This window comes from Pinus tabuliformis, chromosome 7 (assembly GCF_031772625.1).
Source record: "Pinus tabuliformis cultivar Carrire ecotype Pingquan chromosome 7, CPIR1, whole genome shotgun sequence".
Lineage (NCBI taxonomy): Eukaryota > Viridiplantae > Streptophyta > Pinopsida > Pinales > Pinaceae > Pinus > Pinus tabuliformis.
Genome location: NC_142293.1, coordinates 1,045,061,379 through 1,045,133,467, shown reverse-complemented (window position 1 = coordinate 1,045,133,467; position 72,089 = coordinate 1,045,061,379). Strand labels below are relative to the sequence as shown.

Here is a 72,089-nt window from a genome sequence, read left to right as displayed (position 1 = left end):
GTAAACCAATGTCTTCCTGATTAAAACAAATTAGCAAGATTCCTAGTGTTCCATTAGGCATGGAGTCTGGCTAAAATAGATAAAACCAAATATTTACAACCTTTAAGGCTAAAAGACCTTAAACCACATAGATTTTTAGAAAACTCCCATTGACTGGGCCATCAAAAACTACCTCTCCTCCCATACTTTTCAATATGAAGGTGTTTTTCCCTTGAATTTGAGAAATGATGAAAGGCCTATCCAGAAAGCATCAAATTTCCCATGATTTCCCTTCTTCTCCTGCAATGCATCCCACTTCAAAACCAAGTCACCAACCTGAAAATTATTTGTTTTTGCCTCCTTGTCAAAAGCATCCTTGATCTTTTTCTTATCTGATGCAACCTTTTCAACCAACTATTCTCTAATCTGATGTACCTCTTCTAAATCAGCGATCCTCTTTGCCATGTCTTCTTCTTCATCTTTCTCTTCTTGAAGGAATTTTGCCACAGGGAGAATTAGCTGAATTGGGAATACAACCTCAGTGCCATATACCAGCTTGAAAGGAGAATTCCCTATGGATTTCTTAACGGTTACTCTGTCATCCCACAGTGCATACTTGATCTTGGAATCCCAATTCCTTTTATTGTCTTCTAGCAGCTTCTTAATTATCCTTATCAGGCTTTTATTTGAAGATTCTACTAGACCATTTCCTTAAGGATAATATGAGGTGGAATGAAAAAGTTTAATACCCATAGCATCAAACATCTCAACCAATTCTTTTTCCCTGAAGGCTACTGCATTGTCTGTGACTAGTTTGTGTGGACAACCAAATCTGGTAAAGATATTTTCTGTTAAAAACTTCAAGACCACATTATGATCAGCCTTTCTGGTAGGGACTGCTTCAATCGACTTAGTGAAATAATCAGTGGCTACTAAATTCCATCTATGCTAGCCACTGGAATGTGGATTGATTTCTCCAATAAAATCCAATCCCCACTGCTGAAAAGGTGCTTTTGCATGTATTGGTTTTAGGGGCAGGGACTTCAACTCTTGTTTTCATTCAAATCTTTGGCACCTGTCACAAGATTTAACAAAATCAAATACATTAGAAAATAAAGTGGGCCAATAGTACCTAGCTCTGAGAATTTTATGTGTTGTAGTCTTCCAATAATGGTGCCCTTCACACATGCTGGAATGCAACTGCTGCATGACTTCTATCGACTGTTATTTGTCCAAACACCTTAAAAGCACTCTGGATGGATCCCTCCAGTAGATCAGATTTTTATTAATGCAATATTTTGCTACCCTAAGTTTTAAAGTTCTGGCTTGACTTGTGCTTGAACTTGAAGGGATCTCTAGCTTCAGATAGAAACTAATTATTGCAGCATACCAATTACAAGAAGCTAGATTCTCGACCACTGACTGCTTTCTATCTGGTCCAACCGCTTTCTCTTCTTCATCTATCTGACCAATTTCTGTAATTGTGCACAGGAAATCAACATCCAATGTTCTGAAATTTTCTTCGACCAATAATTTGGCAAGATCCTGACCTCTGGCCAGCTTGGTGTGCTTCAGTTCTATGTTAAATTCAGTCATTTTTGCAATCCATTTAGCCCTTCTTCCATCAACATCAGGTTGTGTCAAGACATCTTTTATTGCAGTAGAGGGTACATATGCAATTATCTTAGAATGCAAGATATAAACTCTGAAAGCTTTCAAGGATTTGATAAGAGCATATGCATGTTTCTCAATAATGTCATACCTCAGTTCAACTTCTCTTAATTTTTCGCTGAAAAAGGCCGCCGGATGCTCTGAACCTCCTTCATCTGCCTACAATAAAACTATAGCAATGGTGTCTTCAGAGGCAAATGAGAATATATGGAACTCCTTGCTGTAATTTGGACATATTAAAGTGGGAGCCTCCATAATAGCTTTTTTAATAGACTCAAATGATTTTCTTGTTGCATCAGTCCACCTGACCTCTACTCCTTTCTTCAACATGGAGGTAATATGCTTCACCAATTCTGCAAAATTTGGAATAAACCTCCTTACGAAATTAATTTTCCCCAAAAAGGATTGGATATCTTTCTTCGATCTTGGGACAGACAAAGTCTGTATTGCTTTTACTTTTTCTGGATCAATCTAAACACCTGCAGCAAAAACAATATGTCCCAACGGCTTGCCTTCCTCTAAATAAAATTGTAATTTTTTAGGATTGACTGAAATCCCAAACCTTCTGCACTTTAGAAACAATTTTTTTAAATGCTGCAAATGATTTTGGTGGTTGTTGGAGTATAATGTTTTGTCATCAAGATAGATAAGGACAAAATTATCCTTCTCTCCTACAAATGTTATATCCATAGCTCTCTGAAAGGTGGCTCCAGCATTCATCAATCTAAAAGGCATCTTGGCATACATAAAAGTGCCCCAGGAGTGGTAAATGCAGTCTTCTCTTGGTCGTCTCGGTGCACAATGATCTTATTAAAACCTGAAAATCCATCCAGGAAAGACATTACTTTGGCTCTTGAGACCTTCTGCAACAAATGCTCCATCTTGGGTAAGGGATAATTGTCTTTCTTTGAGCACTTGTTCCAGTTTCTGAAATCAACAAACAGTCTGATTTCTCAGCTTTTCCTCCTCACCACTACTAGATTGGCTACCCATTTGGAATATCTAAGAGGGACTATAATCTTGGCAGCCAGTAATTTTTTAATTTCTTTTTCACTTAAAGGAAGAAGCATAGGATTTATTGGTATCAGCTTCTGTTTGAAAGGAATAGTGTCTTTCTATAGAGGGATTTTATTCTAGAATATCTTCTTATCATAAGTTTTCAGGCCGCTATACTCCCAGGCAAACACATCAACAAATTTCCTCATTAAATTGTAGTTTTTAGCACTTTGATCAACAGACAGATGAGTGGACAGATTTATGTATCTAGGCTGACCTGGACTTCCATATCATGCTTATAGACTGCATATTGATTTTCTTTTTGGGCAGCCTTGTAAGGCACATAATTCTAGTCAAACAGTCTTTCTAGAGGAATTAGACCCTTTGGAATATGATTACTAGGAAGCTGGACAATGCTATTTTTGCCAATTTTATTTCTAAGCTGGGATTGGGGGTTTTCTTGCAAGGCTTCATTTTCTTGGTCAATTTGCATTTCAAAAAACTCATCAATGACTTGAAGAAACCTATTTATCTCATCATCATCATCAAAAGCTTTCCAATGCCAGACATTATTAGGCAAGGATGGTCTGTACTTCATTTGAACTTCATAAACTAGTCTGGGAGGCACTACAGGGATAAATAGACTAGTAGACACGGCAAGGGAATCAACAAGCTGAGTTTTGGCTCTAGGAATATATGAAATACATAAGTAGTCAAAAGAATCTTTGATCCTCCATACCTCATCTCTATATTCTTTTAGCCTTAGGTGCTTTGCTTGAAATGTTCTATTTACTTGCTGAATGATCAACTCAGCATCTCCAAATACCTTCAAATTCTTGATTCCTCTGTCTTTTGTTGCATTAAGGCCCAATAGCAAAGCTTCATATTCTGCTATGTTATTTGTAACTTGAAAAACCAGCTTAAAAGACAGTTGTATGCTTTCTTTCTCTAGAGATACTAGCACAACCCCTGCTCCTGCAGTCTCCCTGAAACATGCTCCATCAAGGAACATCTCCCAAACCTGACTTCCTTGCTCTTCTTCGGCTTGAATTGTTGGTTTCCTGATCTGCATTGAGGCCTTCTGAGATTCTTCTATTTGGAGGATACATGCTTCAAAATCAGTGTCCACTACATATATGGGATGATTAGTAGGGTTCTTCTCATCACTGATAATGTATGCCAACTGTGCTTCTCTATACAATCTCCTACTTTCTCCTCCAAAAACTGGGAAAGTGGCATAAGATAGATCATTATGTAGTGTCCCACCTAGTCTCTTAATCCACCCTCTGGACAGCAGCATGCCAAACTTAGCAGGGACATCTTCTACCACAATATCCATCATCACACCCTTGATGGGCAGCTGAGTTAAGGTAATGGCTAGATCCTTAATCAATCCTTGGCATTTCACTTTCCTTGAATCAAAGGAGAATAAATCATGATATGGTGTAGTGATGTCAAGGCCTAACTCTTCCATGACAGCTTTAGGCATCAAATTTTGGGTGGCCCCCACATCTAGTAGGCAGTTGTGGAGGACTTTGTCATGAATGGTCGAGGAGACATAAAAAGATGGAGAATTGTTATCAGGAGGTTCAATCATGGGGCTAAGCACAATGGCAGGCTTGTCATCTTGCAAATTGACAGAGTTAGTGGAGGTTTATGTTGTTTCTAGCTCAAGGGCTTCAAGGATAGGTTTTCTAAATACTTCAATCTTTACCAACTCTACCAGAGGCACAGATATTTTCAATTTCTGAACTTCTGACTCAAAACTGAAAGAAGAAGATAACTTATCAAAACCTTTTACCTCTTGAACTAGAGTTTTGAGGATGACTGGATCAGCTGGTAGTCTTCTCTGTCTGATATTCTGTGACTCTTTTTGGACAGCAGCTCTTTGGGCTGGATTCTCCTTGACATTTCTTGCATTAGACCTCAAATTATATCGTCGCTGCTCCTCAGTTTGTGGGACAACTTCTCTATCCCATTCTTGAGTCTCTTGTTCCTTCAGAAATGATTCTTCATAAGTAGCCAAAGTTGAGAATGCAGCACTGCGTTTATCTTCCATGCAGTGAATTTCATCCTCATCTTCAAATTGTTCCTCCTCCATGACTACATTTTGAAAAGGATCTTTAACTTTCTGATCTTCCTTTGATTCTTCACCCCTCTGAATAATTGGTACCTGTTCATTTATTCTTCTGAATGGAATGGGATTTCTTGGAGAAAATGTGTTCAGCTGCCTTGTCTTTGCTGAATTTTCCTCAACCTTTATCTTAGAAATTTCAGCAGCCAATGACTCTATCATCTTGGTCATTTTATCTAATTTAGGCTCTGAAGATGATGTAGAGGAAGTAGAATCCTGACCTCTCTGCCTCCTTCTGTCAGCTTGACTTTTTAGCTTTTATGCAACCATAATATTGGATTCCACCTCTAGTGCTGCATCCTGCATAACAGCTAGAGTGGCACATCTTCTTTCTCTCAATAATAAGTAGAAATCAGAGTCAAAAGCATTGGGATAAGTGAGTTTGGCAGAGGTGGGGGTAGGCTTTACCTCAGCTAGAATCTTACTATACATACGATTGAATCTTTTATTAAAATCAGGCAATGATTCCCCATTTTCCCTCTTCATGTTATCAAACTCAGTATGATAATACAACATGTCCTTTTTAGCTCCCCAGTGCTTCAAAAATACATCATCTAATGCTTCAATATCTGTTATATATCTCTGGGGTAATTCTTTAAACCACTTCCTAGCCTCTCCATCAAGGCTTTGGACAAAAACTCTCATCCACACATCATTTTCACTTATATCTAAATTATCAGCATAACTGTAAAAGGCTTGAAGGTGTTCTTCTGCTGTTACTCCTTTTGTGTCGGTAAAATTAGGCATATATTTTTGATATTCTCCCACAGGCATAGGATTCAAAGGAACAGGCAAGACCAAGGGTCCATATCTAGCAGCAACAATTCTTTCTATCTTCGTGGGTGCTTGCTGGCCTGCCATGATTGGGATTTGTGGAAGGATACTGAGAGATTGAATGGTAGGAAGTAATGTGATGGATGGCAGAGACAAAGGGATGTTTTGGATGGTATGGGAAGCTTTGTTTGGATTGAGATTCAAAGAGGAACTAACTACACAAGGGGTTGTATTAATCTCTGAAAGAATTTCCTTATTAACAGTGCCAGGCTCTAAATTTACAAATTGTATATCTTCAGCTATGACTTTATATTTCAGAGGTGAATGAGATTTCTTATGCTTACCTGATCCTGATGCCCCTTTCTATGATGTTTTATTCAACTTAACAATCTTCTTAGAGTCAGGCATTGGTTCAGCTGGTGATTTCTGAGGATTTCTTCATGTATGTCTCACAAACTGAGCCAGAACTTCAATGTGGAGTCGCCAAAGGTTGGTCTTCCTCCAATGGAGTCACAAGATAGATGGTTATAACCAGAATATGTGCCCAGAACTTGCCTATCATCAAAATCTGGAACTGTGTCGTTCTCCCAAGGAACCTGAGCTTCAATCTCCTTTCCCCGGCAACGGCGCAAATTAATGTGATCACCTCAAGAAACTCTCCTAGGTTATATATCAGAGTTACTCAGGAACATTACAGAATCAACAAAAATGTTTGAAAATGGTGGATGAATGGAAGGAAATGATGCATATTCAAACCAGATAACCACTTCTACTATGCTTAACCCCAGACATGGGTGAACATCCCTAGACTACAAGGCTTTAGACCACCAATTACTCACAGTTTGAGGAACAGGTGAAGATGGAGAATACTGACCACATCAGTAGATGCACAGGACCCTATGATGGCTGGCTGCAACCAGTTTAAAGGTTTGTAAATCTATTTCCTAATGCCCAGATAGGATGACAGCTCTCTGGCACCAAGAAAATAGAAACCTGCATACATATTCAATGAAACATACTAGATTCTAACACAGAGGTGGGATGACAGCCCCTCTAATGCTAAACATCAAGAGCACATGAAAAATGGCTAACGGGCATGGCTTGGAACAAAGAAGAAGTGGAAAGTAAGCAATTAACAACAAAAGAAGCTTGTATTAGCTGAAAATGAAGACCAGACTCTGCAGGTATCAGAGTAGTTACAGTCTCCAAAAGTTGAACTTTTGCATCAAAATAACGTTCATCAACCCTCATTACATCTTGTTTCTGAGTATATATAGAGTTTGTTTACAAAATTTCTCTGTTGTTCTATGCATGGAGGGGTCATAATCGACCACCAACCACATTTACAATCTAATATGGGTCTCTGCTGCAAACTGTGTGCTTTAATGAAAAAAATCAACCTTTTTAGATATTTTGATGTCCTTCTTGAGCAAGCGGAGTACTGTATGGAACAAAAACTCCATAACTAGTAAATGAATTCAACTGCTCAAGGTAGTACTTTCCTTCCCTAGCCATGCTATCTTTGAATGTGGTATCTGAGGATTTAATGCACAGAGTATTGAATCATGGGTTCCTTCCTCCTTCGGGTGTACAATGATACAGGTCACAGGCACGAAAACATGGAGGATGCATGGGCGAGACAGGAATAAACCACAGTTGTCAGATCCTGCAGATGAATGGCAGAGAATGGATCGGAGGGAGCTATCAGGGTAGGAAGATGTGGGCCTTCGGATCGCGGCGGGGATGATCGGATGGCTATCGGGAGTGGGAGCTGTGCAAGCGTTAACGAGCGGGGGTCGTACAGGACAATGGTAAGAAGTTTCCCCGCACCTCTTATTGGAGGTGGGCGGTATTTGTATGCGGGCGAACGATCCAATACATTTGTGATGCGTGACTGGTAGGTTCAGCGGGAAACCACTTTCCCCATGGGCTATCGTGTGCTCAGATTGTGGGATAACGGTTAGCGAATGCCGTTAGATCATATGGCAGGCACAATCGGACGACAGGATCTAACATGTATAATTCATTGATTGACATGACAGGTGAGGGCCCTGGCGGGTTATGTGATTTTGCAAAAGCGCACGGTTACGCGAATTATAATCGTATGGGCTTTGAGATTCAATACTGAAGGGTTTGACCAAATAAAGGAACTTACGTGCGGTTTTGAGAGAAAAATAGGGATAAAGGGGTTTAAAGGAGAATAAGGAGAATGAAGGGGAGAAGGAAATGGAGGAAGCGGGAGTTATAAGGGTATAATGCAAATGAAGGGGGGAGGATCAAATGAACTACTGCAAGCTCCCTTTTTGCAAAAAAACACACGGTCACAGTGTCTTTGACCTGGAAAAAACCAAATTATGTAGCAGAGCTAACACTACTAAGACTGAAGAAGACAAAACTATGGAATTTCACTTTAGGTTAGTTCCCTAGCTAGTCCAGAAACAACTGGCCACCTGGGAACAATCTTGAGTGAATCCCGTCAAGTAAACAAACTTTGGTATTTTAAATTGTTGTTCAAGACAAAAGAAAAATTCTTAAATATAGAATTGTGAATACCTTTCTAGAGTCACACATAAAATTAACTAAAATATCTACAATCTATGACTAACCAGATACACAGAGCAAATGTTTCCATACACCCATGAAAAGAAAACATGAATGCAACACATAGAAAGAATGAAATTTGAATTAATTCCAACTGCTCTCAAATACATTAAGTGGAAGAACATATCAAACCCTTCTCCGAAAATTAAGAAAAAATTACATATAATGATAACTAGGGATGTCCCAAATGTGTTGGGAAAGAACCAAGAACAAAAATACAGTCGCATGGTCGAGTCACCAAAACAACTCTGCTGAAGGAAGCCAACATCTTTAAAAGAGAAAATTACATAAATATACATATGAAATTTCTTCCACAACCTAATTGAGATACATACAGAACAATAAATAGGTTCCTACTCCATCAAAGAGAAGCTCAGATGCATAAGTACCTGTAGCAGAAGGAAAACTTAATTCAACACATCACGACATCAAAAACCTTGGAAACAGAAAATGTCTGAAGAAAACCGATTTAGTTTTTCAGAAGTATTACCCGAGTGTTAACTTGTAAATAAAGGGGCTACAATAATTAATTCATCTGGATACAAAAATCATAATAAAATAAATAAATCAAGTATGCCTTGGGAATTCTGCGTCACCAGGGAGTTGTTTGATGTTGAACCCTCGCCAGACCTCTACAACCTTAAATTTGCAACCCTTAGTGTAAGAAACCCTCGTAACAGGAAAATATAAATGAGAGATAAAAATCCAACTTCGAAATGTAAATTTTAACTTATCTTACACGAAAACTCTTACAAATATGAGTGGAATTGAATAGAATGGCTTCACACGATTCTAAACCCCATAGGTTCCAGACCAAAACTCCACCAACTTTCCCTCACTTAATATTGAAGTGACCAAACTCACGGAATAAACCAGAATGAGTCACGTAATCAAACAGAGAATGATTTACCTAAAGAGTACACAATGAAAACAAAGTAAGTGTTATTAAATTCTGATGTTGATATTTCATTGAACTCGAGGGAAAAAATGAATTCATTGAAAGATTCTAAAATTATACGGTTCATAATAAGGGTTGTTTTATTTTATGGCAATGTTTTTTTATTTTTTTTAGTTAGAATTGATAAGAGTTACATACTTCATTCTATTTAAAAAAAAATAAAAAAATTTAAACATCATTTAAATTTGTGATTTTGAAAATAGAATAAAAAATATTATACATGATTAAATTAATACCAATAAAAATACAATGTTTCATATCAAAATTATTATTTTAAATAAAAAATAACGAATATAAAACTTCCACTTAATATATATATATATATATATATATATATATATATATATATATATATATATATATATATATATAATAATAATAATAATAATTTTGTGCAAGTTAAGTTGAGTAAATAAACATTTTGAATTTTATATAAAAAATTTGGTATGAATCTCGTAAATGAAATTTATTTGTTATGTATCTATTTCACTATGCTTATCTAATTAAATAATACAATAAACACCAACACATCTAAACTGAAAAACATTTTAAATTTTTCTTCTTGAATAATTACACTAATTTAAACATTCAAAAAACAATTTCAATAAAAACCTCAATGGCATGACTTTTATTTTATCAAAACATATAAGCAAATAAGTTTCCTTATTTTTCTTTCCTACCAAAATTTGCAATAATACTTGAGATCCCACCCTTCATTATTTCACATGAACATACTTGCACATATTTAATTTTATATTAATATTTGCTGAAAAACTAATCAAAAGAATATATATCATATAATGAAACCATATTGGCATGTATGCGTGTTGGTATTCTCTTTCAACAACTTCCCTCTTCATTTTCATGTTCCTCTTAGGGATTTCACACAATCTTCTATGTCACCCTTTTCTCAAGTTTCAAAATGACATAGTTGTTTGGGTGGGTCACAACTCCCTGCTATCAAAATGTTGTCTCAAGAGATAGTGCCACCAACGATAATGCATCAACTACACCTCATCAATCACCATCATACTCAAAAGCACATGTTGAATAATTGGTTATGGAGGTGGAGATAAAACTCCCATGGGAGCCTACTGGTGTAACCACAAACAGGGTAGATGCCTACCCAAAGAATCCTCGAAAAACCCCAAACTCGAAGTTAGATATTGAATATTAGAGGATTGAACACAATATATTAAGGATTCCTCCTTGATTTTCAAGTTCATAGGACTATGAATAATGGAGAGAGCTCTGGTAAGCTATATTCAAAACAAATGGAAGCCCAAGGGCCAAATAGATCTAAAACTCAAGGCCAAAGAGTTTTCCATGGTTATATTCAAAAATATGGAATAACATAATTGGGTTTTTGAAAGTGGACCCTATTTCATAAATAAGGCATGCCTCCTCATATGATTATGGAAGGAGTGCTACAATTTGGAGAACGATGAATTTCTAGATGCTCCAGTAAGGATTTGAAACTTCTCTCTCCGCAGGGAATTTTGGAACAAAGAGGCCTTAGAGGGTATAGGGAACACAATTGTAATTCTTGTAAAAATATCATAAGAAACCAAGAGGTGTCGATGCATCTCATATGCTTGCATTTTTATATATATGAACATCCTGGAGCGCTTGTCGACCTCCACAAATCTCTATTATCATGAAAAGTTGCATCATCAAACCCTAGACTATGAACACGGTCCCGTTTCATTGTTGGAGATCTCACAAGTACAACCACCTATTTGAAAATTCCCCTTGATCTAGCATGAATCTCCTCCAACTTAGGTAAATAAAGACGATGGAAAAGGATTTGAGGAAGTCACCACTTGCATAAGGAACACACGGCACTAGGAAGCTCATCAGCCCAAAGACGCTCCTAAATCCTCTAACAAGTTTGTTTCTTTGTGATGATTTAGGAATGGAAGATGTCTCTATTTCAGAAACCTTCTTGGTGGACCCAACTATAGATCACAACCAAAAAAAAGAAAGACCCCAAAACCAAGCTACGAGAAGCCACATAATAACACTATAAGAGAGGAATAATCTTCTCAAAAGGGAGCTAAAAAAGATACAGAAGATATGGGTGTGGTTGAGGTCACTCTTGCAAATCTAGTAAAGGAAATACAATGTAAGGTCCTGAAAATGGTCCCATAATAGAAGTTTCAAATGTTTTGCCAAACTTATCTAAAAATATGGGATCAAAATTGAATAAACTCTCAAAATATGAGGCTCTTCAAGTCAAGCTATCTAAACCCACAACTCTAGAGAATACACAAAGCCACAAATGAAAACCAAGAAGATTCAAAGGCAAAAAAGGTAAAAAAGGATCTCAAATAAGTTGGACATGTATGCTAGCTAAATGAGGTCAACTATTCCTCTCGATGGAGGTTTTTTCCTCCATACCTTACCCTATTAAATGAATTTCCATAGCCATTAATTAATCACTAGTGATACCCATCATTATGTTTCTCCCAACATTTAGCTTGGAATAAGTGTCCTATGACCTTGGTCTTATTTTTATTTACATAGGAAATCAACTAGGGGTTGTTACGAACACCTTCCCCTTGGGGGAACATTATCCTTGGTGTTCAATGACACTTATAAACCAATAAAACACATGTTTCCCATGGAGCTTTATAACACAACTCAATGCAACATTTAAATCATATCAAACCGTCGAGACCATGACCATCATACCATGAACACCATATATATATATATATATATATATATATATATATATATATATATATATATATATATATATATATATATATATATACATGACCAAAACACAACATCAAACACATATATCAGAATACATCCACACAACCAGTAAATAGAGAAGGATACATAGCCCGCATCTGATCAACCATCTCCCATGTAGCTTTATTAGGTCCAAAGTGCTTCCACTGCACTTTAACCTGCTCGATTGCTCGATTATGGAGCATGAGTGTTTTCAGGAAATCTAGTGTCCACTCAAAGATGTTAATCCCACTAAGACTGGTAGCTATCTTAGAAACAAACAAACTAAAACCACTTCCATTTTCCTTTATGAAAAGTAGATAAGAGTAGAATGAAGGACACCAACCTCAGTCTTGCTCTTGGTTCCTTACTTGATTCCTCTCCTTTCCGACAGATCCTTTCCACTTCTCCTTCGTCTACCCAGCTTCAAAGATCACTTGTGGAATCAAAGAAGCATAATAATATCGAAGAACAGAGATCTACAATCATAAAAGATATAGGACCAGATATATATTGACCACACAAATGCATATAGCATTAAACATACAAGAATGTGGAGGAAAACTTGAATAACTTTATTAATAATCAAGAATAGCAAAGAGGATTACAACCAATTGTTCTGACCCAGCATCATCCTCTGGCATGAAAGCCCTTCTTTCACCTCATGAAAAGCTTAGATCACCCAACACTATGATATTCCAACAAGAAACCAATAGCACTTCCTTACAAGATACAAAATTCCAGCCTCTAACCTCTGTATCTCTGGGATGAGAGATATATATATAGATATTTGCAGAGGTGTGAGTCAGCTCTGGGTTTTTGATTAGTGTCATTCCACTAATAGTTCTTGGCTCCACTTGGAGATTTCATTGATCTCTTACTCATCCTTGGGCGAATTCTGAGAGGCAAGTGTCATATGAGAAGTTTCTAGAAGATTCCTTGATCATCTACTTAGCAAAATGTCTCTGCCACATGTCTATTCTCGTCCATCACACCCCCTAGATGGGCTTTTCAGTATGCATCGCACCTCCCGTGTGCATTAGGTGGAATGCATCACACTTTGACCATGGAGCAGGTGGGATGGTCCAGTTTTGACCAGTTCTGAGCAGTTTTTCATGGAGAACTTCTGGGAGATGATGTAATCAGCTGACCTTGTTATTTTAGGGTGTGGAACAACACTTTTAGGGACTTGGGAGCCTTTGGTTTATGGACATGTCTAATTGGGGTTGCAGTGCCCAAAAATGTCTATAACAGTTTCCCCCTAAAGCATGACGTCATTAAACTTTTGATGTCAAGTGAAATGCTTTATCATGAAGATCTGAAGTTTTTTCGAGCTAGAAGGTGACCTGTAATAAGATACAATAAAATACATTATCTTCAATTATTTTTCATCATCTAGGTGATACGGGAATTCCCATGCTCAGCTTTATAATTTCATTTTCATGTACATAAGGCAAACAACTGTCTGTGTGGGAGACTGATGATTCTAATAGATTCATCATCCTTTGATTTGGATGATCGTCTATGCAGCAGCAATGGACATTTGATGTCTTTATTTTCCTGAATATATCGTAGCCCGAATGGATGAAACTAGATCTGGGTTCTTCAAACTCGTTCAATCTTCACTCATAGTACAAGTCAATCCATGTGAAAGATGTTCTGGAGTCGAACATGGAAATACATTGCCTGATTACTAGTGAGTGATGTAAGTTGTTAACAGGCATGAGAGGAATCACCGATAATGATGATGACCCTCAAGGTACTATAGTACAATTCGCGTGGAGTGAATAAGGGACTTGGCATCAAACACCACGCAAAATCTTTCGGTCGAAGTCCACTGATGTAAACCTATTGCCAGAAGTGAGAAACTTGCCATTGAGGCATGCAAGCTTCAAAGTACTAAAGGGGTTGTTCCTAAGTCGACTTCTTGGATAATGAGTTGATGTCGAAAAGAAGTGACTCGCTGTAGGAGGGCCTTAATGAATCCCACATCTATGACATGAAACGGAGTAAATGATTTTGGAGGTGAAAATGGTCTGATGATAGAGTGTTCAGGGTGGCGGTCATGAAAGAATGGAGCATGAATGTATTGCAGTGGATGAGACACAGGTGAATTCTCTGAGCGACTTCTCTTGAACATACCGGCAACACTGACATGATGGATTAGTAGCGTTAATGCCAAATGTGGATGGTGTGATGGACCAATGGTGATATGACCAGTGAACGGAACAACCCAACCCGTCTCGGATGTGGAGAGAAAGTGTCATGTTCAAGCGACTTGATACCAATAAAGTTTTCTTCAAGTTTTCTTCCCAATTTTTCCCCAGTCATTACTGACCAATACCTCTTTATTTTTTTCAAGCTTGAGGAGGATAACATATGCTTATTCTATAATTTTCCATTCAGGCAAACCCGTTGCTATATTTTCACGAGCCTAGCGACAGTGAAACTCATTCTTGTCTGTATGGACAAGTTTTTCGCTATTCGGTTTTAATGAGTTTAATGGCAAAGATAACTCGATCCTTTTCAATTTTAGAGAGTCTGAAAGGGGTGTAAAGGAAACTCCAATAATGCTTTTTTGTCATATAATCCTTTAAGTCTGAAAAAAGTATAAAATAATACGAAAGGGATAAATTTTCGATAATTTTAACGAGCCGAAAAAACAAGCGCTCGATCTTTTTGAGTAATAATCCCTCAAGTCCAAAAAGATTAAAATTTAGAAGAGGGATAGTACTTCCGGTCACTTTAACGAGCTGGAGAGGCCAATTTCTCGGCAATCTTTTCATATTTTACGAGTCAGTTGAAAAGAGCTTAAAGGAGACTCCTTTTTTGAGGAACGAGTGATAATATTGGGTAGCAGCTGATTCCAGGTAAGGTTTGGAATTTTCCAGTCACGGCAGTGTCACAAGGATGGCTAACAGGATCACTCTTCGAAGCTGTTCCTCAAAAGGTGTAAACAATCAAATGGAGGTGAATGATCAGCTAAAACAGAGTGGAGGTGATGATGAGAACATGACCAAGGCTCAAAAGCTGATGATAATGCATTCACAATGGTTATTTATGAAAAATTGGTTCATTTTTTAGTGATCTTAAACTCTGGGGGAATGTTTGCTCATTTCTTATGTTTAATTTTTAACGAGCTTGAACTCCACATAAAAAATGCTCGTACTAGTCGTATAATAAGGATATCTCATCTAAGATGCCATTTTTTATGGAGCTTGCACCTTACGAAGCTTTGCCTCGGATCCTTTCTTTATGCAAGTTAGGAATGACCAATCCTATGAGTTTAAAGGGTTAAGAAACTAGAAACTAAGAAAATAAATGGTCACTCTTTGCTTGCATGCAAAAAGGTTTGCATTCCCCCAGGTATAGCAAAAAATTTCCAGGTTACCATATGAAAGCTCTCCATCCGCATTGCAGACAAAATGCTTCCTTGGCGATGTCTATCGTAATAGAAAAAGGTGAGTGGCACGGTCGCCTCCACTCACATAATTTTGATGAGGGAATCTTATTCTAGTCTAATCCCATTTTCCTAAATGGACGGGTGTGTCAGACTAGTCATATATCCTCTGCGGAAACCTACCCTATACCCAAGGTTTTCCTGCCAAAATAGACCAGGGTGCATGCCCCTTGGGTTTCAGCCATGTCCTCCTGAATCACTCGCGCTGATTAGGTTGACAGACTAGAGATTGATGAGACATTCCTTGTGTGAAAAGACCATTTAGGGATGGTATTTGACTATTTGCTATGTGTGAGCTGGGAAACGACAGGTGGTCTACGAGCTTGACCACTCTGCCTTTGTGCAGAAAACACATTACTCTAAAGAGTGAGGAGACAATGGCTCCCATGCAATAAATATAGTCACGCCCAAGGAGTAGATTATAATCCAAAGGTCCTTGGACTACCATTAGGTTCATGTGAACGGTTTTCCTTCTCAATGTTATCGGCACATTGGGAAGGATCCCTAACAGTCGACTGGTTCCTTTGTCAAAGCCTGTCAGATTTCTCATCTCAGGCAGAAGTGATGGCGAACCAAGTGCTTTCCAAGCAGTTGAGGAAAGGATACTCACATAAGCCCCTTCACCTATGATGGTACCGGCCATGACCATTCTGTATATTTGTGCAATGATTCAGAATGGTACACTAGTCGGTAAGAGTGGTCTACCTAGTAGGTTCCAATCGAAGGAAACAACTAGGTTGCTTGGAGGTGGGACTGAATAGACAACCGTATATGACTCTGACTAACTTCCTTCCTGCGGTAAAGGAACGAGTAGACTACCCCCATGTTCGTTGGGGTCGGTGTTTATGAAAAGAATTTGAACGTTGTTGTTCTCATTCTCTTCGGTGACTATATCATCTAAAGATGGACCTTCCGAAGGCAAGACCAGGTCAACTGCCGCTTCAACCCTTTGACTTTCATCTGGTATGGATTCAATGGGTTTATCTTCAATGGAAGATGCTTCGACCGACCAAAATGGTGTGTTAGTCGGATTTTCAACCAGTGATGGACTTGGCAAGAGTTTCTTATATCTAGGAGGAAGCCATACGGTCATCGAAAACTCTTTTAGCTTCGTCTAGGAAGGGACAATGGTGGAGGGCATGATCTCCTTCACACAGTTTACAAGGGAATTTACATTTTCCTTTTTTTCCAGGGACTTCATTTTCACTGGTTGAATATGTACTCTCAACATGATCGTCAGAGGTCGATGACACTAGATTGTGCAAACAAGGAGACCAGTCCCTTAAGATCCGAGGGATGCAAGGACAATATCGATGATAGTGGTCTCCTTTGCAAATGACACATGGTGATTTAGGCCTGGATGGTGCAGTGTGTGGATTTTCTCTAGACAATACATGGTTGTCCCTTTTCACCTTTGGCTCCTTCTTCTTCTTCTTAGTTACTTGGTTTTGGGCCTTACTGGCTTTGTCAAGCGAAGAGGAAGGAGGAGAGGGAGAATCAAATGAAGTAGAAGGTTGGGGGATAACTTTAGTATCATCTAGTTGCTGACTTGATTGTTCAGGAATCACGGTGTTCTCAACGATGGAGGTCAAGAAGAGCCATATTGGCAAGCCAATCGTTAATCTTGGAAGTGACAATGTGGCCATATGAGGTGCACCAACATCTCCCCAAGAGGAGAAAGGGCTATGATTTCCTCCTAGGGGAACTCCGTGGTTGGTGGACTCCATTTTTCTCAACCTAAGACCAACGTGGGAAAGGTGATATTATTCCTATTAAAATAAATTTTAGACGCTTTGACACAGCTTGTTTTTTCAATTTTTAAGAGTCGAGAAAAAACAAAAGATGACTCTAGTTGCCTTCGATTTTTAATGAGCCTGAAGTGGCAAGTGCTTAGATGGACCTTTTCCTTTAAGGAGTCTAAAAAGGAATGAAAAAGACTACTCTGGAAATCTATACAGAGGAATTACCAAACCAATCGCAAAATTGCAGAATACTTTTTACGGTACAGCAGTCAATCTTCCCGAATGTTGTGTTCAGTGCATTGTGATCGATAGGGTGGCAGACATGGCTTCCTATGGATAAAGGATATAGCCTATTATGGTCTCCCAATATATACGCGACGGTACGTGGGAGCACAAGTCCGTCCTGGAACTTGTCGTCTCAAAGAGGAGGAATCACCCAACCAACAGTGAAAGCGATAGTTACCAGGCTTTACGATGCCGTAATATGTCTCTAGCCTAGACTTCTAGATGTTGTGCGTTAGGTTCGAAAATGTTTTTAGGTTCATTAAATTTATTTTACAGTTGATCTTTCTTAAGAAATTTTCCTTTTTAGTTCACCGCATGATGTAGATGTACAATTCCTAAAATGCAATCTAAGATGATAAACAATCGTTTAATCTTCTTTTTGCAATGAAAATCCTAGCTACTAAAGAAAGAGAGATGATATTCTTTCAACATAGAGAAGAGAGCACATGCTAGATGCACTATCCTAAATCAAACCAAAAAGTAGTCTAAATGCAAATGCACATGCATGTATTTGTTTTCAGCTTTCTTAATGTGTGAATGACAAGAAGAATGCTAAGTACAAATCTGAATTATGTTTTCAAAGCGACAGTACTAACAAACTTCTCTTCAAAAACGAAAGGAAAATAATGACAACCCTTTACTATTTTGAATTGAAGACTACTTTAGACACTTGAAAAACTACTAATTCAAATAAAATACAAGAGTAACTGTATAATCGACCATCAAGAACAATGGAATTCTTTTCTTTGATCTAAAACGACACTTGCGACACTTTCAAATCAAAAGATGATAGTTCGACTATGCTACTACTTTGTAAAAGAGAACTGAAAATGGCAGAAAATACATAAAAAAATTCACAGTTCTTTGCACAATGGAGGTGGAATGATGGAAAGGAAGAGGTTTTCCACAGTGGTATACTGATCACAGACAGCAAAACTCCAAAATAGAGCTGAAAAGAGTGAAGAAAAACTAAAACCTGAAGGAAAAATTAGCCTTTTCTGATCATCGCACCTATAACACAGGGAAACAGAGATGCATCCCACCTACTGCACACTGGAGGTGTGATGCATACCGGTTTCCTTGAAGAGAGGGTGCGATGGTACCAGGACGAGACTTTACTTGGCTCTTGGTCACAGTTTGCAACTCAATTCAGGGATTTAGGCCGAGAAAATGATGTATAGTAAATAGAAATCACAGGGGCTGATCTAATGAGGTTACTAGAGCCACCACTAGGGCAATTATAAGGTTTCAAAATTGATTGTTTAGTTTATAAAGAAAACCCAGAGATAGACTGAAGTAACATTGATCTACTTTGCACTTGCATAGCAAATGCAGCTCGAAGGCTAGCTGTCTTGACTTCAAGCTCCGTCTGTAAGTTTATAAAACAAACAAACATAGACAAAAAAACAATCTATTCGCTCCCCAATGGAGTCGCCATTTTGTTATCGGGAAATCTAGTGTCCACTTGAAGCTGCTAGTCCCACTAAGACTGGTAGCTATCTTAGAAATAAACAAACTAAAACCACTTTCGTTTTCCTTTATGAAAATTAGATAAGAGTTGAATGAAGGATACCAACCTCAGTCTTGCACTTCATTCCTTACTTGATTCCTCTCCTTTCTGACAGATCCTTCCCACTTCTACTTCGTCTACCCAGCTTCAAAGAGAACCCGTGGAATCAAAGCAGCATAATACTATCGAAGAACAGAGATCTACAATCATAAACAATATAAGAGCAGATATATATTGACCACACAAATGCATATAGCATTAAACATACAAGAATGTGGAGGAAAACTTGAATAGATTTATTAATAATCAAGAATAGCAAAGAGGATTACAACCGATTGTTTTGACCCAGCATCATCCTCCAGCATGAAAGTCCTTCTTTCACCTCATGAAAAGCTTAGATCACTCAACACTATGATATTCCAACAAGAAACCAACAACACTTCCTTACAAGATACAAAATTCTAGCCTCTAACCTCTGGATCTCTGGGATGAGAGATCTATATATAGATATTTGCAGAGGTGTGAGTCAGCTCTGGGATTTTGATTAGTGTCATTCCACTAATATTTCTTGGCTCCACTTGGAGATTTCATTGATCTCTTACTCATCCTTGGGCGAATTTTGAGAGACAAGTGTCATATGAGAAGTTTCTAGAAGATTCCTTGATCATCCACTTAGCAAACTATCTCCGCCACTTGTCTATTCTCATCCATCGCACCTCCTAGAAGGGCTTTTCAGTATGCATCACACCTCCTGTGTGCATTAGGTGGGATGCATTGCACTTTAACCATGGAGCAGGTGAGATGGTCCAGTTTTGACCAGTTCTGAGCAGTTTTTCATGGAGAACTTCTGGGAGATGATGTAATCAGCTGACCATGTTCTTTTAGGGTGTGGAACAACACTTTTAGGGACTTAGGAGCCCTTGGTTTATGGACATGTCTGATTGGGGTTGCAGTGCTCAAAAATGTCTATAACAATGAGCATCTTTCACTACAAAATGCACTGATTTTCTAGCTGGAATTCTCCTTCTAGTTCTCTTTGCAATACAAACTAGTTAATCAAATGATCACCATCATTCATGTATCATTTAAGCAAAGAAACATGGAAAACATCATGGAATTTCACCATTGGTGGCAGTGCAAGTCAGTCGATCACTGATCCAATCCTCTCAAGGATATCAAAAGGCCCATAATATTTAGGCGCAAACCTGTCACATGGTCCAATCCTCAAGGATCTCCTCTTGGGTTTGATGCGCGAGTACACATGCTCCACAATCTAAAACTCCTTATATACCCTGTGTTGATGATTTGAATTTTGGGCAAACTTGTTAATGCTATAAAAGCTCCCTCATTAGTATTAAAAAAATGTGTTTAGTACTGTCTCAAATTAAACAAAATGTGAGGAATTATGTGTCAAATGTTGAGTGTATTTTATGAGAAATTTATGAGGTTAATTAGTTTTATAAAACACATATACAGCAAGTAAATTCTAGAGAAGAAAGCACAACAACTCATAACACTAAGGTGATAAAGGGGTTCACCCCTCCTGGGCTACATCTCCTTGGATGTGCTTCAATGGCTAGGCCCTCTTTGGATTAATGGTCAATTCTTTGTTATATGCACATGCAATGCTCCAATGGGTGTGCAACCTACTCCATTGAATTCAGAAGGCCCAGAAACCCAAAAAATGACTATCTAGGCTTTGCAATTGGACTTCAGCTCATCTAGGCTTGACCTCCTCTCTTGGTGGCCCTAGGCTTCCTTAAACTTAAACATAGAAAAAACACATATGAAGTGTCTTTTTACCTATGAAACATGTTCCATTGTGTTTAGAGCATCCAAATCATCTAGGGATGAATTTTTATGAGCCAAAATTGGTCGAATTTTTAACAAGTTATGGTCTCTTCAGTTTTCCCTAGGAAAACTCCACCGAATCTGGAGAAATTCCAGCTAATTCCACCAAAAATGCAGCAATGCCAGATTTTTCAGACCTGCCAAAACTTTTGGCAACTAAATCATGCTTAATTAATTGATAATCATGGTATAATTAATGTTAAACTCCACTTAGCACATTAAGTGCGTGATTAGCAATAAGCACCAGCCTCCGGTTATGGTGTTGGTCACATGCAGAGGGGGCTAGCCCTCCCTTTCCCCAACCACCACATTTTAACTCTTTAAATGAATAATTTTCCTATAATTGGTTAAGAAACATGGTGGTAGTATAGCGGTAAATAATGGCACTTGTGTGGGCGAGGCCGTGCGTTTGACTCCGCCAGCCTTCCAAATAGTTTTACATGACCTTTGAGAAGGAACATGGTGGCCTCTGGGCTTTCCACGTGTCAGCCTCTCATTACTCCTCCCAAATGCATTTGAACAATTACATGCCAACATTTTTGACAACCTAATTGAACCACTTGTGGGAATATTCTAAGAAATATTCCTTGGGATATTCTTTTTGTTGACTGGGTTGTATAGATGCCTAGTCAACATCCCAGTCATCCCTGTGTCGAAAATTTTCCTTGTTTGTGAAAGTGGATATAAGTCTCTATCCTTCTCATACGACCTTGTTTTGAGCGAAACAAGTTTTTTTGGTATCGTATCACAAGACAGACGTGGTCATTCAAGATTTGAGTGATTCTAAGCACTTTTTTTTTTGAGAAAAAAATTTGCCCCTAATCCAGATTCCGATCACTCCTTTCCACTGATAGGATTTTGGACCCACAAAAGTTGGTTATCTGATGAGAGTAATACTCTTCTCCTTCCCAAGTTTATCAATTGATTCTACTTGGAAAAATCTCCATGACAACCACTTTGGTTCACTGACATGCCTTGCCTTGCAAATGGCTTGGAACTTCAACCAATGTTCTCCTTTTACTGCTAACCCAATCCAACACTTATTGGTTGCTTCCTGATTAAACACTCCACTGTACCAAAGTGATCTCTTTGTGCTTGGAAAGCTGACTGATGGCCTTCCCACTAAGAATCATGTTCCTCCTTTGCAACACATGCATTTGATGCAAGCTTCTCTTTGGAAACCACTTTTCCAAGTTAAGCCCATCTAAGTGAAATACAACAATGAGTTACAATATCAGTAATAACAAGAAAATAAATGACCATTATTTTACCTCCAAAGTTCCAAATTCCACATCTGGAGGAACTCATCCACCATCTCTTTCACTTCTTGCCGTCAACACATGAAATGGTCTACAATGGGTGCAATTTTTGTTGCAATTTTTGTCCACTTTTGCTTCTTGACTCCATCATCCTCTAGTATTCACATGCTTCTCATGTCATTATTTGAGAATGAAGGCTAATCATGGGCCTCTTGCTTAAGCGTGGACCCTCCAAAATCCTATGACATCTTGTCACAAGAAACACCATTAACCTTGAAAAACACTCATGCAAGAATATAAATTGATGAACTCTTCCTTTTGTTTTCTCAAAGAAACAAATGTTACATCATGCGAACATCCCCATGTACTCTTACATATTGGTGTATAAACCATCAACTAAACACAAGTCAACAAAACATGCTTCTTCAAACAACTGACTTTCAATTCAAGCAAAAACATGTACACCAACTTAATGATTTACAAGAAGAATTCTACCTTCTCATGAAACAATTTTTAACATCTCCCTTTCATCTTTGGAGACAAAATCAAATCTTCCAAGTCGATATAACATACATGGAACAATCAATCGACCACATAAGTCCACACTCATGCATGTGCAAATGATCAACATTCTCAAGTTGACAACATACATGTTAACAAAGCAATCAACCAACACAAGTCAATCACTCACGCATGTTCAAGCACAATGAAACTACTAAAAATTCGATTGTTCACACACACAAACTCTCATGCATGCATAATAATTCTCAACTCTCACAAGTACAATCACAAGTACAAGAATCCCTTTGGTATTTATGAGTACTTGAAGTGCTGAAACGACCAAATTGGTTGCAATAAAGTGAATCAACAAACTCCACTTCCGAACACCTTCCTGGCGTAAAAATGCAAGTTCAAGAATGCAACGTGCATGCAAATCTGTAGTTGCAAATTTCCATCTTTTCTGCATCTAAGTGAGTCAACATAACTCTACTTTTCCAACATCTTGCCTCATGCAATATGCATCATACTTTTAGGAGAAAATAAATGCATCAAAATAACAAGGAAATACATCAATAAGGAAAAATTTGCATCAATTATAAAAATAAATGGAAGGCCTTAATTGGTTAAGAAATCTAACCATCTCTTTCCAAACTATTTCAATGGTGGTTCTTTCAGCTGCAATTCATCATGTGTAGCATCCTGATCCACATGAATTATGGAATTCCCTTTTCCATTCTTGCCAAAATCTATCTCCACCTTCTTCAAATGTCGTGGATGACTTTTTGGATGCAAAGGCCAACATTTGTCTACAAGAAGACCCTGCTTATGGCAATGAGTGAAAAATAATTGCATCTTCTTTTGAACATGGTTTCCATCATCCAATGGACCTTTTGATTTCTGTCTCTTTTGTTTTGAAAGTTTCATGTGCATGTCTATCATCTTCCAACACCTCGAAACAATATGGTTATTCAACCCACAAAAGGAACATGTAAATGTTCTCCAAATGCTATGTGAAGATTTACCATGTTTATCATAATCAAAAGAAACTTGATTAAAGGCAGATTTATACCTTACACATTCACCTTTGTTTCCTTCTTGAAGAGGTGAATTTGATGAGGGAGTGGCTCTCTTCGGAATACCAAAAATGGTTTCAATGACCTTAGAGCTTTCAACATCCTCTTGTTTTACAATTAAACTAGTTGCACGCTTATGAGCATCTTCTTGCAAAGTGGGTATAAAAACATTGCGTTCCTTCTGAACATAAACTTCACAAGATTGAGGTAATGAACATGTAATTAAAGTCCTTCTTGGAACACCTTCATGTGCCTCCTTGACTTTGGAGGATTCTCCATCATGTTGTCCATAACCAAGACAAAAATACCCATGCCTTTCCTCAACAACAATTGGCTCAACTATGCCTTCTGCATGTTTGCCTAACCCTTTACCTTCATAACCAATCTTCATAAATAATTTGTACCCTATTCCTCTAGTGTGTTTTCCAAAAGCACCAAAACATTCATTTTGAGAGAAAATTGAATATAAACTTGAATTGCATACCTCATTTTCATTAACGTACTTGGCTAGGGTTTCCTTGGCATCATGGAGTTGAATCTCCATCTCATGCATATTTTCAAGAAGCTCTTGCTTCTCCTCCTTCATGGCCATCAACTCCTCTTAAAATATAGTGTTCTCCTTCCTATCTTCATTCATATCTTGCACCATATCTCTCATGATGATAAGCTCTTGCAACATCTCTAAATCAAAGAGTCTTGCTAAGGAAGATGGATTAGAAACATCACTTGTTGAAGCTACCATCACACTTGTAATGCATCAAAAATCTTCAGAAATCTTTAAAACATTTCTCATCAAAGAAGCATCTCAGACCATCTCCCTTCTTCAACTTACACACATAAATTTGCACACAGCTAAATTCTCCTTGCACAAATACAAAACCAATAACTAATTTTCTAACTAACCTTGGAAAACCATCTCAGGGTTAAAATGAGCTAAGAATGCTTTGATACCAACTTTATCTGAATGTTGGGAAAACTTGTTAATTCTTTGCAAGATACCTCATCAATATTAAAAAAAAATGTGTTTAGTATCATCTAAAATTAACAAAAAATGTGAGGAATTATGTGTCAAGTTTTGAGTGTCTTTTATGAGAAATTTATGAGGTTAATTAGTTATTTAAAAAACATACATAATGAGTAAAGTGTAGATAAGTAAAACATAGCAACTCATAACACAAACATGATAAAGGATTTCACCCCTCTTGGGCTACATCTCCTTGGACCTGCTCCAATGGCTAGGCCTTCTTTGGATTATTGGTCAATTCTCTAATTACATGCACCTTTAGTGCTCCAATGGCTTTGTAACCTTCTCCATTGGATTCAGAAGACCGGAAAACCCAAAACATGATTACCCAAGCTCTGCAATTGGAATTCAGTTGATCTAGGCTTCACCTCCTCCCTTGGTGGCCCTAGGTTTTCTTAAACTTTCAACGTAGCAAAATCACATACATAAGTTCTTTGTGCCTCCGCAACCTATTCCATCGTGTTTAGAGAATCCAAATCATCTAGGAATGATTCTTTTTTAGCAAAAATTGGTCGAATTTTGAAGAAGTTGTGGTTCTTTAGTTTTACCTAGGAAAACGCCACCAAATCTATAGAGACTCCAGTTAAACCCACCAAAAATGGAGCAATGTCAGATTTGTCGGAACTGCCAAAACTGTCGCCAACTAAATCCACACTTAATTAAGAGATAATGATTGTTTAATTACCATTAAACTCCACTTATCACATTAAGTGCATGCTTAGCAATAAGCATCGACCTCCAGTTATGGTGTTGGTCACATGTGGTGGGGGTTGGCCCACTCTTTACCCAACTACCACATTTTAAATCTTTAAATGAAAATCGTGCCCATAGTTGGTTAAGAAACATAGTTTTGGTATAGCGGTAAAGCACGGTGCTTGTGTGGGTGAGGTCGCGGTTCAATTCGCCGACATTCCAAATATTTTTACATGACCTTTGAGAGGGCACGTGGCGGCCCCTAGGCTTGTCACGTGTCAGCCTCTCATTGGTCCTCAAAAATTCCTTTGACCAACTACATGCTGATGTTTGTCACAACTTGATAGAGCCAACTGTGGGAATATTTTGGGAATATTCCTTGGAATATTATTTTTGATGACTTGGCTGTACGGATGCCTAATCAACATTCCAATCAGCCCTGTACCCAAAATTTTCTCTATTTGTGAAAGCGGACAAAAGTATCTATCTTTCTCATACGAGCTCTATTTTGAGTGAAACAAGCTACGTTGGGATCATATTGCTGAGATGTGGTCATTGAAGTTTTGAGCGATTTTGAGCACTTTGATTTTTGAGCAAATTTTTTCCCCTAATCTCGATTTCAATTAGTTTATCTACATAACTCTTCTACTGATCCTGTGATGCATTTAGATTCTTCTTGATAACTTGCATTTCTTGTTCCATTTTTTCCATCATGTCCGGTCTAGTCCATACCTTGTTCACTTAATCACTCCAATTGATAGGAGTATTACAACTCTATCCATAAATTGTCTCAAATAGACTCATCCTCAAGGAGTCTTGATATCCATTGTTATAAGCAAACTATACTAGTGGAATATACTATTCCAACTTCTTATGTTGATGCATAACATACATCCTCAACATGTCCTCAAGAATCCTATAAACCCTCTATGTCTATCGATCTATCTATGAATGATAATTTGTTATAAGGCTAACTCTATACCCAAGCCTAGTTACAACTCCTTCCAAAACCTGGAAGTGAAATTGGCATCTCTACAAAATAAAATCTTCTTAGGGACACCATGAAATCTCATTATCTCCCTCATGAAAATATGAGCTACCTCACTTGCTGAATTCATAGACTTAATTGAAATGAAGTGAGCTACCTTACTTAACTTGTCAATCATAACCATGATGGAATTATGTTTCTTTAATGTCCTAAGAAAACCTTTAATGAAATCCATGGAAGTGACCTCCCATTTCGATTATGGAATCATAATTGGCTGCAATAAATCACCTGGATTCTTACACTCTACTTTTACCTGCTGGAAATCCAAACATTTCGTAGCAAACTCAACCACCTATTTCTTCAAATTTGGCCAATGACAGAATTTATAAATTGTTGTCAATGTATTTTGATATCTAGGGTTACTTGAATACAGCTTAATATGAAATTCCCTCAAGACAAGATTCTTAATCTCGCCATCATCCGACACATAAATCTTGTTTCTTAATTTTACCAAGCCATCTGAGATGATACTTCTCATCCCTATTACGTGTATCATGTTGTTGTAACATATGCTTAAGCTATTGGTACTTGTCATCCTAATGTACTAGTTGCAAGATCCGCTCCTACAAGTTTGTCCCATAGGAACTCACTTTTGCAATGTAATTCACCTATGCTCTTCTACTAAAATCATTTGCAATCCTGTTATCTTTTCCCTTAATGTACCTAATCTCAAAGTCAAACTCACTGAGAGTAACTAACCATCTAGCTTCACTGGAATTTAGATTAGGTTGATAAAATAAGTACCTCAGTCCATTGTAATCACTCATAAGGACAAACCTCCTTCCAAAAAGATAGTGCTTACACATATTCAATGCATAAATGATTGCTACCAACTCAACATTACGACCCTTGAAGGCCATTGGATCGCAACAAGAAAAATGAGTGCTCAAATATTTAGAAAGCACTCAGTCATATGGCATCAAATATTCCAAAGATTCAGACTACAATTACATTGGTTATTCAAATTCGGATTTTGATGGAGATAAGGAGCATGGGCTCTCGACTTTTGGTTATTTGATGAACCTTGAATCAATAGCTATCACTTGCAGATCATGAAAGCAATATGTTCCTGTTAATTCTACCACTTAAGTCAAGTATGTTGCAGCAACTCAAACTACAAAAGAAATAATTTAGATTCGCAAAATAGTTGAATATTTGCAGAAGAAACAAAACACTTTGTCTCGTCTATTCATTGACAACTCTTTTGCAATTCAATTAGCCAAGAATCCTAAATTTCATGAACAAAGCAGACATGTCAACACCAAATATCACTTGATTCGACATTATGTAGAGGGAAAAGCCATTCATCTTACACATTTTCCTACTTTAGAGAAGATCGAAGATATGTTTACCACAGCACTAGGACATGGAATGTTTGAAAATTCATAATGTTAGTTGGCATGTCAAAATTCCCTTGAAATTAATTAAGGGAGGAATGTTAACTAATCATTCGAGATTATTTTGTACCATATTAGTTAATTGATAGTTTTACTTTTCCATTAATAAGTTACTGAGACAAAGTTGACTCGTACCTACCTTACTTTTGTATAAATGAATGAATTCAACATCGATGCAATCAATTTTTGTTCATGGAGTTTATTCTCAGGCTTGTTTACAAGCATGAGCCCAGTACAACGTAATCTTCCGAACACTTTTCTAGCTTATCAATGTATGGCAAAAATTTTAAGGGACAAGGAACAACTTTACCTCACTCTCATATTGGATTTAATTTCTTCCAACAAACCCTCAATGGTACTAAACTATGCAATAACATTCTAGTTGAGACTTGTCATAACAACCCTCAAGTCAAGGGGAAGCATTGTCATAGATTTATTATTTTTCTTAATAGATCTAGATTTATTTTTTATTATTTTTATTTTTTGATCTAATGCTTCCTTGCACATGACAACATCTCTCCCATACTAAGCATAATTAGTAACATATGGTGAACATTGATAAGAATCACCATTGATTAGGAATCTCTCCCCTGAAAATTATATCAACATCTCTAATCTCATAATTAACAAATTATTGATTACAAAGATTAAAAGAAGACACAACTATTATATATATCTCCACCATCCAAAATAAAATCAACTATTAAATATATCACTCTCCATCTTATTTCAAAAATAATAAATTCTTATCAACCTAAAAATAAAAATGAATCTTAAACATTTAACAAATATATTAATATAGTTAAAAAAGCGAAATTAAATAAAGCTAAAAAACAAAACAAAACAAATCAAACCAAAACAAATTGTGAATTAAGTATTAAATAAATTATTTGTTACTAAAAAATCAAATATATAATTTAAAATAATCCATCTTTCAAGATCGCTATATGATGTGAATACTTATCATTGTTTCAATCCTACTGAAGTCTTTTTTACTAAATATTTATACTATATATAATCTAAGCCATCTTAGTTGATTGAATTCATAAGCTTCTATCTAAAACTTTAGAAGAGAAAGTACAAACTATTCCTGTATTAAGAAGATATACAAATGCTAACTCTGTTTTAGGAATATGCTATTGGAGGAAAAGAACCTTTCATTCCACTTAACATTAAAATTAGATATACATATATATATATATATATATATATATATATATATATATAACTTTCATTCCACTTCACATTAAAATTTTATATATATATATATATATAATTAGGTTTGTAAATTTATATATATTTATTTCAATAAAAAATTAAGTATGTAAATTTGTATAGTTATTGATTATATTGGCATGAATTGTATATAAAAAAATAAAAAATGTATATAAGAAAAATTACAATATTGTTAAAATAAGTAAATATATAGTGAAAAAAAATTGTATATCAAGAAAAATTACATTACTGTTAAAATAAATAAATATACAGTGAAAAAATTACAATGAAATTATATAGATATTAAACGTTAGCAAAATAAAGGAAAATTACATTATTGCTAAAGTAAGTAAATATACTGTAAAAAAATTACAATGAAATTTTACAGATATTAAATGTTGGTAAAATAAGTGAAGGCATGCAGAAATCTGCCTCTCCTTTTGTAACCGAATTTGTGGCTCTCAGCCAATCAGTGAATGAAATCCCATAACAGTTTCTATAAAAAAAAAAAAAAAATTAGTTTGACCATCCACAATAAGTTTGACTAGACGTTGGTGGGGGCCCACAATTGGAACGGCTAGCTGGCTGGGGCTGAGATATGTTAAACGTTGGTGGCAGGCCCACAATTGGAACAGCTACCTGGCTGAGGAAGGGAAGTTAGGAGATATCAGTTATTATTTGATGACAGTATTGGCAATATCAGTTATTTTGATTTTGATGACAGTATTGGCATTGGCAGAACCCTAATCGCGGACTCAAATTTTCGTTATTGTTTTAATAAATGTCTTGTGCCTGTGCAATCCTGTTTGCGAGAAGAATACAACTGTTCTTGTGCCTATTTTAATAATCCTGTTTGAGAGAAATAATACTACTGCCGTGAAACAATCTTGTTCCTGTTTATGAGAAAGATTAGTGAGGTAGGCGTAGGCACCATTACTTTTTGTCAGCATCTTTCTTTAAATGCACACAAATAAATAAATAAATAATCCTGATCATGTTGATCCTATTTGCAGAACAGCCTTTACATGTGAAAGCTAAGGAACGACTGTATTTAAAGTTTTGCAATATTCAATGGAAATTGCAAGGTTTGCACTTTGGCTGTTACTGATGATTCTCTTGTCTAATCTTCTTGGACGCGCTTTGGCCAACGATTCTGACATCCAAATCATAAAAATGGACTCTGAATTCAATGTCTCAGTGAAAGATTCGGAGATTGACATCATCCAAATGGCTTTTCAGAGTGTGTCGGGATTGAATGTCTCGGACCTTTGCGGTAGCGCGAGGAGGTGTGACAGTAGTATCCATGAAATTAAATTAAATTCGCGGAAGCTGTCAGGAGTGTTGAACAGGTGGGTGCTCTCTAAATTACCCCATCTTAAAACGCTCGACCTCTCACACAATTCTCTCCCGTGGCATTTAGGAAATGACCTATGGAAGATGACAACTCTCACATCTCTAAATTTGGCGAGCAACGCATTGGGAGGAACTGTCAACTTCAACGTCTTTCCAAGGTTCTCAGCATTACACACTGTGAATGTGCCTTATAACAGATTCCATACATTTGACAACACGCTAAATCTTAAAAGCTTTCGAAAACTTAAGGTTGTCCACCTATCCCACAACAAGATTATGGATAACAAGGTACTTGCTCAACTGCTCACTTTGGAGAGCGTCACCAAGATTTCTCTCGCTGGAAATAATTTGCTTTCAATTACTTCACCACTACTGCTGTCAAGAAAGAAGAATTCAAGCAGGCTTAAATACACGTGGATCTATCCCACTGTAATTTGAATGGAACTATTGATTCTCTAGCTCGAATTAGTTCCTTACTCTATCTCGATCTTTCCTGTAATCATCTCTCTAGGCCATTCACAATTGATGCCGGCCACAAGTTGCAATTTCTGAATATTTCTTACAATAACTTCTCGGGAAGAGCCAATGACGCGGATGTCAAGAAATTTGGTCCCGCGACTTTCTTTAATTCTGGACTCTGCAATAGTGCAATAAAATCCTGCACCAAGAATGCATTCAAATTCCAGACAGTAGTCATTAGTGTGTCACTCGCTCTAGTACTACTCATAGTACTGGTGGTTGTGACATTATTGTTGGTCTACAAAAGATCACGAAGAGCCTGCTGTGCTATATTGGAGAATTGGCTTGTCCCGCGGGAGCCTTCATAGTAAAAGAATCAACATACTCCATCGGCGGCGCCTCCATAGCCATAGTAAAAGAATCAACAGACTCCATCGGTGGCGCCTCCATAGTAAAAGAATCAACAGGCTCCATCGGCGGCCCCATCCCCATTCCTTAGAATTCTTTTTTCAGCAATGAAATGTTCTTGTATAGTCTTTTCAAACAAAATGAAACGTGCAGAATTTGAATTGGTTGGTTAAATTCAATTGTGCACGCTAATAGTGCTTAATTATTTCTTTGGTATGAGGTGGCCATCATTAATAATGTAACTGTAAATCGTTATGTTTATTCATATTTGAAGTTTTCCGGACTCATGAAGTAAAACTGTAAATAATAATGCACTGGTCCGAAAAAGCTCACCCTGAATTGAAGGTGCACATGATGCTTTAATTAGAGTGGAGACCAGTTCTTTCTATATATTTGAATTTTCTAATCATATATATATAGATAATGTTGTATACCTATGGCTTATTATTATTGCAATGAATTCAGAGCTTTGGTTTGTTTGGACCATCCTTCTCTTCACGCTTTGATAGGCCACCTGTGAAATCTATCATGGTCGCATCCGCAATTCTTTACTTCTCATACTTCAACTACTTTGTGTTTGTTCATATTGTCTACATATTTCCTTTAGTTCGTTATATTTCTCAACATCCAAAAACTATGATTATGTCTACTTCTACTTATTTATTTTTGAAGATCCCAAAACTATGATTTGTTATGTCTACTTATACTAATTATAATTATGTTTGTCTTCCTGTTTATTATATAAACAAGTTATGTTTAGAGTACTGAATCAGGTAAATAGAATAGAAATAGAATCACCTAAATAGTGACTCAGGTAAACAGAAATAGAAATAGAATCTGGTAAATAGAATAGAGTCAAGTAAATAGAAATGTTGTTTTAGGAACCTTAATATTAAAGGAAAGGCCGATTATGTGATGAATAAGGGGGGAAATTGAAAGTTCATGGGGAAGAGAAGGCAAATTGGGTAGTAAATTAATTCCTACTTGTCTATGGTTGTAATTCTCTACTTGAGGAGTTTGTTCCTACATAATAGAAATTTAGTTTCTCCTAGAGAATCTCTCAACCACACTACTGTACGTCTAAGATAGAATTCCTATCTTGAGACTATTGCTTGTATAAATATGTGTGTAAATTTCCTCATTAAAGATAATAGAATTTTTCCGTTGTGTGCTATTTTATCTTGGTATCAGAGCTTCAAAGCCCATAAAATCCTGGGCCTTGGCCCCTCGTGGGCTGAGGGAAATAGCAGATAGAGAGTTTTGTTGGCAGTTTATTTTGTTTTGGGTTTTTCCATCTGAGGAGTGCTGCCTCTCTAAGGAACACTGTGTGAAGGAGCGAAATCTTTCTCTAAATTAGCAAACAGTATTTGATGTCTCTAGCTGAATCGGCAGATGAATGAAAATATCTATTGATCAGTGTTAGGAGGATCTCAAGGCTACCATTACAACGTGTTCTATTCTCCTTTTGCATATCCAGAGACCGATGGGATAAGGAGTTTGCCAAATTGGAGACTGGGGATTTCTTCAGTCCGATCTCAATTTGGACATTGGGTTTTGCTGATATTGGTTGGGCCCTTCAATGTGCACTAAGCGTATTGGAAATCTCATCTGAATTGGATATTCCCAGCTTGATCTGGGTTCATAAACTGGTTTTCTCAGAGATTGGAAAATTGTGCTTAAACTCTGGTGCGATCATAAAGGGTTCTCCGCTTTGAAAATTTGTCTTTGAATGACCTGATTTGGATGTTTTAAAATCATTCGGACTGGATACTCGTCGTTTCCTTATACTTTTACCATCCTATTGGCAGTAGACTAGAATTGGTTTTTTCATTCAAATATCCTGCACTGCTTTTTCTGAATCGAACAAAGGTAGGGCGGCAGCGGAAAACAACCCTTGTGGAATCTTATCAGCGCCTCCCTTTCTCATCTCCATTAAATGGATTTAAAGCAGAGAGTGATCCAATCAGACGATGAAGACAAACTTCATGATAAGGAGTTTGGCATCAATAATTGCAATAGTGTTGTTCATATGTTTTCCTGAAATGGGATTCGTGCGATTCAGCTATGGGTTAGCCTGCGATGCGTCACCTTGCAGAGCAGGAATAGCAAATGACGCGTGTTGCAGAGCGATGGCGTAGAGCATAGTGAAGGGAATGTACAGTCGCCTCGACATCCTTGCTGTTGCCTGTATTCAATATTTGAATCAAATCGTGTTTTTTTTTATAAGGATCAAAAGTGTAAAGAACCAGTTACTAATGTTGTAGCACGTCCTTCTTCAAATGATAGTCTGTCATTGCTTCTGACCTTTGTTTCTTTTAGTGGATTGGTTCTTTGACTTCTAAAGGGGTGCCGACATAGATTTGCGGAGAAAGTGTGCATATTTTATCAGGTATCAACGAGGCTGTTAGATTAATGGAGGTTTTGCTTCGTTCATATATGAAGATGAACTCCTTGGAATCAAGATTGCAGAGAGTTTGTGTGGCCATTATGTTGAAGACTGCTTGGGTGTTGGAGCTGCTTGATATATAGAGAAGTTTATGCTATTGTCGAAATGTATTTTTTTTAATTCTCTGATGATGTTGCAATATATTAATTAACTGTCATGAGAGTGAAATTGGTTGTAATTTAAGTGACAGTAGTATGACCAACTATTGTCACAATTTTGAGTGTGTGTTGGAACTCGTCATTCCAACACTAAGCAAATTTGCAAGGAATGGTGAACACATGACAGTGAAAATGACATCAATTGGAGCTACATCAGAAATTGGAGGATGATCGAGATCATGTTGCAGATTGTTAGCGAGCATGAGGCAGTATGCTTGAAAACAGTAACTAGCCTTGATTCTGCGAGTAGGGGAAGTGGCATTATGTTGCGATGCTAGGAGAATTGGATACTGAAATGCGATGGAGGATTGCACCATGGAGTCCTGGATTACTATTCTTGAAGGGAAAATTGTGTTCTCTTCGTGTGGCTATGAGTGCCTATGTTTCGGTTTCTTTATCAGTGGACCCCTCACAGATGAGGTAAAGCAGCAGCGACAACGTTTATGGTGGACAATGGAGTAGATGTTTGTTTGAATTAGTGTGGTTTGTGGAATAGACTCCCTACCATGTTATAAGCAAGTCCAGTTGTTGTAATTGTATGTACCCAGAAACTCCAAAATGTGGTATGAAATGTAAGTTTTAAAGGCATCTAAAAGTTCGTCGTGATCTTCAAACCACTTTGTAATGGTTTATGGTCAGCTTGAAACCATCTTTTGTCACTGTAATGTGATGGTTCATGGTGAGCCAGAAACCATATATAGAGTCTTTGTGGGTGAAGTGCTTGCATTTGTGGCAAAATCACCTCTGTGGCTTGAGGTGCCTTTGTGGCCAGGTGTACGCGAGAGCTTTGTGCTCAATTGAGCAGGTGGACTGCAGAACACCTGGCTCGGATTGAGATGTTTTTTAATTTTCTGAGAAGAAGGGGATTGGCACGCTTTGCGCGCTGATAGTCGTGCCAGGATGCACAACTGGGGCATCTGTTAGGCCATTAATAGTGCCACCACGCCAAAATACCAGACTGGTGTGGAATTTTATGGAAAGATCGCACCAATTCACCTTCAAGGGGATCCGCGAGAATCCTTATCTTTGTTTGACGATTTGCGAGGCGAGGTAGATTTTGTTTTGGAGGTTCTTTACATTCAATTCGGTTGATGGTGGTGGATTTGAATATCATGACAAGTGCTCATTAAGGGGGGGAGTTAAAAATAATTAATTCCTACTTGTCTATGGTTGTAATTCTCTATTTGAGGAGTTTGTTCCTACATAATAGGAATTTAGTTTCTCCTAGTTTAGTGTGTGGTTGAGAGAATCTCTCAACCACACTACTATACGTCTAAGATAGAATTCCTATCTTGAGACTATTGCTTGTATAAATATGTGTGTAAATTTCCTCATTAAAGATAATAGAATTTTTCTGTTGTGTGCTATTTTTGGGACAAATTGGAATTGGTTGTTTAAATTCAATTGTGCACACTAATAGTGCTTAATTCTTTCTTTGGTCTGAGGTGGCCGTCATTAATAATGTAACTGTAAATCATTATGTTTATTCATATTTTAATTTCTCCAGAATCATGAAGTAAAACTGTAAATAATAATGCACTGCTCTAAAAAAGCTCACCCTGAATTGAAGGTGCACATGATGTTTTAATTAGAGTGGAGACCAGTTCTTTCTGCATATTTGAATTTTCTAATCATATATATATATATAGATAATGTTGTATACCTATCGCTTATTATTATTGCAGTGAATTCAGAGCTTTGGTTTATTTGGACCATCCTTCTCTTCACGCTTTCATAGCCACCTGTTAAATCTATCATGGCTGCATACACAATTCTTTACTTCTCATACTTCAACTACTTTGTGTTTTTTCATATTGTCTACATATTTCCTTTAGTTCGTTATATTTCTCAACATCCAAAAGCTATGATTATGTCTACTTCTACTTATTTATTTTTGAAGATCCCAAAACTATGATTTGTTATGTCTACTTATACTAATGGTAATTATGTTTGTCTTCCAGTTTATTATATAAACAAGTTATGTTTAGAGTACTGAATCAGGTAAATAGAATAGAAATAGAATCACGTAAATAGTGAATCAAGTAAACATAAATAGAAATAGAATCAGGTAAATAGAATAGAATCAAGTAAATTGAATGTTGTTTTAGGAACCTTAATATTAAAGGAAAGGCCGATCATGTGATGAATAAGGAGGGAAATTGAAAGTTCATGGGGAACAAAAGGCAAATTGGGTAGTAACTCCTCAGGGAAACTAGGGTTAGCCTCCTACCAAGCTACATGGTGGTAGCAGTCTGAGGATGCCAAATTGAATGATTAGTGATGCAAGTTGTTACAACAGTAACCATCCATAATAAGTTTGACTAGACATTGGTGGCGTGCCCATAATTGGATAGGCTCACGTGGGAGCAGGCTCGCTCACAAACATAAATATGTTAAAAAGCGAGGTAAATTCCCACATATCAGTTATTATTTTGATTTTGATGACAGTATTGACAATATCAGTTATTTTGATTTTGGTGACAGTATTGGCACTAGCAAAACCCTAAGCGCACACTCATATTTTCACCGCACCTATTCCTGTTTTAATAATCCTTTTCCTATTTTAATAACCCAGTTTGCGAGAAAGAATATTGCAGTAAAACAATCGTGTTGTTGCAAGAAAGAATACTGTGGTAAAACAATACTGCAGTAAAATAATCGTCTTGCTCATTGCAAGAAAGAATATTGTGGTAAAACAATCATGGTGCTCTTTGCGAGAAACAATACTACGTGTATATTGTGTGTATATTATTAGTGGTTGGACCATATCAATAACTAGGTTGGTCTAGGAGCATTTCATTACAGGTGGGTAGTTTCATCTTGCAATAGCAATAGGGGTAATGGAATCATGAGGAAAGAAGCGGTTCTACTCACATGTATCCCCTCTCCCCCCAAACCAAGGCCCAACACTGTTATTTTTCCTTAACCCATAGCTTCTCCACATTCAAAGCTATTTTTCCTTTCTCGAGCGTCTTCTCTGTTCGTCCATGCATGAATAGTTGTATCGACAGATGGCCTACTGTACGCTAGCAGTTTGCTACCCGAACGAGGCAGAGATGGGAAGGTTTACTCACTAGCCACATATATATTCAATAGACAAGCATGTATTTTTGTGCACTCTAAAGATCCTCACTACTCTACAGAAATAAGTCCATTCTGCCATTGACCCTCCTATTTCTTTGGATCTCGTAGATTCTACAATCAGTGTGGGTGGAATGTTACCGTTGAGGAGCCGCAATTGTTTACTTTAAGAGGTTTGGGGGTGGTTTTGAGTGGGAGCTGAGCACCCTATTTTTTCCTCTCCCTAACTTACATGGCGCTCATCATGGATTCAATCCATAAGATCATCTTCTAAAAAATCAAAAGGTTCAACACAAAAGGAATAAGAATCAATGGAATTCAACCCTCATCTTTCTAGTCAAACAACAATAATTCACATATGAGGGAAGAAACAATGATCAACCCTAGTTTTCAAGGAATTAGATAATTAATTTGCAATGACCACTGCAAAATATGATGGTGGGTAAGTGGGTATCAAAATCCCTTTCATAAGGAGGGCTATTAGCTTTTCCAACATAATTATTATAGCATTTCCAACATCTAATTAAATAAAGAAGGGATATATGATTCTTTAATTCCTTCTTTGAAATTGTTTCTCTAAGGTAGGAATTGGAAATGAAATTATATGACAATATTATATTGAAAGAAACATTTTCCACAACTTATAATCTCCTTCTGAAAGAGACTTTCATAAGCACTTATAAACAAGCAGATTCTTCTCGGTCGGCAATCGATGACGTATTATTAATTAAATCAAGAAATGACTATTTTTTAGACTTTGTGTAATGGTTTTTGTTGAAAAGTTCCCAAAGCCTACCTTTTATTGGATGTTTTACACTGTGGATGGTATGCAGTTTGGTATAAATTCTCTTCTGGCAAGACCCTGCAATCTCTCTGCATGTAATGCAACAGGCCTTCCCGACACTCCATGATGGTTGATGTGTTGGAGTCATCCACCATGCCTTTAATATTTCTTTAATTCATTTACACACATTCTTTTCATATCTATCTCCAATTTTCCATCAAACTGATGGTATAGGGTGAGGCATCAAAATTTGTAAAAACCCTAAACCATTGAAGCAAGCACATTTATGTTCATGTCTACACTTCATTAAGGGTGCTACTGTGTGGGGTATGGCCTCAACAGTTTAGACATTAGTGACCAATGCCGTAAAGTTTTCTTTATGTGTATGTTTGCATTTCATCTAGTGGTTTGGACTTGATGATGGATGCCTAAGCTTGGCATTTTTAGAGCAATTTCTGGCAGTCTATTTGATCTTGATTTTTGGTGTTTTATTGTTGTCATCCTTTGCATCTAATGATTGCAAACTTATTGTTGATAAGCTTCTTCTTCAATATAGATGTTTTCCTACAACTAGACTTTCAAAATTGTATGTTTGACTTATGGATCTATCATGATGCATGCGATTAGTAGACCATGGCCCATGAAATAGACAGACAGGAGGAATATCTTGACTTTGGCAAGAAAATATTCAACAGAAGAGCGTTGGTCACTTTTTTGACAATGTTTGTGGTTGTTTCATTGTTATTGGAACGTTATATACACCATTTAATTCAGGTAAGGTCATTCCCACTTTAACTCATGTGCATATTTATTTCTTCATAGAATAAGTTGTTTCAACTTCTAAAGAAGTGGTTCAAACTTTAGAGAAGTTTCCACAGGATGATGATCTTCTTATGTCACCCTTAGGAAGATAACACTTAAATTTATAAGAAATAGGCTTTGTTCATTAGTGGAGTAGCCATATGAGTAATGAGATCTTCAATACATGCTCAAATTCATCACAATGTTGTCCTTTAACTACTTACCTCATGAACTAAAATTTATTTCTGACAACCACTCCAATTGTTAGCCCCCCAAACTTGCATTATAAAAATGTAAAGTCCATCATATTAATCAAGAAAAAATTGACGCAACCATAGAACCAAGAGACTATATGATATATGTTGTTCAAGTAGGATATTCTAATTCCAATGACGAAAAAAAACTACCTTAGAGAAGATACTAGTAATTCAAGATCTTGTTGATGTGTTTCCCAAGTCTATCCCAAGACTGCCCCCGAAGAGGGAAAGTGATTTTAGAATTGAGTTGATTCCTGGAGTAGCCCATGTGTCAAAGGCTCCATATTGTATGAGAGTACCTGAATTAACTAAGCTCAAAATTCAGTTACAGGTGATGCTCGAACAAGAGTACATTCATCCAAGTGTGTCACCTTGGGGAGCTCTGATGTTTCTTGTAAGAAAAAAATATAGCACTTTGAGACTCTATATCGATTACAGGCAACTTAATAAATTAACTATCAAGAATAAGTACATGTTTCCCCGAATGGATTATCTTTTTTATCAAGTCAAAGGCGCCATGACTTTCTCTAAGATTGATTTACGATTTGGTTACCATAAGATTAGGGTATAGGAGGAGGAAATTTGTAAGACAATGTTTAGAACCTATTACGGACATTATGAGTTTGTGGTCTTACCCTTTGGACTGACCAATGCACCAACAACGTTTATGAGTTCAATGCATGGTATCTTTCACCTATTTCTGGATAAACTTGCCCTAATATTCATAGATGACATTCTAGTTTATTCTAGAAATGTTGAGGAGCGTAAGGAACATCTACAAATAACACTTAAAGTTTTACTAGAACATTAATTGTATGCTAAATTTAGAAAATGTGGTAATTATAAGGATCAAATACAATACTTAGGGCACGTCATTTCAGTTGAAGGTATAATTGTTGATCCTAAAAACATCAAAACCATCATGGAGTCACCTGTGCCCAAAAATGTCACAGACATCCGATCCTTCATGGGTCTGGTGGGGTACTACCACTATTTTATTGAGGGATTTTCCTTAATTTTCTAACCTATCACTTCCTTGCTAACGAAATTAGAGTTTTCAAGTGGAAAAATTAATTTCGGCAAAGTTTTGAGCACCTAAAGCATTTACTAACCACTACCTCTGTATTAAAAATTGTTGACCTGAATAAAGAATTTGTAGCCTGCACGGACTGATGTCAAGAAGGGATAGGAGCAGTGTTGATGCAAGAGGGGGAAGTGATAGCATATGAGTCACAGAAGTTGAATGAGCATGAATAGAGGTATTATGCATATGATTTGGAATTAACTATTGATATCAAGCATCTAAAGGGAAGAGAAAATTGTGTTGCAGATGCACTAAGCGGGTGGTTGCATTGTCTATATGAACTTCATTATATAATCAAATGGAATTTAAATTATTAGAACAGATTAAAGAGGTAGGCCAAAGGGACCCAGAATATAAATTCCTAAGGCAGCAAGACCATCAGACTAACAACTCTGAAAAGAAGTCTAAATATGGCATTAATGAAGATCAATTGTTAACGACAAAGGGAAAGATATATCTTGCCAACCATATTTCATTTAGACAATTGATTCTAAATGAATTTCGTAGAAGTCCATACATCACCCATCCTTGTTACCAAAAAAAATAATCAACTAATAAAAAGAATTAATTTTGTCTAGGAATGGGAAGAGACATTGTTGAATATTTAACGAAGTGTTTAGAGTGTTAGAAAGTCAAAGTTGAGCATCAACACCCCATCGACCTTCTCCATCCACTACCTATACATGAATGTAAATGGGAACTCATCATGCTTGATTTTATAACAAGACTACCCTTATCCAAGAGCCACAATGATTCAATCATGGTGATTGTTGACAAACTTAGTAAAACAACTCATTTTATTCCAATACAATCTACCTATAAAACAACACAAATTGTTGATATTTTTATGAAAGAAGTGTTTCAATTACATTGGGTACCTAAAATAGCTATATCTGTCAGAGATGTAAAATTCACCTCAACGTTCTAGAAGACTCTCTTCACGGGATTGGGACATCAGGTTCACTTCAGCTTCATGGGATTAAGACCTGAGGTTCAATTCAGCACAACGTACCATCCTTGAATGGATGGGAAGACTGAACGTGTGAACCAAGTACTAGAATATATGGTAAGAATGTATGTTATGCAACAATCTAACAAGTGGGAATAATATTTACATCTCGTTGAATTTTCATATAATAATATTTATCATGAATTGTTAAAGATGAGCCCATTCAAGGTGTTGTATGGGAGGAAATGGAAAACACATATTAACTAGAATAGTCCTGAAGGTAGAATAATACTAGGACTAGATATGTTGATGGAGATGGAGCAAACAATGAAAACTTCCGATAAAATTGAAGATCTTCCCAAGATAGGAAGAAGGCTTATGCTGGTAAGAAGAGAACTTATTTAGATTTTAGAGTCAGGGATCATGTATATGTACGAATTAAGCTAAAGAAAAGTACCTTAAGATGGGGTAGCAGTGCAAGACTTGCCCCTCGATTTTTTGGCCCTTTTCAAATAATAGAGAGAATTTGACCAATGGCATATCATTTACATTCCCTAGTAACATAAGAGTTCATAATGTATTTCATGTTTCATTACTGAAGAAATATGTATATGATCCTAGACATCTTATTCATTGGAAAGATATCCACGTAACATTTAAAAGAAAGGAAAATCAGTGATGTATAAGTAGTAATGATAAGATGATTAATATGAGCTAACTATGACGATTGTTTATGTCACAGGTCGAGCCGGATGGAGAGTGTTTGGTAGAGCCTCAGCTTATTCCCGAGCAGAGAGAAACAATGTTACGAAGGCGAGCCATCACCCAGGTTAAAGTGTAGTGGAGGCACTTTAGCCTTGAAGAGGCTAGTTGGGATGATGAGCATTTTATGTAGGAAGATTATCCCGATTTATTCAAGTGACAAGATAACACTGGGGATGATGTTATGCTCAGGGGGAAGATGTAAAATCCCTCTAGAGAGTTGAATCTATGAGTCACTTGAATTTAATTTTTTTATTTCTCAAAACAGAAGATTTAAAGGCTAAGTGGAAGCTAATGTGAATTTGGATAACTAAATTATGCTTATGATTATTTCTAAAACATATACTTATATGCAAATAATAGTGAAGGTAATCTTGGAATTCACAGAGGGAACCTTGAGATAAACAAAAAAAAAACAACTTTTACAAGACAGTTACAAAATAAGTTACCTTATTTTCATTTGACATAAAATGGATTATCTCAAAGGGGGAAGCCTAGGAAGGAAATCAGAATGGAGCCGGAGGCAACAGGAGGAAAGGAAAATAATAATTAGATTGAATGCCTGCATTGGACGGTGTGGGGTTAAGGCAGGACATTGCCACAAGGTATTCCTGAATTGGACCAAGGGCCAGTGGAAGCAATTCCAATTCGAGCCTAAGGGTTTCTAGTGCCTAAGAATTGACCCTGTTGGGATATTGATGGAATGAAATTGTTTTGGTTCAAAGATGCTCGGGGGAGAGGAAAGGAAGTAATTACCTTTCTCACGGATTGGGTGGCGTGGTTACCTCATGGATTCTTAGATAACCCAATACTTCAGATAAGTATTTAACACATTGTATCTGTAAGGATGTTTTAGTTGTATGTGTGTTCATTATTAAATCCTATGTATGCAGTTGCATTAAGAGAGTTGGGCTCTAGCATGTATACTAAATAGTAACCTTAGTAAAATAATATAAGTGAATGTGAATGTATTTCACAATTGAGTAACTACAGAATGTGATAGTTGGGACATTTGTGAATAAACTAAACTCAGCACAAGAATTTATTCATAGGGTTAGGATCTAATGGGTGGGTTGTTCCCTTCTAATAAGTTAAACATGCTACAAGGGTCAGACGCTATTGTTCTTGGGAAAATGGGTGGTTGTAAATAATTGTGTATTCTACTAAGACTAAAGAAGACAAAACTATGGCCACCTAGGAACAATCCTAAGTGAAACCCATCAACTAAACAAACTTTGGTATTTTAAATTGTTGGTCAAATCAAAAGAAAAATTCTTAGATATAAAAGTGTGAATGCCTTTCTAGAGTCACACATAAAATTAACTAAAATATCTAGAATCTATGACTAACCAAATACACAGAGCAAATATTTCCATACACTGATGAAAAGAAAACTTGAATGCAACACATAGAAAGACTGAAATCTAAATTAATTCCAACTGCTCTCAAATACATTATGTGGAAGAACATATCAAACCCTTCTCTGAAAATTAAGAACAAATTACATATAACGATAACTAGGGATGTCCCAAATGTGTTGGGCAATAACCAAGAACAAAAATACGGTCGCATGGTCGAGTCAAGAAAACAACTTTGCTGAAGGAAGGGAACGTCTTAAAAAGAAAAAAATACATAAATATACATATGAAATTTCTTCCACAACCTAATTCAGATACATACGGAACAATAAATAGGTTTCCTACTCCATCAAAGAGAAGCTCAGAAGCATAAGTACCTGTAACAGAAGGAAACCTTAAGTCAAGGCATCATGATGTCAAAACCCTTGCAAACAGAAAATGTTTGAAGAAAGCCGATTTAGTTTTTCAGAAGTATTATCTGAGTGTGAACTTGTAAATAAAGGGGGTACAATAATTAATTCATCTAGATACTAAAATCATAATAAAAGAAATAAATTGAGTATGCCTTGGGAATTTTGCATCACAGGGAAGTTGTGTTATGTTGAACCTTCACCAGACCTCTACAACCTTAAATTTGCGACCCTTAGTGTAAGAAGACCTCATAATAGGCAAAGATAAATGAGAGATAAAAATGCAACTTCGAAATGTAAATTTTAACTTATCTTACACGCAATCTCTCACAAATATGAGCGGAATTGAATAGAATGGCTTCTCACAATTCTAAACCCTTTAGGTTCCAGACCAAAACTCCACCAACTTTCCCTCACTTAATATTGAAGTGACCAACCTCACAGAAGAAACCAGAATGAGTCATGTAATGAAACAGAGAATTATTTACCTGAAGAATTCATTGTAGAGCGCTCATGGTTCATTTTACTTTCAAATGAGCAACATAATCTGAAGGAAATACTGGTAATTTTCCCTTATCTCCTTTTCAGAAATTATGACCATAGGATTGTAACCCTACATGATTAACAACAAACATTGTTCTAGGTGTCTGATCTATAGAACCCTTGGGAAGCTCCTCATGATGACTATACTACGGGATAGTTAGTGCCCACCCAACACCCGTAAAGGATATTAAGTGCACATAATATTGCTTTTAGCACAGTAGTACCACAATCATAAGCTGGCTTACAAAATGATGTGATTAGAATCCAGTTAACTGCGTAAGTTTATGACACATATTCCATTGAGTACATAATGAAAACAAGGTAAGTGTTATTAAATTCTCATGTTGATATTTCATTGAACTCGAGGGAAAAAATGAATTCATTGAAAGGTTCTAAAATTATATGGTTCATAATAAGGGTTATTTTATTTTATGGCAATGATTTTTTTATTTTTTTACTTAGAATTGATAAGTGTTACAAACTTCATTCTATTTAAAAAAAGAAAAAAGAAAATATCAACATCATTTAAATTTGTGATTTGGAAAATAGAATAAAAAATATTATACATGTCACCAATAACAAAAGGATTAAATTAATATCAGTAAAAATACAATGTTTCATATCAAAAGTATTATTTTAAATAAAAAATAAGGAATGTAAAACGTCCATTTAAACTATATATATATATATATATATATATATATATATATATATATATATATATATATAAATTTTGGTGAATGTTAAGTTGAATAATTAAACATTTTGAATTTTGTATAAAAAATTTGGTATGAATCTCGTAAACTAAATTTCTTTGTTATGTATCGGTTTCACTATCCTTATCTAATTAAATAATACAATAAACACCAACACATCTAAACTGAAAAACATTTTAAAATTTTCTTCTTGAAGAATTACACTAATTTAGACATTCAAACAACAATTTCAATAAAATCCTCAATGACATGACTTTTATTTTATCAAAAGATATAAGCAAATAAGTTTCCTTATTTTCCTTTCCTACCAAAATTTGCAATAATACTTATGATCCCACCCTTCATGTTTTCACATGAACATACTTGCACATATTTATTTTATATTAATATTTGTTGAAAAACTAATCAAAAGAATATATATCATATAACGAAAGCATATTGGCGTGTATGCATGTTGGTATTCTCTTTGAACGCATTTCATGTTCCTCTAGGGATTTCACACAATCTTCCATGTCACCCTTTTCTCGAGTGTCAAAATGACACAGTTTTTTGTATGGGTCACAACTCCCTTCTATTGAAATGTTGTCTCAAGAGATAGTGCCACCAACGATAATGCATCAATCACACCTCATCAATCACCATCAGACTCAGAAGCACATGTTGAATAATTGGTTATGGAGGTGGTGACAAATCTCCCATGGGGGCCTACTCCTTAACCACAACCAGGGTAGATGCCTACCCAAAGAATTGTCGAAAAACATTAAACTCGAAGTTAGATATTGAATATTAGAGGATTGAACACAATATATTAAGGATTCCTCCTTGATTTGCGAGTTCATAGGACTATGACTAATGGAGAGAGCTTTGGTAAGCTAGGTCCAAAACAAATGGAAACCCAAGAGCCAAAAAGATCTAAAAATCAAGGCCAAAATTTTTTCCATGGTTATATTCAAAAATATGGAAAAACATAATTGGGTTTTTGAAAGTGGACCCTATTTCGTCAATAAGGCATGCTTCATCACATGATTATGGAAGGAGTGCTACAATTTGGAGAATTATGAATTTCTAGATGCTCCAGTATGGATTTGAAACTTCTCTCTCCGCAGGGAATTTTGGAACGAAGAGGCCTCAGAGGGCATAGGGAACACAATTGTAATTCTTGTAAAAATATCATAAGGAACCAAGAGGTGTCGATGCACCTCATATGCTTGCATTTTCATATATATGAACATCCTGGAGCGCTTTTCAACCTCCACAAATCTCTATTATCATGAAACGTTGCATCAACAAACCCTAGACTATGAACACGGTCTCATTTCATTGTTAGAGATCTCACGAGTACAACCACCTATTTGTTAATTCCCCTTGATCTAGCACGAATCTCCTCCAACTTAGGTAAATAAACATGATGGAAAAGGCTTTGAGGAAGTCACCACTTGCATAAGGAACGCATGACACTAGGAAACTCATCAGCCCAAAGACGCTGCTAAATCCTCTAACATGTTTGCTTCTTTGTGAGGATTTAGGAATGGAAGATGTCTCTATTTCAGAAACCTTCTTGGTGGACTGAATTGTAGATCGCAACCCAACAAAAAGAAAGGCCCCAAAACCAAGCTATGAGTAGCCACATAATAACACTATAAAAGAGGAATAATCTTCTCAAAAGGGAGCTAAAAAATATACAGAAGATATGGGTGTGGTTGAGGTCACTCTTGCAAATCTAGTAAAGCAAATACAAAGTAAGGTCCTGAAAATGGTCCCATAATAGAAGTTTCAAATTTTCTACCAAACTTATCTAAAAATATGGGATCAAAATTGACTAACCTCTCAAAATATGAGGCTCTCTAAGTCATGCTATCCAAACCGACAACTCTAGAGAATACACAAAGACACAAATGAAAACCAAGAAGATTGAAAGGCAGAAAAGGTAAAAAAGGATCTTGAATAAGTTGGACATATGCTGGCTAAATGAGGTCAACTATTCCTCTTGATGGAGGTTTTTCCCTCCATACATTACCCTATTAAATGAACTTCCATAGCCATTAATTAATCACCGATGATACCCATCATTATGTTTCTCCCAACATTCAGCTTGGAAAAAGTCTCCTATGACCTTGGTCTTATTTTTATTTACATAGAAAATCAACTAGGGGTTGTTACAAACACCTTCCCCTTGGGGGAACATCATCCTCAGTGTTCAATGACACTTATAAACCAACAAAACACATGTTTCCCATGGAGCTTTATAACACAACTCAATGCAACATTTAAATCATATCAAACCGCCGAGACCATGACCATCATACCATGAACACCAGATATAGATATATATATATATATATATATATATCTGACCAAAACACAACATCAAACACATATATCAAAATACATCCACTCAACCAGTAAATAGAGAAGGATACATAGCCCGCATCTGATCAACCATCTCCCATGTAGCTTCATTAGGTCAAAAGTTCTTCCACTACACTTTAACCTACTCGATTGCTCGATTATGGAGCATGAGCATCTTTCACTACAAAATTCACTGATTTTCCAGCTGGAATTCTCCTTCTAGTTCTATTTGCAATACAGACTAGTCAATCAAATGATCACCATCCTTCACGTATCTTTTAAGCAAAGAAACATGGAAAACATCATGGAATGCACCATTGGAGGCAGTGCAAGTCGGTCGGTCACTGATCCAATCCTCTCAAGGATATCAAAAGGCCCACAATATTGAGGTGCCAACCTGTCACATGGTCCATTCCTCAAGGATCTCCTCTTGGGTTTGACGCGCGAGTAAACATGCTCCACAACCTGAAACTCCTTAAATAACATGTGTTGATGATCTGAATTTTGTGCAAACTTGTTAATGCTATGAAAGCTCCATCATTAGTATTAAAAAAATGTGTTTTATATTGTCTCAAATTAACCAAAATGTGAGGAATTATGTGTCAAATGTTGAGTGTCTTTTATGAGAAATTAATGAGGTTAATTAGTTGTATAAAACACATATACAACAAGTAAATTCTAGGTAAGTAAAACACAACAACTCATAACACAAAGGTGATAAAGGAGTTCACCCCTCCTGGGCTACATCTCCTCGGATGTGCTTCAATGGCTAGGCCCTCTTTGGATTAATGGTCAATTCTTTGATTATATGCACATGCAATGCTCCAATGGCTTTGCAACCTACTCCATTGAATTCAGAAGACCCAGAAATCCAAAAATTGACTATCTAGGATCTGCAATTGGACTTCAGCTCATCTAGGCTTGACCTCCTCTCCTGGTGTCCCTAGGCTTCCTTAAACTTCAACGTAGAAAAACACATACGAAAGTGTCTTTCTACCAATGAAACATGTTCCATTGTTTTTAGAGCATCCAAATCATCTAGGGATGAATCTTTATGAGCCAAAATTGGTCAATTTTGAACAAGTTATGGTCTCTTCAGTTTTCCCTAGGAAAACTCCACAGAATCTGGAGAAACTCTAGCTAACTCCACCAAAAATGGAGCAATTCCGGATTTTTCAGACCTACCAAAACTTCTACCAACTAAATCACACTTAATTAATTGATAATCATGGTTTAATTAATGTTAAACTCCACTTAGCACATTAAGTGCGCGATTAGCAATAAGCATCGGCCTCCAGTTACGATGTTGGTCACAGGCGAAGGGGGCTTGCCCTCTCTTTCTCCAACCACCACATTTTAACTCTTTAAATGAATAATTTTCCCATAATTAGTTAAGAAACATGGTGGTAGTATAGCGGTAAATAATGGCGCTTGTGTGGGCAAGGTCGCGGGTTTGACTCTGCCAGCCTTCATTGCTCCTCCCAAGTGCATTTGAACAATTAGATGCCAACATTTCTCACAAACTAATTGAACCACATATTAGAATATTCCATGAATATTCTAAGAAATATTCCTTGGGATATTCTTTTTTTTGACTGGGCTGTACAGATGCCTAGTCAACATCCTAATCAGCCCTGTGCCAAAAATTTTCCCTGTTTGTGAAAGCGAACATAAGTCTCTATCCTTCTCATACGAGCTCTGCTTTGAGTGAAATGAGTTTCATTGGTATCATATCATGAGACAGACGTGGTCATTCAAGATTTGAGTGATTCTAAGCACTTTGATTTTTGAGAAAAAAAATTTCCCCTAATCCAGATTCTGATCACTCCTTCCAACTGATAGGAATTTGGACCCACAAACGCTGGTTATCTGATGAGAGTAATACTTTGGTTCAATGACATGCCTTGCCTTGCAAATGGCTTGGCACTTCAACCAATGTTCTCAGTTTTGCTATTGACCCAATCCAACACTTATTGGCTCCTTGTTGATTAAACACCCAACTGTACCAAAGTGATCTCTTGGTGCTTGGAAAGTTGACTGATGGCCTTCCCATTAAGAATCATGTTACTCCTTTGCAACACATGCATTCGATGCAATATTCTCTTTGGAAACCACCTTTCCAAGTTAAGCCCATTTGAGTGAAATACAATAATGAGTTACAATATCAGTAATAACAAGAAAATAAATGACCATTTTTTTACCTCAAGGATTCCAAATTCCACATCTGGAAGAACATATCCACCATCTCTTTCACTTCTTGGTGTCAACACATCAAATGGTCTACAATGGGTGCAATTTTTGTTAGCATTTTTGTCCACTTTCACTTCTTGATTCCATCATCCTCAAGTATTCACATGCTGCTCATGTCATTATTTCAGAATGAAGGCTAATCATGGGCCTCTTGCTCAAGTGTGGACCTTCCAAAATCCTACGACATCCTGTCACATGAAACACAATTAACCTTGCAAAACACTCATGCAAGAATATAACTTGATGAACTCTTCCTTTTGTTTTTTCAAAGAAACAAATGTTACATCATGTGGACATCCCCATGTACTCTTACATATTCGTGTATAAACCATCAACTAAACACAAGTCAACAAAACATGCTTTTTCAAACAACTAACTTTCAAGTCAAGCAAAAACATGTACAACAACTTAATGATTTACAAGAAGAATTCTACCTTCTCATGAAACAATTTGTCACATCTCCCTTTCATCTTTGGAGACAAAATCAAATCTTCCAAGTTGATATAACATACATGTAAAAATCAATTGACCACATAGGTCAACACTCATGCATGTGCAAATGATCAACATTCTCAAGTTGACAACATACATGTTAACAAAGCAATCAACCAACACAAGTCAATCACTCACGCATGTTCAAGCACAATGAAACTATTAAAAATTCCATTGTTCACACACACAAACACTCATGCATGCATAATAATTCTCAACTCTCACAAGTACAATCACAAGTACAAGAATCCCTTTGGTATTTATGAGTACTTGAAAAGCTGAAATGACCAAATTGGTTTCAATAAAGTGAGTCAACAAACTCCACTTTCGAACACCTTCCTGGTGTAAACATGCAAGTTCAAGAATGCAACATGCATGCAAATTTGTAGTTGCAAATTTGCATCTTTTCTGCATCTAAGTGAGTCAACATAACTCTACTTTTCCAACATCTTGCCTCATGCAATATGTGTCATACTTTTAGGAGAAAATAAATGAATCCAAATAACAAGGAAATGCATCAATAAGGAAAAATTTGCATCACTTATCAAAATAAATGGAAGGCCTTAATTGGTTAAGAAATCTAACCATCTCTTTCCAAACCATTTCAATGGTGCTTCTTTCAGTTGCAATTCATCATGTGTATCATCCTGACCCACATAATTTATGGAATTCCCTTTTCCATTCTTGCCAAAATATATCTCCACCTTCTTCAAATGTTGTGGATGACTTGTTGGATGCAAAGTCCAACATTTGTCTACAAGAAGACCCTGCTTATGGCAATGAGTTCAAAATAATTGCATCTTCTTTTGAACATGGTTTCCATCATCCAATGGACCTTTGGATTTCTATCTCTTTTGTTTTGAAAGATTCATGTGTATGTATATCATCTTCCAACACCTCGAAAAAATATGGTTATTCAACCCACAAAAGGAACATGTAAATGTTCTCCAAATCCCATGTGAAGATTTACCATGTTTATCATAATCAAAAGAAACTTGATTAAAGGCGGATTTATACCTTGCACATTCACCTTTGTTGCCTTCTTGAAGAGGTTAATTTGATGAGGTAGTCGCTCTCTTCGGAATACCAACAATGGTTTCAATGACCTTAGAGCTTTCAACATCCTCTTGTTTTCCATTTCCACTAGTTGCACGCTTATGAGCATCTTCTTGCAAAGTGGGTATAAAAACATTGCATTCCTCTTGAACACAAACTTCACAAGCATGAGTTAATGAAAATGTAATTAAAGTTCTTCTTGGAACACCTTCATGTGCCTCCTTGACTTTGGAGCATTCTCCATCATGTTTTCCATAACCAAGACCTAAATACCGAGGCCTTTCCTCAACAACAATTGGCTCAACTATGCCTTCCGCCTTTCCTCTAGTGTCTTTGTCAAAAGCACGAAAACATTCATTTTGAGAGGAAATTGAATATAAAATTGAATTTCATACCTCATTTTCATTAACGTACTTGGCTAGGGTTTCCTTGGCATCATGGAGTTGAATCTCCATCTCATGCATATTTTCAAGAAGCTCTTGCTTCTCCTCCTTCATGGCCATCAACTCCTCTTCAAATATAGTGTTCTCCTTCTTATCTTCATTCATCTCTTGCACCACATCTCTCATGATGATAAGCTCTTGCAACATCTCTAAATCAAAGAGTCTTGCTAAGGAAGATGGATTAGAAACATCACTTGTTGAAGCTTCCATCACACTTGTAATGCATCAATTCACAAATCTTCAAAACGTTTCTCACCAAAGAAGCATCTCAGACCATCTCCCTTCTTTAGCTTACACACATAAATTTGCACACAGTTAAATTCTCCTTGCATAAATAAAAAACCAACTAATTTTCTAACTAACCTTATAAAACCATCTCAGGTTTAAAATGAGCTAACAATGCTTTGATAGCAACTTTATCTGAATGTTGGGAAAACTTGTTAATTTTATGCAAGATCCCTCATCAGTATTTAAAAGAAATGTGTTCAGGATCATCTCAAATTAACAAAAAATGTGAGGAATTATTTGTCAAGTGTTGAGTGTCCTTTATGAGAAATTTATGAGGTTAGTTAGTTGTTTAAAAAACATACATAACAAGTAAATTGTAGATAAGGAAAACATAGCAACTCATAACACAAAGATGATAAAGGATTTCGCTCCTCTTGGGCTACATCTCCTTGGACCTGCTCCAATGGCTAGGACTTCTTTGGATTATTTGTATTTTCTCTAATTACATGCACCTTCAATGCTCCAATGGCTTTGCAACATTCTCCATTAGATTCAAAAGACCGAAAAACCCAAAAATGACTACCCAAGCTCTGTAATTGGACTTCAACTGATCTAGGCTTGACCTCCTCCCTCGGTGGCCCTAGGTTTTCTTAAACTTCAACGTAGCAAAATCACATACATAAGTGCCATGTGCCTCTGCAACTTATTCCATTGGGTTTACAGAATCCAAATCATCTAGGAATGACTCTTTTTTAGCCAAAATTGGTCAAATTTTGAAGAAGTTGTAGCTCTTCAGTTTTCCCTAGGAAAACACCACCAAATTTGTAGAGACTCCAGTTAAACCCAGCAAAAATGGAGCAATGTCAGATTTGTCGGACCTGCCAAAACTGCTGCCAACTAAATCTGCACTTAATTAAGTGATAATGATGGTTTAATTACCGTTAAACTTCACTTATCACATTAAGCACATGGTTAGCAGTAAGCATCGAATCCAGTTACAGTGTTCGTCACATGCAATAGGGGTTGGCCCACTCTTTACCCAACTGCCACATTTTAACTCTTTAAATGAAAATCACGCCCATAGTTGGTTAAGAAACACAATTTTGGTATAGCGGTAAAGCATGGTGCTTGTGTGGGTGAGGTCGCGGTTCGATTCCGCTGACCTTCCAAATACTTTTACATGACCTTTAAGAGGGCACGTGGCGACCCCTAGGCTTGTCACGTGTCAGCCTCTCATTGGTCCTCACAAATTGCTTTGACCAACTACATGCTGATGTTTGTCACAACTTGATAGAGCCACGTATGGGAATATATTGGGAATATTCCTTACAATATTATTTTTGCTGACTGGGATGTACAGATGCCTAGTCAACATTCCAATCAGCCTTGTACGCAAAATTTTCTCTATTTGTGAAAGTGGACAAAAGTCTCTATCTTTCTCATACAAGCTCTGATTTGAGTGAAACAAGCTATGTTGGGATCATGTCACTGAGATGTGGTCATTCAAGTTTTGAGCGATTATGAGCACTTTGATTTTTGAGCAAATTTTTTCCCCTAATCTCGATTTCGATTAGTTGATCTACATAACTCTTCTACTTATCCTGTGTTGCATTTAGATTCTTCTTGATAACTTGCATTCCTTATTCCATTTTTTCTAACATGTCCAGTCTAATCTGTACCTTTTTCACTTAATCACTCCAACTGATAGGAGTATTACAACTCTATCCATTAATTGCCTCAAATGGACTCATCCTCAAGGACTCTTGATATCCATTGTTATAAGCAAACTATACTAGTGGAATATACTCTTCCCACTTCTTATGTTGATGCATAACATACATCCTCAACATGTCCTCAAGAATCCTTAAACCCTCTATGTCTATCCATCTATCTATGAATGATAATTTCTTATAAAGGCTAACTCTATCCCCAAGCCTAGAAACAACTCCTTCCGAAACCTCGAAGTGAAATTGGCATCTCTACAAAATAAAATCTTCTTAGGAACACCATGAAATCTCATTATCTCCCTCATGAAAATATGAGCTACCTCACTTGCTGAATGCATAGACTTAATTGAAATGAAGTGAGCTACCTTACTTAACTTGTCAATCATAACCATGATTGAATTATGTTTCTTTAATGTCCTCAGAAAACCTGTAATAAAATCCATGGAAGTGACCTCCCATTAAGATTATATAATCATAATTGGCTGCAATAAATCACCTGGATTCTTGCGCTCTACTTTTACCCGCTGAAAATCCAAACATCTCACAGCAAACTCAACCACCTATTTCTTCAAGTTTGGCCAATGATAGAATTTCTAAATTGTTGTCAATGTATTTTGATATCTCGGGTGACTTGAATACAACTTAAAATGAAGTTCCCTCAAGATAATATTCTTAATCTCGCCATCATCCGACACATAAATCTTGTTTCTTAATTTTACCAAGCCATATGAGATGATACTTCTCATCCCTATTACGTGTATCATGTTGTTGTAACATATGCTTAAGCTGTTGGTAATTATCATCTTAATGTACTAGTTGCAAGGTCCGCTCCTACAAGTTTGTCCCATAAGAACTCACTTTTGCAATGTAATTCACTTATGCTCTTCTGCTAAAAGCATTTGCAATCCTTTTATCTTTTCCCTTAATGTACCTAATCTCAAAGTCAAACTCGCTGAGAGTAACTAACCATCTAGCTTCACTGGGATTTAGATTAGGTTGATAAAATAAGTACCTCAGTCCATTGTAATCACTTGTAAGGACAAACCTCCTTCCAAAAAGATAGTGCTTACATGTCTTCAATGCATAAATGATTGCTACCAACTCAACATTACGACCGTTGAAGGCCATTGGATCACAACAAGCAAAATGAGTGCTCAAATATTTAGAAAGCACTCAGTCATATGGCATCAAATATTCCAAAGTTTTAGACTACAATTACATTGGTTATTCGAATTCGGATTTTGATGGAGATAAGGAGCATGGGCTCTCGACTTTTGGTTATTTGATGAACCTTGAATCCACAACTATCACTTGGAGATCATGAAAGAAATATGTTCCTGTTAATTCTACCACTTAAGTCAAGTATGTTGCAGCAACTCAAGCTACAAAAGAAATATTTTAGATTCGCAAAATAGTTGAATATTTGCAGAAGAAACAAAATACTTCGTCTCGTTTATTCATTAACAACTCATTCGCAATTCAATTAGCCAAGAATCCTAAATTTCGTGATCAAAGCAGACATGTGAACACCAAATATCACTTGATTCGACATTATGTAGAGGCCAAAGCCATTCATCTTACACATTTTCCTACTTTAGAGAAGATCGAAGATATTTTTACCAAAGCACTAGGATGTGCAAAGTTTGAAAATTAATAATGTTAGTTGGCATGTCAAATGTCCCTTGAAATTAATTAAGGGAGGAATGTTAATTAATCATTAGAGATTATTTTGTACCATATTAGTTAATTGATAGTTTTACTTTTCCGTTAATAAGTTACTGAGACAAAGTTGACTTGTACCTACCTTACTTTTGTATAAATGAATGAATTCAACATCGATGCAATCAAGTTTTGTTCAAGGAGTTTATTCTCAAGCTTGTTTACAAGCATGAGCCCAATACGACTTGCATCTACCAAACACTTTCTTAGCTTATCAATGTATATGGAGAAAAGTTTAAGGGACAAGGAACACCTTTACCTCACTCTCATATTGGATTTAATTTCTTCCAACAAACCCTCAATGGTAGTAAACTATGCAATAACATTCTAGTTGAGGCTTGTCATAACAACCGTCAAGTCAAGGGGAATCATTGTCATAGATTTATTATTTTTCTTAAATATAGGAAAGTCATCTTAGCAACCCTCAATTGAAGAGGAATCATTGTTATAGATTTATTATTTTTATCATTTTTTTAAATAGATCCAGATTTATTTTTTATAATTTTTATTTTTTGATCTAATGCTTCCTTGCACATGACAACATTTCTCCCATACTAAGCATAATTAGTAACATATGGTGAACATTGATAAGAATCACCGTTCATCGGGAATCTCTCCCCTGAAAATTATATCAACATCTCTAATCTCATAAATAACAAATTATTGGATTACAGAGATTAAAAGAAGGCACAACTATTATATATATCTCCACCATCGAAAATAAAATCAACTATTAAATATATCACTCTCTTCCATATTATTTCAAAAATAATAAATTCTTATCAACCTAAAAATAAAAATGAATCTTAAACATTTAACAAATAGATTAATATAGTGAAATTAATATAGTTAAAAAAGCAAAATTAAATAAAGCTAAAAAATCAAAAACTTGAGAAGAGAAAGTACAAACTAATCTTGTATTAAGAAGATATACAAATGCTAACTCTGTGTTAGGAATATGCTATTGGAGGAATTGGAATACAAAAACTAAAATGTTTCTCACACTATTAAAAAGAAACTTTCATTCCACTTAACATATATATATATATATATATATATATATATATATATATATATATATATATATATATATATATATATATATATATATATATATATAAACAGGAACATGATATTGGAGAAATTAAAACAGTCTAAGCAAATTGTGAGAAGAGGCAGATTGATTTTGAGAATAAGCGTTTATATATATATATATATATATAGATATATATATATATATATATATATATATATATATATATATATATATATATATATATATATATATATATATATATATATATATATATATATATATATATCTGTGTGTGTGTTTGTGAATTTTTGTATATTTATTTCAATAAAAAATTAAGTATGTAAATTTGTATAGTTATTGATTATATTGGCATGAATTGTATATAAAAAAAAAAATATGTATATAAGAAAAATTACAATATTGTTAAAATAAGTAAATATATAGTGAAAAAAAAAAATTGTATATCAAGAAAAAATACATTACTGTTAAAATAAGTAATATACAGTGAAAAAATTACAATGAAATTTTATAGATATTAAACGTTAGCAAAGTAAAGAAAAATTACATTATTGTTAAAATAAGTAAATATACGATTAGTCTTAGGATTGGGTCGGCATTGATACGATGGGCTCTACGCACTGTTCTCTAGGGTTTTGACATTCTCTGCAATGGCAGGCCGCTCTAGATAGTAGAAGACCTGCAAGCACTAACGGGATCACGAAATTTTAACATCTGCCAAAACGTGCAGTACTCCATGGAACCCCCTCAGGGGGAGGGCGATGTGGCTCCCCCACAAAATGACAATGGGCGGCAACAGCATAAGGAAAGCAATAAGCCGGCAAACCAGGGTGAGGATGATGTAGATCTGAACTCACAACAGACAAAACATGACAAAAAGCAACCCAAGGTCAGCTCGGCAACATGCAAACTTGTAGCCTCTGAGCGTCCGAAGGTAGAACTTCCAGGCCATAGAATCAACGTGTAGATACAATATATGAGAGACCATGCTTTGATAGGAAAGTTCATTGAACTGTGGCTGACTGAGAAGGCACTGAGGGGCTAGATAGTTGCGAAATGGCACCCAAAGGGACATATAACCCTGCAGTTAGGAACAAAAGGGTTCTTCACTGCCATTTTCAACTATCTGGAGGATCAGAAAAAAGTTCTCGATGGAGGGCCTTACTTCTTTAACGCAGCTAGACTGTATCTCAGAGGATGGGTAGAATGCTTCAACCCGGACAAGGAGGATCTCAGCTGGGCTTCGGTTTGGATCTGCCTATACTCACTTCCAGTGGAATATTGGGAGGAAGACTCCCTTCAAATGATTGGAAATGTCCTAGGTGAATTTATAAAGGTTGCAGAGGAAACAAAAATCCGCAGATATACTTCCTTTTCCAGTATATGCATCTATATGAACCTAAACCAGGCTCTCCCAGATGTGATAAGTGTTTTTCATGATGACGTTGAATGGGTTCAGTTGATTGACTATGAACATGTGCCATTTAGATGCCGAAGATGTCATGCCCTGGGACATTTATTCAGGGACTGCCCTTTAACTCAAAAACCTTCTCCTGCCTCCGGACCGGATTCATCTGAGGTAAATGGCTTTACCAAAGTAGCAAATCGCATGAAATCCCACAAGAAACAGGCCTCAAATTCCAAAATACCGCAAACCAGCCCCTCCAAGCCCTCTACAATCAACATATTTGAAGTTTCAGCTCACCAAACTGATCCAAGCTCGAATTCTCCCACTCCACCAGAGACGGAGTTGAAGAAAGACGAACATTCGAAGCAGACAGATCCCACAACACCTCATGTAGATCCTCGATTCAAGGGAGCCTCTTCCTCAGATAAGAAAAAGGTACTAGCATGGATTATTCAAGTTATGGAGGTGGAAGTCCTACAATTTAATGCCAGCTTAGAAGAAGAACCAAACGAGGAGTTAAATGATTCACAGATCATGGAGGAAGAAACAGAAGCAATATATATTGGGGAACTAGACATTCCAGGCCTAGAGCATGCATGCACTACAAACAATTTTGACAACATTCCAGATGGACAACTTGAGAATCTGGAGGAAGTCCTATCTCAGGCGCAACATCAAAAATCTTTAGGTACAAAGACTGGCGGCCCCTGGGATGAAAGATTCATAACCAAAAATATCAAAAAGCGAGGTAGGAAAACAGACCTCCAGCGAACAATCAGAATAGGAGAAATGCTAGTGGAGTCAGGCAGATACTCCAAGCTAACCAATTACTACAACTATGATCATAATCCTTCCCAATGAAGTTAATCTCTTGGAATATAATAGGGCTCAATGGCCCAGGGAAAAATCAAATTCTTAAAAACATGATAATGCGAGAAAAACCTCAAATCCTTTTCTTGCAAGAAACCAAATGCAATTCAATTGCATTAGATAGATTTGTATAAAAAGCATGGCCAGGGAGTCTGAATGTTGCAGTGGATACTGATGGGGCTTCTAGAGGCCTGGCAATTGTCTGGGACTCCCGAGCTATCAGACTCGACAATATCCATGCAAACAAGAATTTCCTCCAAGCAATCTTTCACATCATAGGGACAAATATACACAGGCTCTTAAGGAGGCATTACTTAAAGCTAGAACCCTTAACACTCTCTCTGCAATCAACCATGACAAGCCATACCCTTTATGGATTTCTGGAGGAGACTTTAACATGATTACTAGGCTGGAAGAAGAAAGGGAAGGCAGATGGAGAGGAAGTTAGGAAGGGAAACCCGTAAAGGACTTCATTCAGAATAACTGGCTCATTGACCTACCCTTCAATAATGGTATATTTACATGGAACAATAGGAGAGTAGGGAAGCAGCAGAACACTTCTCGTCTGGACAGGTTCTTGCTCTCAGACAATGCTATTCATCTTGGTGGAGACTTTGCAGCTTCCATCCTGCCTCTTTCAGGATCTGATCATTGGCCCATATCCCTTCAATGGTCGCGTCCTGGCAACCTGATACGCAGACCATTCCGCTTTGAGGCATTCTTGATGTCTCATCCGGATTTCCATGGCTTAATCAGTTCAGAATGGAACAATTTTTCCCCTCCACCAGGTTCAAAAATGTTCCAATTCCAGCAAAAGCTCAAGCATCTTAAAAGAAAGATCAAACGCTGGAATCACACTTCTTTTGGTAATATCTTCCAGGCTCAGGGAGCCCTCGAGCTAGAAATGAAGCAACTGCAGCAGAGGATTATTACTAATGGCCATTCAGATGATCTGTCAAAACAGGAAAAAGTTCTTGAAGTGCAACTCACAGAAAGGGCTAAGCAGGAAGAAACGTTATGGAGGAAAAAATCAAGAGTCGGATGGCTTAAAGATGGAGAGAAAAACACAAAAAATTTTCATAGCACCACAATCCAACACAGAATGAATAATAACATAACTCATATTCAGAATGAGCAGGGAGTCAAAGTGGAAACACACGAAGAAATTGAAAGTGAACTCCTAAATTACTTCAAGCAAATGCATCGTGAGCCAAATGCAGATAGATCACAGGCTATAGAAAAAATTACTCTAAACATTCCTAAACTTATCTCAGAAGAGCATAACCAACTGCTTCTCAAGCCTATTGACTTACAAGAGGTGGAACTAGCAGTACGAAAACTGAAAGCAGGTAAGGCTCCAGGCCCGGATGGATTTACCTCAAACTTTTTCCACAATTTTTGGGATATGATCAAGATGGAAGTCTGGCAAGTGGTTGAGGAGTTGCGATCCTTAATATGGATGTTTCTGGGGGTGAATGCCACATTCATAGCCCTGGTTCCCAAGGTTGATATGCCAAGCACACCTAACAAGTACAGACCTATAGCACTGTGCAACATAATCTACAAGATAGTCTCCAAAATCATTGCCTTCAGGCTCAAATTTTTGCTTCCTCTCATCATCTCGCCTGAGAAATCTGGATACGTCGAAGGTAGGTAGATCACCGATGGTATCATCCTAACTCATGAAATAATTCATTCCCTGAAGATCTCCAAGAAGCAATGTATGCTCCTCAAACTAGATCTTTCAAAGGTGTTTGATAGCCTAAGCTGGATTTATATTAAAAAAGTTCTAATTGCTTTTGGATTTGATCCTCCCTGGGTTATATGGGTTATGAGTCTCATCTCCTCCTCTTTCTTTTCTATTTTGGTCAATGGCATACCGTCATCTCCTTTTCATCCTTCCCAGGGAATTAGGCAGGGAGACCCTCTCTCCCCTTTCTTGTTTTTCATTATGGCAGAAGGATTAGGCCGAAGTATTAAGTCAGCTCAGAAATCCCATTGTCTCAGAGGCCTATCCTTTCATAACTCTCCAGCCTTCACTCACCAGCAATTTGTTGACGACAACATGATTTTTGGGCATCCCTCGGTCCAAGAAGCTCGCCAGCTCAAATCCCTTCTGTCGGACTTCTCGGAAGCCTCAGGAGCATCTATCAATAAATCCAAATCTCAGATCTTCTTTTTCCATACTCCTGCTATAACTCAGGCAGCTATAGCCCGTATTCTAGGATTCTCCATTGCTAACCTTCCATCCAAATATTTAGGTGCTCCTCTGACTGCCTCGGCCCTAAAGCACTCCTCATGGAAAATCCTCTTAGAAAATCTGGAGGCTCGGCTCTCCTCATGGACTCACAGATCTCTAAATATGGCGAGTCGGCTAGTCCTCATAAAAGCAGTTCTTCAGGCTATGCCGTTATACCTCTTCTCCATCCTTGCAGCACCCAAATGGGTTCTCAAAGAAATTAAGCTTCTCCAAAGATCTTTTCTTTGGGGCAGCAATGGTCACAAGCGCAAGTGGGCTCTTGTCAAATGGGATACTGCCTATCTACCAAAGAAAGGGGGTGGTATTGGATTAAGGGATCCTTCTCACAGCAATGAGGTCATGGGAGCTCGAATTTGGTGGAAGTGGCTAACTGCACCTCTCACCCCTTGTGCTTCTCTGTGGATAGCTAAGTATGCAAGGAATTGCCCAGCAGAGGAACTAATAAGAATATCAGAGGTCAGCATGGGATCCCTTATATGGAACTCGGCCAAGCAGCACAGGAATCTCATTCAACAACACAGCTTTTGGGAAGTGAAGAATGGTAACACTGCAAGGTTCTGGGAAGATTCATGGCAGCAGATGCCCAAACTAAAGGACCAAATCCCTCATATTCAACCCCTAGAGCAGGTTAGGCAATCTCATGATAGGGTTAAAAACTTCTGGAGAAATTCATCGACCCAAGAGTACCGGGAATGGCTCAAGGCGGATCAGATCTTAAGACAGGGTTCGACACAAGTCCAACAAATTCTAGACACAGAATTAATGAAAAGAAGAATTCATCATTCTGATGAAAAGGATATTCTTCGGTGGGAATATGAAGAAAGAGGCACCTTTACTACGAGAGAGGCCTATAATATCCTTATCAAGGCACATATGGTGAAAGATCCTCTCTGGAGCAAAGTCTGGTACCCTTCCATATGGCCGAAAATCTCCACCTTTCTCTGGCTCCTATGTCATAACAAGATTCTCACGTGGGACAATCTCAGAAAGAGGAACTTTCATGGGCCTTCAATATTCCCTAACTGCAAACAAGAGGAGGAAACCATAAAGCATCTAATGCATTCCTGTCAGATTGTGAGCAAGCTCTGGGAAAAGGTCAGTTTCCGCTGCCAAAAGGAAGGAAGAACTCAAGGAGACATCATTGCCACTGTGCGCAACTGGGATCAAACCCCTTATCAAAGCAAGATTTTAAATTTCCTTTGGAAGCTCATTCCGGGCTTTCTCATGTGGGCCATATGGAAGGAGAGAAACAACAGAATATTCAAGGATCACTCTATGCCGCTGGAAGATATCTGGAAAATAATTTGCCAAAATATTGAGGAAACCATATCTCTCAAAACCTGGTACTAGGAGGATCTCCCAACTACCCCCCAAGAACAATCCATATGGGCTAATTGGAACCTCCAATGGAAGCAAGAATAACTTATCAAAGGAACAACACCTCCAAGGAGCCATTCACCTGAGAAATGGTTACCTCCCCCTATGCATATGTACCAGCTAAATTTTGATGGCGCCTCGAAAGGCAACCCAGGAAATTCAGGCTTTGGAGGGATTTTCAGAGATCATAAGGGGGCTCCTCTTTTAACCTTTTTAGGTTCAAAGGGATGGGATACCAATAACTCGACAGAATGGGAAGGTCTCTGGTAGGGTCTTATTCTTGTGCAAGGTAAAGGTTTCTTTTCGCTCATCATAGAGGGTGATTCCCAGATCATCATAAATATGGTGTCAAAAATCTTGCAGGGATCCCCCTCTGGCAAAGTGAGTAATAGCTGGAGAATGGAAAAAAGGCTTGAACTTATTGAATGTTGGCTTTCCTCTCACAGAGTGGTCACTCTGAAGCACATAAGCAGAGAAGGCAATAAAGTTGCGGACTTACTTGCTAATATGGGGGTTGATTGTAGGTTGGATCTTCATGCTGGATCAATTTCAAGTCTAGCCTCTGAATCTCAACTCTCGAATTACAACAAGCTAGTGAAGAATGAAATGCATCAGGAAGAAGGAGAACACCCAGATGCGGGTGAAATTAATGATATCTAAAGCTCTTAATGATGGATGGACAAGCATGGTACTGCCAGCTGCAGATCAGCATGGCATCCCAGGAATTCATCCAGTGCAAGATGGATAATCTTAAGTGAGGCAGATTTGGTAGGATTTCTGTATCAATGGCTCGCTCCGTCCAAGGTGAAGCTATGGCTATTATGATCATGGTGCTCTGGGTTATCCTTCCCACTATTAGTGTTTAGCCTTCATGGTCCAGGCTCTGGCTAGCTGCGGGTCTTGGTGGAAAGCTGGTCTCTGCTAACAGAGGCAAGCTTCCTGTTTGCACCCTGCCCTCTTGTCTATGGTTTTTTTATGCTAAGGGTCTTGATGGCAGGTTCGTCTCTGCAATCAGCAGTAAGCTTTCAATTGCCCTTAAGGTTAGAATTGTCCCGCCCTCATCGTATTCTCAGGCCTGTCTTGTGCGATCGAAGTGGTTCCCTGTGTTGTTTTATTGCCCTCCCGACATCGCCCCTGGTCTTACTGTGCCTCCCCATCATCATGTCAACATGGTACGCCAGCATATGAGGAGTCGCTCCAGGGGACGCCGAGGTGGCCGAAGGCATTCGAAGGCTAGCTGTTCCGTGGATCCGTCCCTGCCTCCTGTTAATATCCCCTCCTCTTCGGTGGATTTGCCTCCTCTTCGCCCTGCTCACGAGCCGATTCCGAACAGCGTATTTCAGACCACTCACTTCAAGTTTCAGAACAATCTCAATAGGCCAATGATCACCGCTCATATCACTATTATCCTCTCAGAAGAAGAAAACCTGCTTCATCCTATGGTGCGCGTGGCATCTGAGCCCTCTCAGAGTAGTGAGCAATTTACGGTAGAGGGAAGACGGGAGAATCAAAAGGGAAAGATGCTCGACAGGGGCGATGCTCCCAACATTAATCTGCCTCCTGAAGCCTTTGTCTCGGTGGACGGGGAAGGTAATCCCATTGCCACTCATCACCCCATGGTGAACCCAGAAGACGAGAAGGCAGGAATCGAAGATATTTGGATTGCCATTGTGTGTCCGGTGGTGCAGGTGCCTCCGAGTGAGGACGTGGCTATATAAGGCCACTTGGGCCTGCCCAAACTTTTTTGGTTTTGCTGATGTCTCATATGGTCAAATTCAGGAAGTTTTTATTTCAATTCTGCTTCAGCATATATAGCCAGATGGTTTTGTTATTCCTCTCAGGCAGTGGCAGTATAAAGATCTTCTAGGTAGCTAGGGAAAGTTTATGTCTTTCTTTCGGGTCTCTCCTTATGTTATGCTGGTCTATCTTTGGTTTCTACATCTGTTCTCTAGCTTTCTATAACTAGTTCTCCTAGGTTCTCCCTATACTGGGGCAGTTTTGTTGCATTTAGTGTTCTCGGGCGATGTTATCCGAAGCCTCAACTCCTTGCAATATTATTTTACTTTTTAGTTAACAAAATTAGTCTTTGCCGAGAAAAAAAAAAAAGTAAGTATACGGTGAAAAAATTACAATGAAATTTTATAGATATTAAACGTTAGTAAAATAAGTTAGTTTGACCATCCACAATAACTTTGACTAGACGTTGGTGGCGGGCCCACAATTGGAACGGCTAGCTGGCTGGTGCTGAAATATGTTAAACGTTGGTGGCGGGCCCACAATTGGAATGGCTAGCTGGCTGAAGCTGAAATATGTTAAAAAAGGGAGGGAAGTTAGGAGATATTAGTTATTATTTGATGGAAGTATTGGCAATATCAATTATTTTGATTTTGATGACAGTATTGGCACTGGTATAACCCTAAGCACGGACTCAAATTTTCATTCTTGTTTTAATAATCCTCCTGTGCCTATACAATCCTGTTTGCGAGAAGAATACTACTGTTCCTGTGTCTGTTTTAATAATCTTGTTTGCGAGAAAGAATACTACTGTGGTGAAACAATCGTGTTCCTGTTTCTGAGAAAGAATAGTGAGGTAGGCATAGGCGCCATTATTTTTTGTCAGCATCTTTCTTTCATTGCACACAAACAAATAAATAAATAAATAATCCTGATCATGTTGATCCTGTTTGCAGAACGACCTTTACATCCGAAACCTAAGGAATGGTTGTATTTAAAGTTTTGCAATATTCCATGGAACTTTCAAGCTTTTCACTTTGGCTGTTACTAATGATTCTCTTGTCTAATCTTTCTGGACGCGCTTCGACCAATGATTCTGACATCCAAATCATAAAAATGGACTCTGAATTCAATGTCTCAGCGAAAGATTCAGACATTGACATAATCCAGATGGCTTTTCAAAGTGTGTCAAGATTGAATGTCTCAAAAGTTTGTGGGAGCACGAGGAGGTATGAAAGAGGTAAGAAGTTCAGAAATTTAAGTGACATTTATGAACAAGAGGCAGCAAATTAAGGTATGAACTCTTTGTTTGCTTTATATTGTCATGTTGATGACCCTGTTCATTTCGAAGAAGCAATTGTGGATAGGAAATGGATCGAAGCTATGGATGAGGAGATCAATGCCATAGAAAGAAACAAGACATGGGATTTAGTTGAACTACCAAAAGAAAAGGAAATCATTGGAGTTAAATGGGTCTACAAGACCAAGAGTAATGCTGAAGGCAAAATAGAAAGACACAAGGCAAGACTAGTTGTTAAAGGATATAAGCAACAGTATGGGAGAGACTATGAGGAAAATTTTGCACTGGTTTCTAGAATGGAAGGCATGAGAGAAGTTCTATCCATAGCAGCACAAAACAAGTGGAAAGTTTGCCAAATGGACGTGAAGTCAGCATTCCTAAATGGAGTGTTAATGGAAGAGGTCTACATTGAACAACCTCTAGGCTATGAAAAGAAAGGCCATGAGCACAAAGTGTGCAGATTGAAGAAAGCTCTTTATGGGCTGAAGCAAGCACCAAGAGCGTGGTACAGTAGGATAGATTCCTATCTACTAGAAAATGTATTTGAAAAATGTGAGGGAGAATGCACCCTCTACATTAAATAAAAGGATGGTAAAATAGTAATCGTTGTGTTATATGTTGATGATGTTATTTTCATAGGCAATGATGATTATCTTATTGAAAATTTCAAAACAGTCATGAAAGAAGAATTTGAAATGACTGACATGGGTTTACTGAGATACTTCTTAGGAATAGAAGTAGAACAAAATGAAAATGGGATTTTTGTATCACAAGCGAAATATGTTAATGAAGTGTTGGAAAAATTTAATATGCAGGAGAGCAAGGCAGCAATCACTCCCATAGTGATGGGATTAAAACTCAGCAAAGAGGACAACATCAAAGATTTTTATCTAGTTTGTACAAGAGCATAATTGGCAGCCTCATGTATTTGGCTGCAACTAGACCGGATATAATGTATGCTGTTAGTTTGATTTCTAGATTCATGGAGAGGCCAAAAGAAGCACATTGGCAGGTAGCAAAAAGGATTCTGAGGTATGTTAAAGGTACTAAAAGGTTTGGCATTTTATATACTACTTCAGAATGTTCAGATTTAATTGGATACACTGATAGTGATTGGGCTGGAAGCGTAGATGATCGGAAAAGCACATTAAATTATGTTTTTCACATGGGTTCAGGAGCCATTTCATGGGCTTCTAAAAAACAGCCTATTGTAGCATTGTCTACAGCACAGGCAGAATATGTGGCAGCTAGAGCAGCAGCATGTCAAGAAATTTGGATGAGAAGGATGTTAAGGAGCTTATGCCAAGAACAAGCAAAAGGAACTGTGATTTTTTGTGACAATAGCTCAGCTATTGCATTATCCAAGAATTTTGTGTTTCATAAGAGAACGCAACACATTGACACAAAGTTTCATTACATCATGGAATTGGTAAACAATGGAGAAATTGTTTTAAAACACTGTAGAACTCAAGAGCAGGTTGCAGACATTCTGACCAAACCATTGGGGAAGAAAAGTTTTGAGTTTTTGAGGAAATTTCTGGGTATGTTGAAATTAAAGGGGAGTGTTGAAATGTAATTCCAATTGCAGCATCATTCAGCACAAAACCGCCGTCAGCTTCCCGCACCACCTTTCAACGAACACCAGTAATTTTCAGATGGCAGCGATCACAGTTATCAGCTGCCACGTGTCCTGAGCAGTTTTGGAAAAACCATTTCCCTGGCACGTAAACTTTAGCAGAAAAGGTTGCGCGATATCACCAACACTCATCCGATTAAAGTGGACTAGATCTACAGTTTTGGTAGCGGCATCATGTTGTTTGTTTACTACAATGTACATTGAAGTACGCTGATTGAAAAGCCATATCCAGTTCGCTGACTGTACCTTTGTTCTGGAAACTAATATAACACCATACTGAAGTAATTAAGAAAATTTACTGTGGTTGGTAGATTTTAGGTGAAGTCTTTAATTTTATTTTTATTCACGGGACATGTAATATGTAATGTCTTTTTTTGTTTTGATTTAGTTACATATGCAATGTAATACGCACAACAATGCGAAGAAGGAGGGAACAGTGCAGCATGGAATCACAATTTTTATTATGGAGAATATGTAAAATGTAATGTACAGCAACATGAGTGTAAGGAATAAAAATTTTACACACAGCAGTGTAAAATTTAAAAGCAGAAACATAGTGTTTCAGCAGTGTTAGTTTTTGGAGAAAGAGAGTAAATTCTTGTTGGAACTAAAGCATTCTGGTTGTAATCCCTCTGATAGAGGAAGATTTGTTTATGTAACAGTTTTTTTCTATTAATGAATACAAGTTATTAAATGGGCGTGAATCTCTGTTCTCTGGAACTAAAGTTTTAGCTTCCCTCTGTTAAATCAGTGCATTTTTCTCTCTTCGTTTTGTTTGGAATTACCAGAAATTCCCAAAGTGTGACAGTAGTATCCGAGAAATTAAATTAAATGCATGGAAGCTGTCAGGAGTGGTGAACTGGCGAGTGCTCTCTAAATTACCCCATCTTAAAACGCTCGACCTCTCACACAATTATCTCTCGGGGCATTTTGGAGAGGACCTATGGAAGATGACAATGCTCACATCCCTAAATTTGGTGAGCAATGCATTGGGATGAACCCTCAACTTCAACGTCTTTCCAAGATTTTCAGCGTTACACACAATGAATGTGTCTTATAATAGATTCCATACATTCGACAACATGCTGAATCTTGAAAGCTTTCGAAAACTTAAAGTTGTCGACCTATCCCACAACAAGATTATGGGTAACAAGGTACTTGCTCAACTGCTCACTTTGGAGAGCGTGACCAATATTTCTTTGACTGGAAATAATTTGCTTTCAATTACTTCACCACTAGTGCTGTCAAGAAAGAAGAATTCAAGCAGGCTTAAATACCTGGATCTATCCCATTGTAATTTGAATGGAACTATTGATTCTCTAGCTCAAATTAGTTCCTTACTCTATCTAGATCTTTCCTGTAATAATCTCTCTGGGCCATTCACAATTGATGCTGGCCACAAGTTGCAATTTCTGAATATTTCTTAAAATAACTTCTCGGGAAGAGCTAATGATGCGGGCGTCAAGAAATTTGGTCCCACGGCTTTCTTTAATTCTAGACTCTACGATAGTGCAATAAAATCCTGCCCCAAGAATGCATTCAAATTCTAGATGTTAGTCATTAGTGTGTCACTCGCTCTAGTACTACTCGTAGTACTGGCAGTCGTGACATTATTATTGGTCTAGAAAAGATCACGAAGACCCGACCGTGCTATATTCGATAATTGGCTTGTCCCACGGGAGCCTCCATAGTAAAAGAATAAACATACTACATCGGCGGCACCTCCATAGCCATAGTAAAAGAATCAACAGACTCCATCGGTGACACCTCCATAGTAAAAGAATCGACAGACTCCATCAGCGGACATACAAATAACAAAACTTGTATGCAAGACATAGAAATACTGAAATTTGAATTAATTCCAACTGCTCTCAACTACATTAACCGGAAGAACATATCGGACCCTTCTTTGAAAATTAAGATCAAAAGACATATAATGATAACTAGGGATGTCCCAAATGTGTTGGGAAATAACCAAGAACAAAAATACGATCGCATGGTCAAGTCACCAAAACAACTATGTTGAAGGAAGCCAACATCTTTAAAAGAGAAAATTACATAAATATACATATGAAATTTCTGCCACAACCTAATTGAGATACATACGGAACAATAAACAGGTTCCTGCTCCATCAAAGAGAAGCTCAGATGCATAAGTACCCGTAGCAGAAGGAAACCTTAAGTCAAGGCATCACGACATCAAAACCCTTGCAAACAGAAAATGTCTGAAGAAAACTGATTTAGCTTTCCAGAAGTATTACCCGAGCATTAACTTGTAAATAAACGGGATACAATAATTAATTCATCTGGATACTAAAATCATAATAAAAGAAATAAATCGAGTATGCCTTGGGCATTTTGCATCACCTCGGAGTTCTTTGATGTTGAACCCTCACCAGACCTCTACAGCCTTAAATTTGGAACCCTTAGTGTAAGAAACCCTCGTAATAGGCAAAGATAAATGAGAGATAAAATTCCAACTTCGAAATGTAAACTTTAACTTATCTTACACGAAATCTCTTACAAATATGAGTGGAATTTAATAGATTGGCTTCTCGCAATTCTAAACCCTGTAGGTTCCAGACCAAAACTCCACCAACTTTTCCTCGCTTAATATTGAAGTGACCAACCTCATGGAAGAAACCAGATTGAGTCACGTAATCAAACAGAGAATGATTTACCTGAAGAGTTCGTTGTAGAGCGCTCATGGTTCTTTTCCTTTCAAATGAGCAACATAATCTGAGGGAAATCCTCGTAATTTTCCCTTATCACCTTTGAGAAATTGTGACCATAGGATTCTAACCCTACATGATCAACGACAAACATTGTTCCAGGTGTCTGATCTATAGAACCCTTGAGAAGCTCCTCGTGATGACTATACTACGGGATAGTTAGTGCCCACCCAACACCCGTAAAGGATATTAAGTGAACATAATATTGCTTTTAGCACAGTAGTACCACAATCATAACCTGGCTTACAAAATGATGTGATTAGAATCCAATTAACTGCATAAGTTTATGACACATATTCCATTGAGTACACAATGAAAACAAAGTAAGTGTTATTAAATTCTCATGTTGATATGTCATTGAACTTGAGGGCAAAAATGAATTCATTGAAAGGTTCTAAAATTATATGTTTCATAATAAGGGTTATTTTATTTTATGGCAATGATTTTTCTTTTTTTTTTTACTTAGAATTGATAAGTGTTACAAACTTCATTCTATTTAAAAAAAAACAAAAGAAAATCTCAACATCATTTAAAGTTCTGATTTTTAAAATAGAATAAAAAATATTATACATGTCACCAATAACAAAAGGATTAAATTGGTAACAATATTGGGCTTCTAGACACTAGTAGGGGAAGCGATGGAGCACGGAGCAGCAAGCGCGACCCTAGGGTTTTGACAGCACCCTGCAGGCGGCAGGACTGTCAAGCCAAGAACCAGCGGTAGCCGCAGGCGGCAGAGCGCAGGTGGACGGCCACATTCGGGCAGGAACTATGATGCCCCCCCAGGGGGAGGGCCAGGGGCCTCCCCCTTCACCGAAAGACAGCGCACGGCATGCAGCAGACCAGTACAATGCAAATGACGATGGCAGCGGCAATATGGACAAAGATCAGCGAAACAATCAGAACTCTGAGACAAACAACAGGAAAACAGTAAGTTCCTCTACTTGCAAACCTGTAGCTGCTAATAGACCAAAGGTTTATTTCCCAAGTGAAAGAATCAATGCCCGAATACAGTACATGCGTGACCACGCGCTGATAGGCAAGTTTATAGGGATCTGGCCAACAGAACGAGCTCTAAGAGCTTGGATCAGCACTGCATGGCGTCCAAAAGGAGAAATAACCCTGCATTTGGGAGCAAAGGGCTTCTTCACCACTGTTTTCAATTGTCTGGAGGATCGTACCAGAATCCTGGAGGGTGGACCTTATTTTTTTAACTCAGCGGGACTGTTTCTCAAAGGTTGGGTGGAAAGATTCAACCCTGATAAAGAAGACATGAGTTGTGCACCAGTGTGGATAAGGCTTTACTCCTTGCCTTGGGAATACTGGGAAGAAACATCTCTGAAGGAAATCGGAAACTCTATCGGCGAATTTGTAAGGGTTGCAGAGGAAACAAGACTCTGCCTGCACACTTCGTATGCCCGGATTTGTGTTTACATGGATCTCAAGCAACCATTGCCAGATACGGTGAGCTTCTTTCATGAAGACACTGAATGGGTTCAAGTCATAGACTATGAGCAGGTCCCATTCAGATGCAGGAGATGCCATGATATTGGACATCTTTACAGAGATTGCCCTCTAAATAAAACACCCAACAATCCTCCCACTGATGGATTCACCAAAGTGGTCAACAGAAGAAGAGGTAACAAAAAAGCTACCAATACTCCCAAGGCAAACATGAGCAATAAGGCAAACACAAGCAACAGATTCGCACCATTAAACAGCACAGATGAGAGAGGATCGGAAAAGGACCAGGAGAAAGATGATATAGTCCAACAACAGCAACAAGGTGAAACGTCAAACCAAGGAGGACGAAAGATCACAAGTCCAGAACGCCGGGCAGAGGCTAGCAAAACCATATCAAAGCAAATCGAAAAAATGGACATGGACTTCTCCAAGCAAAGTGGAAAGGCCTTGACAGTAAATGAAGACATTCTTCAACCGCCCCAAATCATGGATGAAGACCAGGAGCCGCTGGATATAGGGGAGCTGGACATCCCAGGTCTGGAAGAAGCTTGTCGCACGAAAAACTTTGAAAGAATCCCAGAACAGCAAGTGGACAACCTAGTAGAAGTATTAGGCAGAGCACAGAAAAAATACTCTCTAGGGGTCAAGATTGGCAGTCAATGGGATGGAAAATTCATCACCAAGGATAACAAAAAGAGGGGTAGGAAAACGGCCCTAGAGAGAACAATCCAGATAGGAGAAATACTGGTGGAATCAGGGCAATATGCCAAGCTGTCTAAGTACTACGACACTACCCCCCACCCTTCCCAATGAAGTTAATATCCTGGAATATAAGAGGCCTTAATGGCCCTAGAAAAAGAAGAATCTTAAAAAATATGTTGAAGCAAGAAAAACCCAGTATCCTTTTTCTGCAGGAGACGAAGTGCTGCTCCACACTTTTGGAAAAAATAGCTGCAACGGCTTGGCCAGGTGGGCTAGTCACAGCAGTAGATGCACAAGGCGCCTCGGGAGGCTTGGCAATTCTTTGGGACTCCCGGATCATCAATCTAAGCAATATTCAAGCCAATAAAAACTTCATCCAGGCCACATTCCACCTCTCAGGTACGAATGCTCATGGACTGCTAACAAATGTGTATTTCCCACAGGAAACAGCTCAAAAAAGTCAACTCCTCAATACTCTGTCAGGCCTCAACAGAGACCGACCATTTCCCTTGTGGATTTCTAGAGGAGATTATAACATGATAGCCAGTATGGATGAAAAGAGAGGAGACAGATTCAAAGTGAACAGTGATGACAGCCTCCTAAAAGACTTCATCAATAGCAATTGGTTAATGGACATCCCAACAAACAACGACATCTTCACCTGGACGAACAAAAGAGCAGGCGCGCACCATATCGCCTCCCGCCTTGATCACTTTTTAATCTCTGAGAACGCTACCAATGTAGGGGGAGAATTCACGGCCTCCATCATCCCCTGCTCCGGATCGGATCATTGGCCCATAGAACTT

At 37.4% G+C, this 72,089-nt stretch overlaps 1 protein-coding gene across 1 annotated transcript; it reads left to right on the top strand.

Moving 5' to 3' along the window:
- Positions 1 to 41,008: 41,008 nt before the first annotated feature.
- LOC149251250 (uncharacterized) lies at positions 41,009 to 62,375 on the top strand. The gene is made up of 7 exons (XM_089453834.1): positions 41,009 to 41,077; positions 41,436 to 41,522; positions 56,531 to 56,734; positions 56,888 to 58,008; positions 58,613 to 59,727; positions 60,037 to 61,433; positions 62,079 to 62,375. Exons 1-7 carry the CDS (start codon positions 41,009 to 41,011, stop codon positions 62,373 to 62,375), a joined length of 4,290 nt encoding a protein of 1,429 aa, XP_089309960.1.
- Positions 62,376 to 72,089: the final 9,714 nt, after the last annotated feature.

Coding starts and splice junctions, on each gene's coding strand:
- LOC149251250 (XM_089453834.1), top strand. CDS start 41,009: ATGGAGCAAACAATGAAAACTTCCGATAAAATTGAAGATCTTCCCAAG. Junction 41,523..56,530: donor GAAGGCGAGCCATCACCCAG/GTTAAAGTGTAG, acceptor CAAAACGTGCAG/TACTCCATGGAACCCCCTCA. Junction 56,735..56,887: donor TAGCCTCTGAGCGTCCGAAG/GTAGAACTTCCA, acceptor ATAACCCTGCAG/TTAGGAACAAAAGGGTTCTT.